This window comes from Acanthochromis polyacanthus, chromosome 2 (assembly GCF_021347895.1).
Source record: "Acanthochromis polyacanthus isolate Apoly-LR-REF ecotype Palm Island chromosome 2, KAUST_Apoly_ChrSc, whole genome shotgun sequence".
NCBI lineage: Eukaryota > Metazoa > Chordata > Actinopteri > Pomacentridae > Acanthochromis > Acanthochromis polyacanthus.
The window spans coordinates 26397073-26469161 of NC_067114.1; the positions used below are offsets into that span (position 1 = coordinate 26397073).

Genomic DNA, 72089 nt, shown 5'->3' on the forward strand with positions numbered 1-72089 from the left:
AATGTTATGCTAACAAATATTGCCAAACACTCTCATTAGTAGCTTAGCATTGGTGGTTAACTAATCAGCTGTCCTCAGTGTGTAATATCCTGGTTAACTATTAGTAAATTGCAATTTGTGAAAGGCCATAAACAGGGAATCACAATGGACTCTTCTGTTCATAACAATAGAGTCAGACTGAGAAAGAATTTTCTGCCTTTTGTGTTATTTCATTAGTTAGACGGTTAACTTAGTGATGCTGTCCCTGCTGAAAAAACCAGCATAGACCAGCATGCATTTCATGCTGGTCTATGCTGGTTTATGCTGGTCTATGCTGGTTTGGTGTTGGTTTTAGCTGGTGGACCAGCATTGCAATGCTGGTCCACCAGCTAAACCAACACCAAATCATGCTGATCTATGCTGGTTATGCTGGTCTATGCTGGTTTTGCTGGTAGACCAGCATTGCAGTGCTGGTCCACCAGCTAAACCAACACCAAATCATGCTGGTCTGTGCTGGTTATGCTTGTCTATGCTGGTTTTGCTGGTAGACCAGCATTGCAGTGCTGATCCACCAGCTAAACCAACACCAAATTATGCTGTGCTGGTCTATGCTGGTTAATGCTGGTTTGCTCATGCTCAGTGTTTTTTTTCTCTGCTGAATCAGCTGTCAACCATCATGGTCGTAGCTGATAAAATTTCAACTATGCTAATTCATCAGTTTGTATGTAGCTAAGAAGACAATACCTTCAAACACACTGTCACATTGTTGGTGAAACAATAAATTATTTTGTTTGAGATTCTGTCAACTATGTCGAAATTAAATAGAATTACAGAGAATTTAAATAAAATTTAACATCTTGGGAGAATTACTAATGAAGGCATTAATAAGGGATAGCATTGCCTTTATGGAAATAAATACAAATGAGGAAAATCAGTTTCATTTAATTTATTAATACACTGTACAATCCAATAGCTGCCCTGACATGCAAACATGAGTTAACTTTACTAGGTTATCAAAAAAATGCATTTATTATTGATATTTATGAAGTAACAGTCACTTGAATGGTGAAAAATGCAAAAGACAGTGTTTAGAGTGAAGATTACTTTATTTATAGTTAAGCTCACTCGCAACAATAAGTAGCAATCACAGTCTCTCTCACGACTGATCCACACCCGGGTCAGTAGGTGGCGGTAATGCCCAATGTAAAGGTGGCCAACTGCCGTTAACTCCACAAAGAAGAAGACATTCACTCTCCCGCTCAGCTACCGAGGCACCAGTACAGCACACAGGCCGGAGCAGCGAGGGCAAGCTGCCGAGTTGAGTTTTGTTTGTGACAAACGACCTTTAGCGTTAGCGAGCTAACGTTAGCCTAACCGCTAATACCGCTAGCGGTTGTTAGCATCCGCTAGCTAGCCGAAAGTTTCAGACTTCAGAGAAAAAAGTCAGATCTGAGAAATTCTGAATTTTTTTCCTCAGAATTTTGACTTTTTCCCAGAGCAGATATTTTTTTAACCCGTTTTGTTATATTTTTGTTCAATGGCTCTAATACTCTTCCCATCTCTGTGCTTGCACTAGGGAAAATTTTGTCTCTAATCGTTGTGGCTAAAGTGCTAGAATTTTGTTTAGCCACATTTAGCCACACTTTTTCAGTATCTGTACTGCTGCGTGTGAAGCGGGTTAGGTGTGGGAGGGGTGTCCCCTCCCACAGGGGGGAGGGGGGGCGTCCCCCGGGAAAAATTTTGACAAAATGGAGTCTTTTTCCTGCATTCTGGTGCATTTTGAGGCCAAAAATATGTTCAATATTGCTTCAGTTTATTTCAACATTTTAATTAAAAAAGTTACTCACACACAATTTGCATCTGGACTATTTTTATTTCTAAGTAATAAGAAATATGCACAACAATTCCTGTAAAAAATCAATATATCAATCTGTAACATAAAATACATACTCATTCAACACTTTTTAAGACTAGAAAGTACTGAATCTTACTTTCCTGATGAGATTCATGATAAAAGCTAATGAGTTTCATCTAAACAAACATATTTTTGCCATAGAATGGCTTTCTATGGCAAAAATACAAAGTATCACTGGAAAGTACTCTGTCATTAAATTATCCCTCAGACTAGAAATTACTAATTTGTATTACAAAATAATGCAGACTAGAAAAGCCTTTGATTAAACAGTCACTATGTGACATTGCAATTGTTTATGACTTTGAACATTTTCCAGCCACTGACAGATCCCTCTCCTTGTCCTCCTTGTTGTACGCCTTCCCGGGGTTAGTCCGAATCCTTTTTTCTGATTGGCTGAGACGAAACACGTGACAGTGTGCATCTACTAATGATCGGAAGCATTTGGGTCGTTCCAGTTATACTCGGTAGCGCTCAATTTAGACAGGTCGCCATTTGCGACTAAAAACCGATTTTGGCAACCAAAAATGACAAAAAACACGCTGGTTAGGGGCCCAAATATTTTGAGTTGGACTACTGACCTCCAAATCCAAGTTTCAGGGATGGCAATTTTCCGCGGATCCGCGGCTTTCCACCGATTTAATTTCAAATTTGAACACTTTATTGTCACTGATGTTAACGTCGTTAACATCTCGCGGGAGTCCGCGAGACTCCGTCGGATCCAGAACCAGCCCAGAATGTGGTGGCGGCATCCGGAGGACAGCACCAACTGAGCCTGAGCACCGCGAACGGAAAGCACCAAGCCACCGGAGCTGTCATTTTTTCAACTCGGCGGGTCCGCCGGCTGCTCTCCCCGGTCACAGACTGCTCAGACTCCCCGGCTGGCTAGCTATCCCCTGCTAGCTGCTCGGCTAACACCTGCCGCTCCTCGCCGCTCATCTGCCCGGGACAAACCGCACCTGTTCCGGCTGTCAACGTCCCCAGTCGCCCGCTAGGAGCTCCGGACAATGCGCTGCTCATTCGTGGGTGACTTTTCACGGCCGTGGGGGGTTTTAAGGCACACTTTGCCCAGTGACCAGTGATAGCTTGGCAGCTCCAGCTAACAAGTTGATGTGGAAGAGGAACTGGATCTCCCCCCCCCAAAAAAAAAAAAAAAAAAAGTAGGATTAATTTTTTTGGCCACTAAAAGTTGATTTTGGCTCCTAAAAATGTCTAAATTGACATATGTTGGTGGCCCAAAAAATGTCATTTGGGCGACCGGACCTCTCGGCCTTAAATCGAGCACTGTAAAGGAGGCGCGGTTTGTTATTTTCTTTGATTATCACTCGGCAAATTAGGAAAAAGTTGTAAGTTAACCCTTTTTTCACATTTATTAGGCAAAATTAGCTTCGCCACCGTGGCTAAACATGCTAAAAATGGCTTCGCCATCCTGAGGAAAGTTTTAAGCCTAGACTTAAATGTAGAGAGAGTGTCTGCCTGTCTGACCCATGGAGAGAGCTGATTCCACAGACACTATCAAATAAAGCAGAAATGCCTGAAAAACTAGAAATGCACTCAGAGAGCGCAGAATATTTCCTGTATCCAGACAGTGATCTGGATCACCCTCAAAATCTAATCAGTTGTTCTTTGTCCCATTTCTGACATTTCCTGAAAGTCTCATCAAAATCTGCACACAGAGTTATGTTGCTAACAGACAAACAAACCCACCCAAAACATAACCTTCATGGCAGAGGTGAAAATCTTAAATGTTTTCTAGATTGATACAGTCCAGTGGCTGGCTTCCAGCTGTTAGCATCACAACTTACCTTAGCAGAAATCATGACAGTGAATATTTTGTTCACTTTTACCGAGCCACTGACTTTTCACTGCCATTGCTTGCACTGAGCTAAGCCATGTTGTTAAGAGCTTAAAGCCAGCTACTGGTCGTATTGACACAAAAATGATATTGATCATGTCTCTCTATGAAAATGACAGAGAAAGGGTTAACTCCAAAATTGTCTGAGTATTCCTTTAATGCACAAGGCTAGAAAGCAGTGTCGTCAGGACAGTTGAAATGGGGACAATTTTTAATTGACAATTTACAACATTTTGCTGATGGAATGTTTTGTTTGATTTCATCACAGGATTGTGACACTGATGAGACGTGGGCAAAAGTATCTGTCAGGGTGCTGATTGTTGTCAGTGAAGATGAGCAAGTCGTTCCAAATCAGCTCCACCTTCACCCAATATCTACTGCCATCATTGTTGAGGGAGGTATTGTAATGGACAATGTCCAGAACCTGCCTGAGGCACTTTGCCTTTTGTTTGGATTGTCATACGCTTTACATTTAGACTACTCAAAGGCCATGAAAAACACTTTGGGCTTCATTCAAAGAGTAATGCTTGGCCTGGGAGAGAGCAAACTCCCACCAAAATTGCAAAGTCTTAAAAATCTCTTGTTGAGTTAGAATGCAAATGCACGAGTGGATTCAGTTGTTTCTTATTGTTCACTGTATTAAAGTCAGCCCACGGGTTCATCAGCAAGTTAGAGGCTGTAGATGTTCGTACATTCATTCACACAGGTGAGATTGCCAGTCATTACCCTCTCAGGTTTTTGTGTTAAATACAGTGTTATAAAGAGAAGAAAAAGTTGATGTAAATGGAAGAAAAACAAAAGACAATTTCTGTTTGAACTTTCAGCAGTTATTACCTTGATTTATTATGTTTAATTGTAATTCGGATTATTTTAAGAAATTGGAGCCTGTTTTTCATTTCTTTATGGATATTTTTGAACCACTTAAATTGCTGAAGTTCAGTTTGCATGGTTTTAGAAAATAAGTCAGATTGCTGTCCAAGTAAATATATAACTTAGAAATGCTAAGTTAGTTCAACTTAGATAAGTATGTTAAATGAACTGAACAGTGTAAATTTAACATGCAATTATTTAGTAGATTGAAATATTAATTCTGAGTAGTCTTTACTAAGTCAAGCGTGTTCTAAAATGAGTTATCAAGTACAGTCTACTTGATTGTTTTAGTTGCTTAAACTCATTTGTAAGTGTACTCTACAAAGGAAGTGCTAGTTAGTACAACTAAATTTAACTCGTTCTCTTTACTTGTTTTTTTTTTTAAGTGCAACCGGTTTGCATGCTTTTTTTAAGTAATGATAACTAATTGGATTTTACAGTGTAACAGGGTTATTTAGTATGCACTGCCAACAGTTTCTTTGGCCTGGTGTTACAGAAACATCAAACTAGAAAGAAATTTTTGTCCCTTGCAGTGAATGGAAGTGTGATAAAGTACTTATGTATAAAGATCAATATTAGGGGGGTTTGCATGTTTCAGTCAATTGTGTAACAAATTGCATGAGACTTAGATTACCAACATTTTGGCGTTATGATGCTTGATTGTATTTTTCTAATACACTGTGATACTTACAAATCTGTGCATGTCTTTTCAGTGTGTTTCAGGGAGTGGCTGAAAAAACAGAATGTGGAACAAGCAGAATTGGAAGCCAGGGTGGGAAAGGCTGGATGTTGCATCTCCGAAAAAATCATGGACATTAATAGACAAAACAAAAAGGCCACTTAAGTGGTGAGTGTCTAAGTCCAAAACATTTCCAGTTGTACAGTATATTGCATTTTAATGTTTTGGATTTTCCTTGTTTAGGCCCATAGATGTTTTGTGTGTTTATTTGTAATCTTAGTGACTCATCTTATTAAATAATATTATGTAATATATTTCCTAAAGTTTGTTACCTTATTGTTATTAAACTACTTTGTCATGAAACCTCAAATTGTCTTCATTGAACAGCAACTTGACATTAAGAAACATTAAGCACGTGATATTTTTACAACTTCTGGTCGCAATCAACATTCCAGCATCCCAACGGAGACTAATATCAACAGGTATGGTTCTGCTAATCGGCATAAAAGATTGGTGACCATAGAATAGAATGCTTGACATCAGTATTCCATGATAGGACCACATTACCAGCTTGCCATTATTCTGTGTGGGCAATAAGCCAACAGCATCTCATACAGGTGACACAGCACTACAGACCAGCATTGTATGCTGATATGCTGGTATATACCAGCATACCATGCTGGTCACCAGCATACCAGCATGCCACGGTGATCACCAACATGAAGACCAACATTTGTTGTGTTTTGAAGCTGGTCACCAGCATGAAGACCAACATTTGTTGTGTTTTGAAGCTAGCATACCATGCTGGTGACCAGCTTCAAAACACAACAAATGTTGGTCTTCATGCTGGTGACCAGCATGCTGGTCCATGCTGGTTTTTTCAGCAGGGGTTTATATGGTCCTGAAGTAATCGTATAGGATTTTAATCTGCTCAATTTGCTATAACAATCTTAATTTCAGATACTCACAGTTGAGCTGCTTACATGCTTCATGCAACTGAACAAAACTTTGCTAAATCAGCTTAAAACATGCGATCACACACACTGGTAGATGACACGTTATTAAGCAGTTACACAAATGAACTTCATACAAACAAATATTACCAAACTCTGTCATTAGTAGCTTGGCAATGTTTCAATCCCATATGCTTGTTAGCCTGGCAGTTATCTAACCAACTGTCCTCAGTACAGAAAACACACAAATGAAACGGCAACAATCAGCACTGATAAACAGGAAAAAAATATGAGATAGTATTTGAAAGTACTGCAATGATTCTTTTCCAGCCTTTTTCCAGCCTGTCATTATTTGCTGCTCCTCACCTTTTGTTCACTTTTACACTCCCAAATTTGTGTTTAATCAAATCCTGACACTGCAAATCTGGTAAAAGGCAGGTCTCCAACAGAGAATAATGGTACACAATGTGCAGAGTGTAGGAGATAAATGGGAGTTAGTAGGGACCCATATTGTAATGTGGCCTCTTGGCATGTTAAGCTTCTTATTCATTTTTTTTCCTCGCCTGCTACAAGCCAATGACTCAAATAACAGACAGTATGTACAGGTGTACTACTGTTACAGAGTTTAGTTATTCAATATAGTCCAATCTGGAGACATGAAGGAAAGTCCATATGTCTTTAATTGTCTATGCTCAGTATAAACAGTAAGTGGCTGTTACATATTTGACTCAGACCTCGAAATATTTGTGAAATGTAATTTTATTTGCTTCTCAGTAAAAGTCAGTGCTGACAATCATGTGCCTCCCCTGCTTAGAGTGCCAAACAAGGAATCAGAGCCAGGTATTTGTATAGGACACCACTTAAAACACAGCAAAGCTGAATAAAAGAAAGAGTGTAATATCCAGGGCTTCTGTTTATTAATTAATTTACATTATGCATGACATTTAACTAATCTATTCCTTGAGAATGAAAGGCATGACTGCAGTTATTAAAATTTTTTGCCAGGAGTGAAATAATGGGGGAAATTCATTTACAGGCCCGAAGAGCATTGGTCAGGTTTCTGTTGTAATTGTCTTGTTGAATTTCACCTCTCTGTACCACCTGAGCCCTGAATCTGTGCAGCAGAGAGAGAGAGAGAGAGAGAGAGAGAGAGAGAGAGAGAGAGAGAGAGAGAGAGAGAGAGAGAGAGAGAGAGAGAGAGAGAGAGAGAACACACACATGAAAACAAAGTTACTGGACATATGTGGCCAGGATGTGCCAGATATGAAAATGAACACCTGTAATTGTATAATTACATATGACACTGCCTGTCACTGCAAGGCCTATGTTTTTGCCATAAATTGTTGTCTACCTAGAGGGATAATATTTGCCTTCCATCTCAGGAACAAAATTTAAATCATTAAGTGCACTCTAATAATTGGATTAAAAGAAACCCCAGGGATAAAAACTAAATCAATTAGCTGGCCTTGACTTATTTTCACACATCACATCTTAAGACAAGTGAGGTGCGATAATTCACTCTGGGGACATATCCAGACACACATGCCAAGAAGGATTCTAACATATACAAAAGCGAAACAGTCAGAAACATTTTTGAACAGTGCAACTGTGCAGCCTCATGCTTCTGCCACAAGCCAAACATTCAGATCTCACAGGGATGCTGGAGATGATTCTACCCACAGGGTGCACTTGATCCCTCCCATCAAACAAGTGTTTGTTCATTGAAGAGGGAGAAAGTCAAATAGTTTCACATCTTTTTAGCTCTAAGCACTACATAAAGGTGAGCTGTAAAGGCAGTTTTCAATGAATGCCACACATCAGGGGATTATTGTCTGTATTAGCTCTAGCTGATGTGCATCTCGGATTTATTTATTTAAAGTGATGCCCAGTTAAAATATCTGAAAATAGCATAGCCTATATTTATATTTTGGTATTTTGTAATTGCAGAATAGCACATTTTCAAATGCTGCATTGATGTTTAAACCAGACGTCATCTTTAGTCAAAACATTTGTTCCAGGACCCAAAATGATAGAAGTTCTACCTGGAAGCGAATCAGATTCTATTATTTGAAAGCTGGGGCTTGGACTGAAATTCACCTGGAAGATAGAGATCTGATCAGCAGTGATTTCACAGCTGATTACTAACTACAAATTAACGCTAATTTAACATTGCACATTTCTTAATGTAACCACAGCAGCCTTCTCTCCTCTGCTGGGCTGTGACATATGATTCATCCTTCTTGCAAAGACAGCTCATAACATACATCCAGATTTTTATGATGTTGTTTTTCTCGTGCTGACTTAATACTCATAACACTACCTAATACTCATAATTGCATCTTAAACGTGTACTTGCCGTGATCGTGACAGATGACATGTGACTTGTTTGAAATCAACTTGACATTTTTCTTTTTCTTTTGTATGTAGCATTATTAAGATGACTTAGATTGTTTGTCTTTTTGAACTATGTTAGCTATTGCTTGTTTATTGCCACATCTGCATGGCTGCTAGCATTGCTAATATACCATTGTCTGTGCTCACCAAGATCAGTCAGACCTCTACACTCTGACCCTACAACTGGTACTTACAACACACACAACATATCTATCCTGATCAAGGCTCTCTGTACTACAGCTAGTTCTCCTTAGATTCACTCAGATGCTACACACAATGTCAAATGGACTTGAAACCTGCAGAATGGAGCCAAGCTAGATCTGACTGACCATAAAAATGTGTCTGAGCTCAAGACTCAGTGAGGTCGTGCAGGTCCTGAGGCCTTTTTGTTGCAACTTTTGAAGACCTCTCATTTGAACCATGCAAAAAACTTATTTATTCCTCTTCCACCTACAGGGAATGAGATATAGTCTGGTTTTTGCAAGTTTAGAGCATTTTGACAAAAGTGCAAAATATTTTTTTTCTGATCTGATAGATTATCGTTGCTGACAGTGAGTTCAGCAGTCTCGACTTTAGATATAAACATGTATATAGGATTCTACTTTCAGCTCATTTTGTTAGCTTAAAACTGTAAAAAGCATTTTTTTTAACATCAGGAAAATGCAAGAGAGGTATGGCAGGGTTTAAACATCATGATGGGTAGATCATCCAAGGCTGTAGTGGTTGATTGCCCAGACTCCGCCTCGCTTGCAGAACAGCTTAACACCTTCTTCGACCATTTTAACAATAACATATCACCAATCACCTGAACTCCAGCACCCCTCAGTCCCCCCATGCAAGCCCTCACCATCAAAGAACACCTGGTAACCTCTATCCTACACAAAGTAAACCCCAACAAAGCAGCTGGAACACAAAACATCTCAACCTGGTTCAACTTCCTTACCATCAAACACAAAACTCTCCCGTGAACGCCATCAACCACCTGCTACACACAGCCCTGGCCCACATGGACACTAGGAGGGGGAATTCTTCGTGAAGGCTGTTTGTGAACACCACAATCCCTTCCAGACTGGTCACTAAGTTACAGGACGTCGGACTCACCTCCTTCCTGTGCAGGTGGGTCCACAACTTTTTGACCAGCAGACTACAGGTAGTTTGGGAAAATACCTGTCCCACTCATGCATCCTGAACATCGGTGCCCCCCAGGGCTGTGTGCTAAGCCCCTTTGCTGTACTCACTGTACACTAATGACTGTCTGTCCACATAAGACTCTAACATCATCATTAAGTTTGCTGACGACACAGCAGTGGTGGGTCTGATCTCCAACAATGAGTAGAACTATTTGATGGAGATCGCCCACCTGAATTACGGGTGCAGAGAAAGCAGCCTCCTCCTGAACGTAGGTAAGACCAAGGAGCTGATTGTGGACTACAGTAAGAAGCAGCAGAGGGCATACCACCTACTCAGGATCAGCGGGACAGAGGTGGAGAGAGTGGAGAGCATTAAGCACCTGGGTGGTAACATCACGCAGGACCTGACGTAGTCCTGTCACATCAACACCCTGGTGAAGAAGGCTCGACAGCGTCTTTGCCACCTCAGACGCCTGAGGGACTTTAAGCTCCCTCTCAAGGTGCTCAGGAACTTCTACACCTGCACCACTGAGAGTGTTTTGGTTGGGAGTATCACCTTCTGGATGGGGAGCAGCACCCAGCAGGACTTCTTGGCCCTGAGGAGAGCGGTCCGCTCGGCTGAGTGCACCATCAGAACCACCCTCCTCAACCTGCAGGACATTTACAACAAATGCTGCAGGTTAGAAGAAGATTGCTCATGAGCCCACCGCAGCCACTTGTCTCGACTGTTGTCAGGGCTGCGTTATCGCTGCCTGAAGGTAAACAGAGAGAATGATGAGGAGCTTCTTCCCACAGGCTGTCTGCCTGCTAAACCTGGAAAAACAGACAATCTACATGCAACATCTTTTCAATATTCAATATCCCATTCACTTTTGCTTGTACATATACATTATTGCACTATTTCACTTTGATTTATATATTTATTTTGTTCATATCTCTCTCTCTCTCTCTCTCTCTCTCTCTCTCTCTATATATATATATATATATATATATATATATATACATACATACATAAATGTCTGATGAACAGTGAAGGAAGACGAGACCACATTGAGCTTATTGGGCAGAAAGTTATCTTTTAAAATCTTCCTGATGGCAGCTTGGATAAAAGTGTGGTTGTGTGAAAACTGTGCGACAAAGAGATTTCTTATCACAGCAGCACTTCAACCCGACAGCATCACCTCAATGCACAACATGTTGCTGTTAGCACCAGAGCTAATGTTAGCTATGATGGTCCTGCTAACGTATAGCAGTGTAGCCATCCCATAATAGACCACTTTAGAAGACACAGAAAGTGCTTGAGAAAGTTTTAAAATGTTGAATATAATAGCTATAATTGCACTTTGAGTGTGCAGTAATCTGTGAGTTTTTTTTCATTTATATTTATCTGCAGATAAATATAAATGAAACAAATATTTTTGTGGTTTAAGTTATTACTCCGCCAAAGGAGCGGAGCCTCGGTGGAGTAATAACTTAAACCACAATATTGTCTGTCTTTTAATAACTTACAACTACAAATTACAAACTTTTAGTTTATGAAAAAATATTTTTCTTTATTAATAAAAATGTATATTCTTAAAAAAGAACCATCAAAATGAATAATTTGGACGGTTATCTGGTTATCTGGGTCTGATAAATTGCACCATTTATCAGATCCCGAAACTATGAAAACAGAAATGCATCTCTGGATTTTCAACTTCTGAAGGTCCTTGAACTACTTATGTTTATGCTATGTGCCATACAATGAAAAAAAACAACTAAATCCAGGTTTTTAATAATCAGAATCACTTTTTTCTATATGTCCCATTTTAAAATTGCATTACTCTTATAAATGTTAAATTCTAAACATGTACATGTCTCTTCGCTGATTCAACAGTCAACCAAAATGTATTTGAATCGAAAAACTTTACTTATTTTGTCAAATATTGCTACTTGACAAAAATGCGATTAATCATGATTAATTAGTTTAAAAATCTGTAATTATTTTTTAATTGTGTCCCACCACTTTATATATATATATATACACATATATCGATATTAAGAAGGGATATCAACATCTAGTCCTACACAACAGATCTTGTATTATTCTTGCTGTTTATGGTCAACAAGCTACAGAGGTTGGTGTTACGCACGACAGAAGAACCGGGCAGAAAACACACAGCGGTGGCGAGATCGGGTTTAGGAAAGGTTTATTGTGAGGAATTGACTGACTGAGGAGTGCGGGAGGAGCGAGGAGAGAAACATGAGGGGGAAACGGAACGGGACCAGGAGGGAGCGGCGGAACCGGGGATCAGCGACTGACAGGGCTTCTGGGAGGGCAGGGATCCGGCAGCAGGGAGCGGACAAGCGGCTTGGGTTCCAGGACGGGCAAGGCAGGATTTTCCAGGGAGTCAGGATAGCAAGGCGGGGGGAGTTCCGGCGGTGGAGAGCGGACAGGAGGCTCGGTTTCCAGGAATGGGCTGGGTGGAGGATTCTCCGGGCGTCGAGACAACAAGGCAGGTGTCCACACATCGGTGGTCCGGGGAAGGGTATGGAGTTATATTTGTGCCACAATCCTGAGCGCACAGTGTGAAATTTTGAGCACAGAAAACAATTTTGAGCAAAGAAAAATTTAATCTGAGCAAACAAAAATCTATTCTGCACTCAAAAAATATATTTTTATATTTGCAACTATCCACATACACACACAATCTTAATGCTTTTCACTCGGTTTTTCACTCTGCTCTCCTGTGGATCTCTGCCCTACGTCCTCGCTACGTCTCTCTCGCTCTCGCTCAACATCTGCTCTCTGCACACGCTCAAATCTGCCTTCACGCTCGCTCAGCTCTGCACGGCGTTACAAATGTGCCACAATTCCAGCCAATCACAGACTTCTGATTCTATCCAATCGGGTCCCTGTTTCGGCCGCCTCTCGGAAGCGCTGTTAAAAACGATCGCTAAATCAACTGGAGTTCTGCTATATACGCTGGACTACGACAGATTTTCGGTGAGTATTGTTTTATTATTGAATTACATTAAATAAAGCACTATTTTGTTTAGTGTGTTAAAGTACAAGTGTAATGTTTAAATTCACATTTCAGAGCCACTGGACCCTCGTTTAATTAGCCAAGATTAGCAAAGCTGTACCATGTCGGATCCTGAACGACAACACAACGGTGCACCACATCCACATGTAAGTAGTTGGTTTTGCAAACATATTTTGTCATGTAAGCTTGCATGAAAGTCTGTGTGTCTGTTTCATTGATTTGTATATTTCTATTCGCTTGCTAACGGACGCTAGATTTGTTGGCTGCTAGCTCAATCAGTAGCTCTCACCTCAACAATTAATTCACAAACTTGACAAACATACAAACTGATGGAACAGATACACTATCTAAGAATAATGCTTTTGTTTTTACGTGTAATATTCAACTGTGATCTTCTCACAGCTCACTAAAATAGGATGTGTTGTTTGACGAAGTTACTCTGTGCAAGGCCCTCTGTCCCTTGTCCACATTGACACAAATCATAAACTCATAAGGTAAATAAGCTTGCTCAGACTAACTATTTCATTTAAAGAGGAATGTCATTAAAAATACTTCAGTGAAGTTTATCTTGTTTGTTACTTGGGAATACATTATGGAGCCCCTAATTTAAACATGTCCCCCAAACATCTTTTAAAAGAATATTTGCATTCAAAAAAGGTTGTTGCAATTTAGAACAGTCTGCAATTAGCTGACACGACTCACACATGAGCAGCCTTATTGAAATAGTACTCCCCATCTTGAACAGGTACAACATTGCAGTCTTTGGTGGAGTGGATGGCTACTCAAGGAAGGTCATTTTTTACTCTTAAATTTATATGACTGTATGTATGAAGTTTTGCAGCTATAAATCAGAGTAATTTGATCCTTATGTATATATCAGAAACTTGGACATGGCTGACTTAGCTTTATGAACAGCCGTTTAAAACTGTAGGTACTTTTATCATAATCTTCAACCAAAGGGTACAGATCATTGGTGATGGCTTTGGAATAATAAACACAGCCAAGTACACAGAGGTCAGTATGCCAGCCTTTCAACTTGGTTTTGAGTATTTGTTTTAGCTAGTGGCTTTCAGTATGAAATTAATGATAATTATAACGTAATCAAACATTTAATATCTCATCTGGATACATTTTTACATACAAGTAATCTGAAGAACAATATTGTCTTTTTGTAAGTGCCCTGTATATGATCATTGAGACGAGTGAAGCAGAGCTTGTCACACTTTCACCCTACCATTTCTAGCACAAAAACATTAATAAAAAAGTTATTTAAAGATGTAGTATATCTCAGATAGTAACTGTTGGCAGAACTACAGCCCCATTCACTTTGCAGAAGGTAAAATGAATATAAAGTTGTGTATTTGAGATCCAATTTTTTTTTTTTTTGCTTTATTACATTTTTTGAATATTATTTAAACGTGCAATTGGTTCAATGAAAAATTTTGCTGCATTGTTTCAGCTGTATGTGTCTATTAAACTCATTGTATGGAGTGTTTTTGTTTGTAGGATATACCACATTGATGTTTTTTTTTTAAATAAAATAACACAACAAATGAGATACCAAATGCTACAAAGAACAATGTTATAATAAGCTGGTAGCTAAACACAGATCTGTACATTATCCATGTGGTTTTACTGCAGGTCTTGTACTTGGATGCTGCAACAAATAACAGAGCACAAACTGCATTCTCATTCTTCATCACATCGGTCCAGCTTCATGGCTTACCGTCAAGGTATTCTGACCTGATTAAAATTCTCTAGTTATATGAAGTTTGATTAAATCTGTATAAGTTGCATTAACTATTACTGATACAACTTTATTTATTTTGGTTACAGGGTTAGGGCAGATCAGGAAGTAGAAAACCTGGATATTGCACATTTCATGTTTGCCACACGAGGAACAGGAAGATCGAGCTTCATCTCTGGAAAAAGTACCATGACATTCTTCACTCTCTGGAAGAGGATGGTCTACTTGACATATCTGATGCCACTCTTCTCTTTGGTGTGCACTACGTCTTTGTCCCCGACTCTGGGCAGATCTTGATACCTTTATTGAAGGATGGAATAATCATTCTCTGCGGACAGAGGGAGGTCTCACCCCTGAACAGCTGTGGTGCATGGGACGTCTACAAGATCTGGATGAGGGGGAGAGACTCGAGGTACAATATGATGTAAAAACAAGTAGGACATGTATTTTAAGAAGTTGATTGTAAGACTGAGCAGTACGTATCTGCTACGCATTCTGATAGATTAGACTATTACAGACTGTAGTTTACAAAGCCCACATATTTTCATAAAATGAAGAGTACTGTACTGTTTATAAGGCCTGAATCAGGAAATATGTCATGATTTGTGGGATGATCCTGATTTTTTTTTTCGTTTCTACTACTTCTAATGAAGTAATTTCTATGCTGATGAATAAAAATAAAGCATCACTTTTTGTAATGTTGTGTTTATTATTAAAAAACTCACACAAATACCAAAACTGTATTTCAACAAGTATCCATTCCTGACTGAAATGTTTTGAATTCAAAGGACCTTCAGGACCCAGGCGTTGACTGGGAGAGTGCTGTGCTGCAGAAAGACTCTCATGGCACAGTTGTGGTTCCTGAATTTGAGTGCCCACTGGATGATGAAGCCCTGGAAGAACTTCAGAGAACTATCAACCCTCTGGAACATTCAGAGTCACATTGTCATGACTTATACATCAGGTTCTTGCAACAGGTGTCCAACCAATAGACATTTGGACAAGAACTTGAAAGTCAACAAATATTCCAGCACAGTGACAAAAATTATTGAAGCTTTTCTAACTAATAAAAGCAAGAGAACCCTGTATAAAGGGAATCTGTATGACTGAAGAGAAAGTCAAACACTGAGCTAACAGGAACAATTGTTTTGCTTTTTTCATTAGCTATGAACATATTCTATCAGTTAATGTTTAGAAATAGCTTCTCATTTTTTGTTTCAGATTACCAGAGAGCTATTTCTGTTAAACTCTGTGGAAGCCACCACCATATCTAAGTGCTTCACTCATAAGTCTTCTGAATTCAGTGTAAGTGTTGAGATGCTGCACTGGAAAAGTCACTGTACGAGTGCATGCACTCACAGTTTGGTAACAAATGGAGTGATCTCCAAGTCGCTCCCTGCAGTCGTGGTCAAACATGAATATTATTTTGAAATGTCTCTTTTCATCAGGGAGGATGGGAATGTGGGCTTGCCCGGTCAACCACTGGAGCACATGCTGAACTCCAAGAGAGTGGGGGCTCCTCAGCTGCAGCACTGTGATGTTTAAAATATAAGAAATAAAACATGTTACAAACAATTTGAACTTAAGGAATTTCAATTTAAATAATCATGTAGTAATCGTGTAATCATCTTATAGCCTGGTTATTATCATCCTGGAAGAGACAACCCTGTCATGATAAGTGTGAGCACTCAGAACTACTTTGTTTTGATTTGCTGTGACGCTTGCTTCTGGTGTGTTGGATAGCTATATGTTATTGCCATTCAATTTTGGTTATATAGAAATAAATTGTTAATAAAGTAACCTTGTTCAGGGTGGGATTAAATAAGTTCTGTCTTCTTCCCACTCCCTTTCGAACATGTATGATTTGTAAATTTATGTGATGCCTTGTTTTAGCTGCGGTTTTATTTTGTATAAGCTGCATCGGCTGTCTGTTAATTTCATGTTCGAAATAAGTAAATTAAAAAAAAATTGGACAAGTGGCATAACAGCATAACAGACCTACTGGATACCTCAACTGTACTGATTATTAGTTACTTGCCTGCAGTACTGTATAGCATAGTACCTGATATTTCAAGCTCCTGGCAAAAATCTTGCATGAAGTTTATAATCTTTCAGTTCTCTCCCGAGATGTCCCCTTTTCACTGAACTGTGGTCGGCAGTTCATTATGAAATCAGCATCTGGCTAAAAAGAATAAGTGAATATACAATTCGTGTTAAAATTCATATACATATATAACAAAGAACAAAATCCAGAACAGGGCGATTGTCTGCAAGAACACGGTGAGTTAAACTGTTATGAATAATGCTTACTTTGATGATCTTCCCAGGAACAAAGAGTGTGTAAAGCTTCAGGGTTTGCAGCCATCTGACTGAACAGACCATACAGTTCCATGCCCTTTCTCACTTGCTGAAGCATTGGAATCAGTCTGTGGTAGAGTGCAAGACAATAGTACTATGAAAGAAAGAACACAAAAATCAAAAACTGGTTTAAAAATTAAAAATATTTAAATGACAGTTGTTTTTTCTTACCGAATGGTGTTTTGTTTATTATCCAGCTTGATCTGGCTTGTGTATCCACAGTTTATAACTTCATCAGCCAGCAACATCAGAGACTGTGCATCAGCCACATGTTCAACCTGAAAGTGTTCACTGTTAAGCGAAAAATGTAGAAAGCGAAAGTATGCATAGCTCAGAGTACTGCAGATTTACAAAACAGCCACTTTAATAAACACTATGTTTTGTCATTTCCATCACAATGAAACACAAACTATTTTTCTCACCTCTTCATCACTCTCATCAGAAAGTGATTTTCCTTTGCATATCTTAATGTGTATTGCAAGCATCTGCAGAGGCATCACTTCATTACACTGGTAACATGTCTTCTTTGGCATCTTTGAAAAGTGCTGCGAGTCAGGAGGCAGAGGAGAGGTGTCTAATGTCTCCTGTAGTGGCACTATGTAAAAAGTGGCTTTACCCCCCCCCCCCCGACTGAGCTCTCAGAGTTTTTACAGAATACCTCTCTGCTTCTGGTGGAATTACAGTGAGCTTCTGTCGACCACTGCCACATTTATTGTAAGAAACACAAACATATTCTAATTAAAAATACACCTATTTATCGTCAACGAGCCATCTCTAATGCTTACAACTAAATGCCTGTGCAGCAATAGCCCTTATGTACAACTAAAATAAATTACAAATACAGGAGTGGGATGTGATACAAAAATACACAATCCTGGCCTTACAAACCTGTTGCTTTATGCAAGAGCCATCCCCCATAAAGATCTTCCATTTTTGGGAATGTTTCAGCCAGGACCTTTGAAATTTGACAACAAAGAAAAGAGAGAGAGAAATAAAACACTACAATATAGACGTTAACATGTAATTTGGGTAAAAAGTGTTGCCCAATGACCGCCTTAAACACGGAAAGTCAAAACTATGAACTGACTACTGTACCTCTGCATGGTCACTGTTGTCAGGCAGCGACACCGTCTGTCTTCCCATGCCAGCTTGAAGGAGTTCAAGCTCCTCAACTGGCAAAGGTGTGTAGGATGTGTTTTTTGGAAGCAGATAAAAATTGAGAGTGATGGTCTTGCTGGTTGTTCTAGGAGGCTGCTTGGTGGAAGTTAAACACCTCTTTTTACCTCGACTAAAGTTTGATCTGAAGTATCCTGGAAAAGCTCTGTACAGGACATATATATGTATGCATTTATAAATAATATAGTCAAATATTAGATAATTTGATTTTTTTTAGACTCTCTCAGTTCTGATTATATATGAATTTAAATGTCTCTGTTAAACACATCCACAAACCAAATGAGAACATCAAATTCACAATATTACAAATAAAAACATATGATTGAGTAAACATGCACAAACTTTGCCATCTCTTGCTGTACAGTTACATTTCTAGGCTCTGGCTGTCTGGTCTCTGTAGGGCTTGGTGAACTAGTTGTGGCCATGGTGTTAACCAACAAAGTTATTAGATTTCTGGCTGCTAACTCAACTGCACTTTGACCCTAAATCAATACCAAATGTAAAGTTAATATGTTCTGTCAAAACACAAAGTATTTAACACTTTGAAATCAAACACTAATGTCCAACAAAGTTTTCATTAGCTATTAGGTTAGCTTAAGCTCTACAGCTTTGACTCCTGCTAGTAAATCAGCTTTAATCTGAAAGGTTGGTTAATAGAAAGTTTAATCAAAAGCACAGCTAATAAAAAATTTAAAAAAAACAAAAATCTTAACTAACCTGACATGGTGGCGGAGTATTTGGGTTGTCATTATTTGGATCTGTCATGCTGTTTAGCTGGCACATCTGCTAAATCCCTCGTTTTGTTGCGGAAGCAGGACTGACTTTCTGCAAAACCGTACCAAAACATTACACTTGTATTTAACACACTAAACAAAATAGTGCTTTATTTAATGTAATTCAATAATAAAACAATACTCACTGAAAATCTGTCGTAGTCCAGCGTATATAGCAGAACTCCAGTTGATTTAGCGATCGTTTTTAACAGCGCTTCCGAGAGGCGGCCGAAACAGGGACCCGATTGGATAGAATCAGAAGTCTGTGATTGGCTGGAATTGTGGCACATTTGTAACGCCGTGCAGAGCTGAGCAAGCGTGAAGGCAGATTTGAGCGTGTGCAGAGAGCAGATGTTGAGCGAGAGCGAGAGAGACGTAGCGAGGACGTAGAGCAGAGATCCACAGGAGAGCAGAGTGAAAAACCGAGTGAAAAGCATTAAGACTGTGTGTGTATGTGGATAGTTGCAAATATAAAAATATATTTTTTGAGTGCAGAATAGATTTTTGTTTGCTCAGATTAAGTTTTTCTTTGCTCAAAATTGTTTTCTGTGCTCAAAATTTCACACTGTGCGCTCAGGATTGTGGCACAAATATAACTCCATAGAAGGGGGGGATTCCAGGACTAGGCAGGAGGGGCCGGGTATGCAGGAGAGGGTCCGGGCAGCTGGGTCGGCGAAACTGTGAGCAAGGAGAGCAGCATTAGTAAATGCGTATACCAACGAAGCAATGTGAAGGCTAGAAAGTCAACTGACTGTGAGAGCAGAGTTTACAATCTGGCAGGGTGTGGAAGGTGCGACCGGTTCTTATGGAGTAGGTTGTAATCACGGAGATGACTCGCAGCTGCCCGGACTCTGTGGGGAGCATAGACATATATACGTAGACGCCTCACTGACTGCGGCTGACCACTCGAGCGATGTGCCTGCAGCGCCGCCATCTTGGACCGGGGCCAGCCGAGGCAGCGGTGCATAGACATCTATGGAGGAGAGAGGTACTGCTGAATCTAAAAGTGGAATTATTCGCCGAATTTTGAACCGATTGACAAACTGTTTGATTTTTAGAAACGTCACACGTGTAGCTACTATACAAGGTGCTCGGATATTTTTTTTACAATGCAGGTTTTGCCATACTTCTATTATTACTACTGTTAATAATAATAATAATTATTATTACTACTCTTAATTTTATATCAATTATTACTATTATTACTGCTATTATTACTATTATTTTTATCATTATTATTACTGTTATTATTACTATTATATCACGTGTATAAATCACGTTCTTTGGGAAAGCTTAAACATGTGAGAAAAGTAGCTAGAGATAAAGAATTGTCTACAACAAAAATAGTTCCATCATAAATCAGGGCTATTAGATCAATCAGATGCTGTATTCTAACCCACCAATTACTGCAGTAAGTTGCTAGGAACGCTAGATTCATAACATCGAATTTTAAACAAAAAATTGTCTCAGATTAGTTATTTCACCGGTAAGCAGCTGTGTAATACACAGGATGATGTAGAGAGCTGGTTAGATCATGGGTAGTAGAAGCCAGACACGGAGCTGAGGGGTTCTATCCGTCTTCTCGGCGTTTATTTAACTCTAGCTATGACAACCTGCTAACAATACATCTTACATGTGAAAAGTAATCCCACATGCTCTTGTTCCCTTACAGCGCTCATTAGAGCATCCATAGGCTGAACAGACAACCTGGTCTCACGGGGATTCGTGAAACTGTCACGTAAGTTTTAGTTTCGGTTTCGTGCGCACCAACACGATTTCGTCCTGTTTTTCGTGCCGCTCACCACGAAATGTTTTTCGCTGTGGTAATCACATCTGAAAGTGGTTTATACCGGCGGATTCATGACGATCTAAGCTGTCCATCAGCGTATACTGCTTGTGTGATTGCGTTTGCGGCCGCCGGACATTCTTGAAATTCCTATGCAAATTGGTAAGTGTACCACCGGCTTATGGTTAGGTTATGGTTAGGTTATGGTTAGGGTTATGGTTAGGGTTATGTTTAGGGACGATGTCATGCAAAATATAGCGTTGGATTCGCCGCGGTTTTACATTAAAAATATAATATACACATTCTTTTGAAATACGTTCTGAGTGGCACGAAAAGTCCGCCGTTTAAAATACATTGGTGCACATTTCGTGGTGAGCGGCACGAAAAACATGACGAAATCGTGTTGGTGCGCACGAAGCCGAAACAAAAATTTACATGACAGTTTCACGAATCCTCGTGAGATCGGGCTGGAACAGAAGTCCGGCATCTAAGTGTTGAGTGGCAAAACCAGCATTGTAAAAAAATATCCGAGCACTTTGTATAGTATCTACACGTGTGACGTTTCTAAAAATCAAACAGTTTGGCAATCGGTTCAAAATTCGGCGAATAATTCCACTTTTAGATTCAGCAGTACCTCTCTCCTCCATTGACTTCTATGCACCGCTGCCTCGGCTGGCCCCGGTCCAAGATGGCGGCGCTGTAAGCACGTCTCTCGACAGCCTATGAGGCGTCTACCTATATATGTCTATGGTGGGGAGTGCTGATTGTCGAGTGGAGACAGCTGTGAGCCTGAACTCCACTCAGCACAGCGGAGGAGAGGGAGAGGGAGAGGGAAAAGGGAGAGAGGGATGTCAGGTGGGAGCAGAGGAGGAGGAGGGGGCCCTGACAGTTGGTAGAGTATCTAAAAATTGTACTCAAGTAAGAGCAACATTGCTTCAAAATAATATCACTCAAGTAGAAGTAAAAAGTAGTCATCCAAAACATTACTCAAGTAAGAGTAAAAAAGACTACTCAAGTACTGAGTAACTGTTTGATTGTAATGTCTGATTTATTTTTTGAAATGATGTGATCAGAGTCAAAAATGTAAAATAACGTGTAAATTCTGGTATTTCCAAATAATAAAATTAAAAAAACAGCAAAAATAAATAGCATCTTTACAAAATTACAAGTTAAGGCAAAAGAAACACAAATTTCCAAATCTCAGTGTTTCACAACATAAAGCTTTTGAAACAAATATCTGTAGTTCAGTAACATTTGTATGCTTGAACAGTGCAATCTACTTCCAGTGACAAGATATACTGTATTTCACTTCCCTTCAAATGGCACAGGCTCAGTAAATTCAAAATAAAAATACAGCTCAAACTGCATCCGAATATCCGAATATTCAGTGGTTGTGTCCCTGCCCCCCGCTGTATCACGCAGACCTACCAAGCCTGATGTCATGCTTCACTTTGCCCATGTTTGTAGCCTTCATCTTCGGCTTTTGTTAGAAGACAAAAGTCGAAGCTGGAGATATCCATGCTAATGCTATGCTAATGTTGTCGGACTCCGAAGCAAGATCAAATTTCTTAAAAATGCCCTCGTTTTTTTCATCCCTTGTCTGCTATGTGTGTAGAGTTTGTGCCGCTATATCGCCACAGTTTGTATGTGGTCATGTGACTGCAGAGTGATGTCTGGTAAAACGGAGTCACGTAATTATTGTTGCTTCGTCAGATTGGTGAAACACAGTCATGTGATAGATCCACTGGGGGCATCTCACCGGCAAAATAAAGCATATCTAGTGTGGTAAATAAAAAAGTAACGAGTTGAGTGTAGCCCAGTCTAACGGAGTAAGAGTAGCGTTTCTGCGTCACAAATAAGTAAACCTTAAAGTAAAGGTAAAAAGTATGGCAGAGTAGAACTACTCTCAGAAGTACATTTTTCTCGAAAAATTACCCACCTCTGACAAGCTAGCAGTCATTAAACACATCAAGAGCCTTGTTCTTCTCTCTGTTTTTAAGTGGTGTTGAACATTTCATGTCCTGTGGTGTTGGTAGTTTTAATGGTTCTGAGGAAAATGGAAAAGGGTCTTTGCAACAGCCAAAAATAATACTTTGTGGAAACACAAGGGTGGAGTTAAAAAGAATGTTGCAATGTGGTCGCATCAGTGGTGGATCTCACAAGCTGGTCTGTGATATCTGTGTGTAGAAGTCTACAGATGGACTGCTTTGCCTAGATACTGAGCTGTGATTGGACAATCACAGTTTTGGGAAAGGGTTTATGGTCTATTCTTATGAATCTATTATCAATACATAAGCAGGGACAGATACATCGGGCAGGATAGCACATTATTATCTTGCCTAAAGGTACAATTTCTAAGAGGCCGGCATTTGAAATGTTCTGTTTTATGAGCTGTATTGATGTATTTTGCTGATTGTGTCTGCATAGTGAAGTTTGAAACAAGTCATGCATGGTAGTATCATTAAACATGAATGCACCCCATGGTAGAAAGTACAGTCTCATTGATTAAAATGGATTCTCTCACAAAACAAGTTGCTAGTGTGTTCTGTTACACACAGTGCAGTAGGACACCTCTTGTTACTGCCAAGGTCATGTTTGTAAGAGAATGCCAGTGAATACAATGTTAGTGAGTCCTTGAGACCCATTCTTAATAAGCTATAAAATAAATGAATAAATACACCCCCAGCCTCCTTGCCTGTTGTCCCAGTTGTGCAGCGACTATTAACATGATTTTCCACCTTTCCCTCTTTGTGATGCCTCGGTAAAATGTGAGTGCAATGTTAAGAGCGATGCGACAGCTACTGTGACTCCAACGACAGGAAGGGTGGAGTGAGAGACAGAGACACGTAAAGAGGACAGAGAGAGGGGGATTGTGGGACAGAGACTTCTTCCAGAACACAATTTGTATGCACAGCAGCTGTTGAGGCAGGCAGCAGGCCACAGCTACAAATTCTCCCCCATTTGTGCACATTGATGGTAAAACAGGCTGCATTTGCATCCAAATTAAACAATGCAGGTGGTGAAGGGACTATTATTTTGGCCACAAATACTAAGTAACAATCAGCCGCAAGAACTTTAACTGACTATTTCAGAATGTATCACAATGAAACCAAATGAACAGATTACTCCATCACACCACAGATCAGTCGAGAGCACAAAGAAACTATACTATAAAACATCACAAAGGAATTGTGGCAAATATCTTTCCCAGTTCACTTATTATAAATATATGAGTTTTGTTAATTTATATTTAACCCTTAGATGCATACACTACTGTTCAAAAGTTTGGGGTCACTTAGAAATGTCCTTATTTTTTGAAAGAAAAGCATTTTAAAATACAGTCTAGACATTGTTAATGTAGTAAATGACTATTCTAGCTGGAAACGACTGATTTTAAATAGGAAATCTATGTAGGGGTACAGAGGAACATTTCCAGCAACCATCACTCCTTTGTTCTAATGGTACATCGTGTTAGCCAGTCGTGTTGAAAGGCTAATTGATGATTAGAAATCCCTTGCACAATTATGTTCGCACATGAAGGAAAGTGTGACTTTTCATGGAAAACATGATATTGCCTGGGTGTCCTCAAACTTTTGAATAGTGGTGTAAGTGGGTCAAAAATGACCCGGTGAGGTCGTTTTCTTGCAATATCTTTGTAATGAAAAGTTTTTATCCTTTCATATTCTAGCTCTTCCTCAAAAATGTTTTTTTTTCAATATCGCAACATTTAATTTACGAAGTTACCTTATATATTTTTTAAAGAAATTGTAATATTTGTAATACTACCCTGGCTCTTTATCACTGTTATCATACAAGCGGTGATGCCATGAACAAACTTGGAGGGACAGAGAGTAGCAACAGCTGGAGGAAAAGAGTGGTAAAATGTCAACAAAATTTATGTTAAAATTTATGTTCTTCTGCTGTTCTGTGTCATGCTCTTCTTTTTCAATTATCAAAATGTTCAAAATTTGTTATAAAGTGAAAAATAAATGTATTTCAAACATGAAATCATTCTTGTGTTGACAAAAATATAATACAAATAATAATATAAATGAGTTTTCTGAACCAGAATGTCAAAAATAGCATGAAAAAAACACATTAATTCTTATATGGGTCATGTTTGACCTAATTGTGTTATAGTATAGTGTCCAATCACTTGTGCATCTAATTGTTAACTGGATCTAAAATGTCAAATGTACATTTTCAGATCACTTTCAAAGTTAAAGAAGTGTGACTCTAACTTGAGGCGTACTGACTTAAAATGATGAGTTGAATTAATAAACAGCTGAGAGTTTACTCAATCAAATTAGGTTTATAAAGTACAGATGGAGCATATAAGCCAATTTCTGAAGATGCACCGTAAGAATTCAGTTCAGTTTCGATTCAAATTTATTTATATAGTGCCAATTACTGTTCAAATTGTCTCAAGATGCTTTACAGAACCCATATGCCTGAACCCCTAAAGCAAGCCCTAAGGTGACAGTGGCAAGAAAAAACTCCCCTTTACCAGGAAGAACCCGACAGAACCCAGCTCTTTTATATGGGGGATCCAACTGCCGCTGTCCGGTGGGTTCAGAGGGACAGAAGAGGTAGAGGCGGTGGAGGAGAAGGGGAGTGAGACGGAGAGGGATGGGAGAAGAGGGCGTGGGGAGCCAGGAACATATAACACAAAATCGGATACAGGCATGATAAGCTAAACGATACATACAAATTACAAGATAACAATGAAACTGATTCATAAGTTTACTGTCATGGTGTAAGGCTCTGGCATTAATTATTCTATATATATAGCTGGTAGTAAAATTCAAACCACACTGAAAAAATTTTTTGGCTTAATTTACTCAATTTTATTATGTCAATTTGTTGCACGAAATAAATTTATTTAAATTCAGATTGAAAAAAACTTGTAGACTGAACTAATATTTTTTGAGTAAAATTAAATAGATTTTGTTAAGTAATTTTTCCTCAACCACTATGAGTAAATTCAAGTCATATTTCCTTAGTAATTTCAACTAAGCCCATTTTAAGTGTACTTGAGTAAATTATGTTTACCATTATTGATATTTTTGAGTTAATTCAAATTAATTAAATTGCTTAATTAGTAAAAAAAATTTTTAATTCAGTCTAATTAAATGTTTTAGTTCAATCTATTGAAATCTTTTTCGTTTTCAGTAATTTACCATCAATAAATTCAATATTCAAAGAATAACAAAATGATGATGTCAAAACAAAATGACTTTTATTAACCAAGTCAAATACGGTAATGGCAAGAATAACCAATGTGCAAATGCATAACAGCAATTGATAATCCAAGAGGGTAGGTTTGTTCTCAAAAGACCACTAAATTATTCTGCTACACTTCCATATACAAAGAAGGCGTTTTTTTACGTTTGCATATTTTGGCAATGAAAAAGAAAAGAAAAAAAAAAACACCATGGTACACTGCCATCCCATAATGCTACTATGCACTTTGGATACTTTTCTCATGAAGAAGTCAATGCATCAACATATAGGCATATAACAACAACATGTAACTACATCATCTTTACAACCACTGTAAACACCAGAAACAATTCAGTTGACTGAAATACTTCCTTGGACAAATCTGTTATTTCAAAATACTGGCATGTACATGTCCACATCATCCATATAAACCTACACCCTTGGCACAACTTAACTCTTTAAATACCTGGTATGAACAGAAACCCATATATATACCGGGCTTTGCAAAAGTTCTGTTACACGGTTTCATGATCTTTAGAGATGTTTACATGTCGGAGTGAAAAATTCCATTAAATAAACTGAAAGTTCTACCTTATAGGCAGGTGTCCTTAATACAAATTTGTTCTCCGGTAAGGTTGTATCAAGATGAAAGTCAAAAGAGTTGAGATATCTGCTCTCCTTCATGCTGGCCACAACAAGTCTGACAGAGCCAAGCAGCTGAACATCAGCTGTCTACAGAGTCACGGAGAGGCTGAAGAATGGTGAAGATCTTTCAGTGATCTTTCAAGAATGGTGAAGACCTGAAAGATCTTCACCATTCTTTAGCCTCTCTGTGACTCTGTGGACGGTCATCCAGCTGATGTTCAGCACAAAGGAGAGCAGATATCTCAACTCTTTTGACTTCCATCTTGATACAACTTCACCGGAGAAAAAAATTTGTATTTAGGACACCTGCCTATGAGGTAGAACTTTCAGTTTATTTAATGGAATTTTTCACTCCGACATGTAAACGTCTCTAAAGATCACGAAACCGAGTGTAACAGAACTTTTGCAAAGCCCGGTGTGTGTGTGTATATATATATATATATATATATATATATATATATATATAGGACAAGAATAAAACTTCACATTCTGTAAACATAAATTCTGGCACATATTTAAGTGCAGCCTTTAAAATATATTTTTTTAAAAAGTGTTCCTGATGTGAGACCATTCCGAGCAAATCCATCAGTAACAAAAAAAACATAAGCCAGCACCATTCATTATGAGAAAACTCAAAAGAAACCATGGCAGAATGGTTCACAGGAAGGAAAACAAAAAACACAGGTCTTCTGGCTCTGATGCAATACACTGCAGAGACTTCCAAAAAAAGTTAAACAAAATATAGTACATTTTATGAAAGCAAATATGACTTGGGGAATATTAGGGTCTTTTCTTGCTGCCCCATCAGGTAGAACAGGCTGGCTATAAGTAAATTTAGTGTGTCGTACTCAACTATGTGCAAATACTCTCCTCGTACTTGTTTCAGCATTTCACATCACTTCCAATAAACAAGGACAAAAACAACTTTGTCTTTGCAACTGTGGCTGAAGCATTCCTATGGTCCAACACGGATTTTGTTCTGCAACCCATGGACTTTGGGGGAGAGCTTATCCCCATCCAGACCCATGAGCACTTTTTGAATGAATTCGTAGTAGCGTCTCAGCTCCTTTGGGTAGGCCAGGTTCAGTGCATAGATTACTCCAAGCATCACTGCGCAAGCTTGGGCTGCAGATCCAATGTTGTCCAGAATTATCACCCCATCAACAAAAATTCCAATGTCATCATATTGTCCACTCTCTCCACCCTCCTTCTTGATCACGTAAATGCCCATGGCGGCCACCTGCATGTCCCTCTGGATGTCATTTCCGTCGATGTCCTGTACATTGAAAAAGTGAAAAAGAAAAAAAGGAAAACACTTGAATGTCCTAAAATGTACTTTTTATGACTCAGTTAATACACTCTTCATCCCATATCCAAAATCTGAGAAGCTAGTTCTGATTTTATTTTTATGTATGCCTCTATTAATTTAGAGTAAAAAGCAGCGTTTTGAATAGGATCATGCGCTTTCTTGTTCAAATTTTACAGAAAAAGTCAATGGATTTGTTTCACATGACTGTACTCTAACCATGTTAGTGTGCTGACATCAGGGAAGATACTGAGATCATCACAATGCAGGACAAACAGGCTGAGGAACAGTTTCTACCCATGGTCCCTCAGACTCTTGAACTCCAAACACGTCTACCTGAATGTACAATGTCACTTTCTGCTGCTTTCGTGCCGTTTCCTAACATATTTACCTTATGCTAATGGTTCTTATTCCATTTCATTTATCTCCCATACTGTATATATATGGCCTCGTTTGCAGATGCTGTCATTTTTAATATTGTTTTATTATAGATGTGCATTTCATTGTATTATTTAATGTTGATATTTATTACTTATTGCTTGTTGTTGTGCACCATCCAGTGGAAGCTATTTACATTTTCGTCATGCCATGTATGATGACAATAAAGCCATTCTAATTCTTCTAATTCTAAACACTGAGTGTTCACTTATAGAAATAAGACACCATAAGAAACATTCTCACCTCTCAACTTTTATATATTGCGGTGTCACAGCAGTGTATCATTTTACACACAAAAACCTTTTGTCAGATATGACAGAGACCAGTGGGTGGTCATCCTAAAGGACATATATTCTAGAAGCTTACACATAGTTACTAACAGGACTGACTGGAAAAAAAAGTGATTACAATGACTTACCATGTACTCGTAGATAAGATGTCTGTCATCCTCACCAAGATAGACACAGAGTGCCTTGAGGACTGCTGCCCTTTTCAGATGAACATCACTTGTAGCCTGTGTAAAGAGATTACATTGAGTGACAATGACAAGATTTCTAAACCCCAAAATAACAACAATAATTAAATTAACAACCTTCTGGTAAACTGAAACAGTATACAATGACTCCTAATAGGAATGGAACAGTTTATGAAAAAGATCCGAACCATTCGGTTCACCTGACTTGGTTCGGAGTGTGTTGTTCAGATCACAGTTTGTCTTTTGGAATGTGTGACACAAATAAAAGTAATTTTTGTAAAGGACCACAACAGACAAATGTAGCTTAGGCTTTCTATTGTGGTCTGTTCAAAATGGTTCCACTGTATCTTGACGACAGTGGATAAGTATTTTTCTTAGTATTTGTTAAGGATAACTTAATATAACTCAACTTTATTGATATATGAAATGTCAAACTGCCTCATTCTTTCAGGTTTTACATGACAATACATGACATAATTGATTACTGAACTGAAATCACAGGCAGATTCATTTCATTTGCACTTTTTATTATTATTTATATTTTATTGTAGCTCTAACACTCAAGCATATTGTTTCTGTTTTTATGTTAAGCTTGAATGAATACAATACGCTGGCATGTGGCACTTTTACAGCTACCTCTGAATGTTATTTTATTAATCTATTTTATTTTAACAAGTATGTACTAATATGTTTGGCTGAATCCTGTGTTGAAATTCAAAATAGAGCATCTTCCATGTCTGGAATGAATATATTTTTGAGTCTATAAAGATAAGATAACTTTGTTTGAATTGTGAAACAGGTTTACCTAACAGAAAACTTTGGTTTCGTCGAGACTAAATTGACTGGGTTAACTAGAATTGCATGACTAAAAAGAGACTAAACTACAATTTTCATTGACTAAAACTAGACAAATAGTCATGAATTATTCTGACTAAAACAACACTAAATTGCTCAGACTTTTAGTTGACTAACTTGACTGGGCTGAAAAAAAAAAGGATGAACTTGACTAAAAACTAAGAGATTGACAAAAAGACCAGAATAAGGCTAAAATTAAAACAGGCCACCAAAAACAATGCTACACTCCACCTACATGTTGCACTGCAGCTGTCCTCAATGGAGTTCAGGCAAAACAGATTATATGCTATTAAGATGAATGACTTCAGATGGCAGACAAGCAGTTCAGAGGCATTTGAAGTATTTTGGCTGTCATCTAATTCAGTTTTATCACTATCTCTGTAGACTTCCCTTTCCTGGTTCATGCATGAAAAAAAACAGAAATCAGTACTGCTTCCACATAAAGACTAATTATACATATATATATATATATATATATATATATATTGAGACAGAGAGAATTTTTGTACATGATATACATATTTTTACCTCTTGTAAGATCTGCAGATGTTTTGATAGCTTCTGGCCAGCAACACCTCCCTTCTTCTGGAAAATGGATGTCAGCTGAGGCAGAAGGCTGTCCAACTGTGCCATGAAGGTTGTCTCAAGTGGACATGTTGTAATACGCTGGAATTCAGCATTTATCTGTTAAACACAAAAGAAAATGATAAGACGAAGCACTGTGTTCAGTCATTGTTGAAAGGACAATCCATTAAATTACTCAATATTTCTTGAGTATATATTGAATATAAACGTATTGATCAATATCGTTCTTCATTAACTGAGGTTTAATCCATAATTCACATGTTAGTACTCAGTGTGTTTGTTTACTAAGAGTTGTTAATGCAGGAAGAGAAATAAACATTTCATATATAGGACATATGGTTGTTCAAAATTTGGTAATTGTTTCCTCAAACTACAAAACAGCATGCATTTACCTCATCAATCTGGAAAAGTGCAGGCCACTTGAGTTTAAACTCTCCAGCATCTGGATTCCCTTGCACCACCTCTTTTCTTCGGTAGGAGAATGTTCTAGACATCTTCTCTCTTACATTAGATCTACTGTTTCTTTGTCTGACATCATTCAGAAGTTCAACTCGCACAGTTTCCAGACTTTCTTCTGTTTCTCCAGCAGGGTGTGAAGGGCAATAGTTGACCTCAGCCTTTCTAGCCTTTTTTACATTTTTGGCTGGGAGGCATTCATCACTGGATTTGTTTTTCAAAGCATTTACAGTCACTTCAGGACAGCCAATATTTCGCATCTTTGTCCTGTAATTTGCCATTTTATATTTCAGGCTAATTATCCACCCATAGTAACCAGTGGCAGATGTGTCTCGCAAACAGGGAAATTTCTTGACAAGGGCCTCTGCTACGTTATCCATGTGGTGATTTTGTGGATATGCTGTAAACTGGAAAATGTCTTCCGCCAGCCTCTCAAGTATGTCAGATTTCAGTCCTGGAGTAATCTTCATTGTAGTGCTAGTTTCTCTGAAGGTCTCATTTCCACGCTTAAGCTGCACTTCTACATCGTACGGAAAAAGAGGAACAGTGAATTCACGTGGCCACGGACGTGTTCTCAGCTCGCTGTCTGAATGTGAGAGAATGCTGGCAGCATCTGAGTCAGATGAGGACAATGAGGATGCACTGTGAGATGACTGAATGTCGTCTGGACTTTCAGAAGACCCAGGAGTGCTTGGAGTATTCAGCCTTGAAGAAAATGGACTCATACCTCCAGCATTTTGAATGTACACAAGCTTAATTGTACTTCTGTCTTGAATGTCGTGCACTGATGTAATGTTCATAAACTCATTATTGAAGTCAGGATCCATGAACTGAATGCGAAAGTCTCCTTCAATTCCAAATGCATCTTGAATTGCATTGTGCAAGTCCATCAAAGTGTTTGGCTTTCCTGAATGGAGAACAAGTTTTCTGAAGTCATTCTCTTCCACAATGACTCGCAGCTTCAGAGGCGCTTCCATTCTTCAATCTAGTTATCAAAAAAGAAAATATGAATGAAATTTTAAATAATGATTACAAACACATGAGCACAGCTGGAAGTACTATGAGCTAACCTTTTATATGTATGAATCTTTTGAGGGTCACCATTCGCTGGCCTCCGATACTGTAATCTGCCAGAGGGTACTGGTCTACAAGGGCACGAAGGTGAATGAGGGAGATCTTTGAGGTTGGACATAGCTCAAATGCCCTAAAATGCTCCCGATACCAACCACAAAACTCTTTGACAATGAAGCTCAAGCTACCGTCTTCGACAACCATTTGGACAACTTCTGCAAATTCTGGCAAGCCACCAGTAGACCCATGAACAAGAATCATTCCACTTCTGTAAGTCACTCCATTAACAGATGCATTCTTTGTGAGCTGAATGTGAGTCATATCAGGGTCTTTCAGCTTTAGAGCCCTCTGTACATCCTGATGCAAAATGTCAACAGAGACAGTTGAGACCGCTGAGACAGTCAAATCAGACTTTTCGGTTGCGTTTGATTCCAAATGATATGCCATCATGAATTGATGTTTCACTGCTAGGGACAAGAGTATGTTTTTAAAGCAGCGTGTGTGACGAACAACCTGCTTAAAAAAACTGTGCTTCGCCTCAAACCTCATTGTCCACATTGCAACTAGCGGGCCAAAAAATTTAACCATCTGTGGATAATGTTCCACAAAATGATGCTTTGGCAACAGCTTTACACCTGGAAACACTTCTTGTAACCGACATCTGTGGTCACAGATTCTGGTCTCAAGGAAAGCAAGCGATCGTGCTGTGTGTACTGGCCCAACAACTATCCATCCATCCATCCTCTATACACCGCTTTATCCTCATTAGGGTCGCGGGGGGTGCTGGAGCCTATCCCAGCTGACTCGGGCGAAGGCAGGGGACACCCAGGACAGGTCGCCAGTCTGTCACAGGGCTACATATACAGACGAACAATCACACTCGCATTCACACCTACGGACAATTTAGAGTACTCAATTAACCTCAGCATGTTTTTGGACTGTGGGAGGAAGCCGGAGTACCCGGAGAAAACCCACGCATGCTCAGGGAGAACATGCAAACTCCATGCAGAAAGATCCCAGGCCCAGGCCCAACAACTAATTCCACAATATCTTTCAGGTCCAAAATGACCTGCCAGGCAGGCTCATCTGGGGGCACTAATTGTCCAACTAAAAATGGGAGAAACCGCAAGAGACTCCAATTTTCGTGAGCATTCCCTCCGATACTTTTGTTCAGCATGAACATTCTGGGAATAGCATGAGGACGGTTGCACTTGTCTGCCCATTTGAAAGGAAATTTCAAAATGGAGTCATTAAGGCTGTCAAGTGTGAAATATTTTTTGAAATTAACAGTCCCAGACAAAGCGCCAACTCATATGGTACAATGCCTTCGAAGATGTCATGTGCAATATCTGGAGGGTAGCCAGTGCAAACGTTGAAATGAGAAAGATGAGCAGAGAACACACACTGCCTTTTAACACCGTAACATGGTTTTGCATTGTGTTTTGCTGACCTAACATGCACTTGATGGATCTCTTTGCTTCTGAGAGCAAACGCACCTGAGCTCACCTCCTTCTCCTGAATTTCAGACTTTTCTGCCACACAAAAGCGGCACATGTATTGACCCACAAAATTTTCAATAAATCCAGCAATTCCATGTGCTGCCAGATTGTCCGCTATGACACACTGAATCGTGCCCTTAACAAAATTTCCAACATGTGCAACAAAAACACCTTGACTTTCCAAAGTCACAAGATCCTGCAACAAGGGCTCTAGGACCTTTTCATATCCATAAGTCCTCACATCATCAGATTTGCACAGCAAAGCCAGATAAATGGAAGACAATGAGGAATGGCATCCAGGTGGTAAATTGCTGAGAGTCCAATAAACAGCAAAGATCTTATACTTTTAACGAGATGTGCCAAGTGGATTGCAAATCTCAAAATCATCCACATATATATTCAATAACACTCGGCCCTCACCACTGGATAAAAACCTGTTTTCCTTGAAAAATGAACCATCTCTAAATGATCTGTATATCACTTCTGCTCCTGCCTCAACTGACTGACTATTATCTAACACTTTGTTAAGAGTGTGACAGTTACTAAAAAGCTGCTGCAAAAACTTTAATATTGGAATATATTGTAGTGTTCTTTTTCCTTTATCATCCAATACATATTCTATAGGTTCCACAACTTTAAAATTGTCTTTGTAGTATTTTTTGCGCTTGAAGGATGTTGCCAAAGAGCAGCCTTTACTAATCGACTGATTCACAGGATTAGATCTACACAGAGCAGATGCAAGTTCTTTAATAACTGATTGGTCAACTTGCAGACTATAACTATTCAGTGTGTCTTGTATTACATTTGTTGTACTATGCAAACACGCTGTGCTCAACAAATAGTGCAGTTCTTCCAGCAATTCATCAATTGCAGCACTTGGCACATGAAAAATATTTTCAAGTTTTAATAACACTGCTGCAAGTTTTTGTTCTACTATATCTTTCTGATCCTTTGTTGTACCTAGATCATCAGACTGACTGGCGTCGCTGAATTCCTCATTGTCTTGAACATCAGGCTCTGCTGTTTTAGCTACAACACTTTCTTTGACTATTTCGTCTTTAAAATCTACCACTGAATGTAAGCTGTGCTTCCGACTTCTGTGCGACTTGAATGTGCTGTAAACGTTGGATTTGTAATCACAGCCCTTGAACATACAAGTAACTGTCTCATGGTTTTTCAAATGCTGGGTGATATGTGCAAAATAATCACGCTCTGTTCCAAGTTCACTGAAACCACATAACTGACAGGAAAAAGTAATTTTTTCAGAGTGCTTTAAAGCATTACAATGATTCCTGGATAAGTGTGTCAAAAGTGAATTCCAAGTCTTAAAAATGCACGGACAATTTGGATATACGCACTTAATACAATGGTCACGCCCCAAATGACTATGACTTAATCTGTAATGTTTAAGAATTTCTGATCGTTTAGACGCCTCAGCACCACAGTCTTTACACAGCCACATTAACTGGAGAGAGAAAAAGAGAAATGGACAAGAAAAATAATAATCAAATGCGACTGTTTTTACAGTCATCACAGGTCCATGAACTTTGAAATCAATATTAAAACCTTAGTGGATTTCTCAGAACAGTTAGGAGTATGGCTATCAACACATACTGATGCAAAATAACTGTCCTAAAGGGAAGGTATTTTTGACAACTGCCCACGAAAGCTTGGGGTCCATGTATTATTGTAAGCTGCCGACCATGGGGAACCCTCGTGAAAAAAAGCAATACTTCAGGTGTCATGAAAATAGAGATAAACCAGTTCACCAGTTAATCAGTAATTGTGCAATTAAAACAAGCATTTGATAAACAGAGTTTGGGAGTAAATGGATTACCTGTAACAGGATTATGTAATCAGGATGCATACATATGCAGGATGCAACTAATACATTATAGTGACAGAAATAAATAGATGAGATTACATGTACATTTAATAAAAGGATTGCAAACAATATTAGTTCCTTTAGGTTACAGTTGTTTTGAGAACTGATGGAATATTGAGACATAATTTTAACAATTTGATGGCAAAATGGAGTTTTGTTTCATGTTTTCTTGAAGGCTGACATGAGTTGGTGAGCATAGGCAGTGCTTTGAGTCTCTGTAGTTCCATATTACACCCAACATGACCAGATGGAGCTAATGAATGTATATACTGTGGCGTTTCATTTTGACAATCCTCCACATTTCATGGAGCTGCATTTTTAGAATAAAACGTATGAATTATTGTCTCACAAATATTGTTTGTGTCAAAATACATGTGGGTTTTTTGGCAGCAGCATTCAGAAGATAATTTTTTTTGTCATTAAAATTTTTGTGAACATTCTACAGGCAGTGTAATTTGCGACTGGTACACAAAAGTAAGACATCTTTTTTTTTCTTGTCTTTGGTAGAATATTTGGTTTTGAATAATAAAAATGTAATTGAAAGTAATCTATTTATATCACTTTAATATTGTGGTAATTGGATGACATTTCCAAAGTAACCCTATGACCCTGAGAATAATGCACAAATTAATTAATACACAATCCATCAATAAATAGCTGAAATTGAAAATAGAATTCCAATAGGAACATACATTTTCTGATGCTACTAGAAATTGTTTTGCCGTGTCACATAACTTTTGCACCTTCACTGACAATTCCCACAGCACTTTGGGCCTTAGACTGGTAAAACAATGCTTAAAGCCTAATTACCACCCATGGGATGTAAGAAGCTCTATTAATGAACTGTAATTCTAATTTGTGCTAATTGTTTCTGAATTTATTACTGTAAGCACAAAACTATACATTTCAATTTCAATATAAGCAATTTATTGATGGAATTTTGAAATTCGTGAAATACCTATTTTAACTGTACAATTGTTAATTACTGATGAAAAATTTTACTACCATTTCCATGGCACCTGTTGTCCTCCTTACACAGAATATTTATGCTTTACTGATTTCAATTTCATTTTAAACAGACATTCAATTAACTTATCACTATTACTTACGTGACCAGTGCAAGGTCCAAATGAGTTCAAGATCAGATGAGAAAATCTGCAAATAAATATCAAATATAAATGGACAATGAAAACAAGATTTCAAGACAGCTGATCAATAATTTCCAGGTTACAGTTGCCACAGACACCATTAGTGACAAAATACATGACAATACTGAAGCATGCAACTAGTTTACCTATTATCTTAACATTAAATATTTATTTGTGACTAAATCAGCTAAAAACCTGTCCTACTAACCAGCTGAAAAGGCAAAAAACCTCAGTGGAAACGGACATACTTCAGGCAGTATTGATATTACAACTAGTTTAGAAAAACACGTTTGTGTCTCGCGTGTCTCTCCGTGTGTCTGCGTGTCCGCCAACCCCGCCGCCAACCCCCCCAGCTCCCCCGTCTTTCCTCCTCCTCCAACAGAACTTGAGCGCGAGACTCCTGCCCAAACCCCGCAGCTTGAACGCTCGCGACTGTTCCCCTCATTTTCGCTAACGTGCACGCATGTTTGAATTAAGTACAAAGCATGACGACAAATAAAAAAAGACTCATATCCACTGTCGCCGTAGTTTTCCAGAACCTCCAGTAATAACAAAACCGTGTGGACAGATAGCAGTTGTCAGTTAACTCGAGCTATGACTGTAGCATGTTACTTTACTGTGTATTTCACGGTGTCTCGTCGCTCCCACGTTCCCAAAACGGACATAAAACAAACTATGAGTGACTAATAATATTTCTGCAACATGTTTACTGGCCCGATATTAACTTCTCCAATGTACTTGGGTATAGCCAAATCTACATGTGGCTAGCCAAGCTAAAACTGCACATTTCAGAACATGTCAGAACTGTAACTAAATAATTACCTAAAATAGCTAACTAAGTAACACACACCCAAGGTTGTGAAGTACTTACCAACTGAATTCGACAACCCTGGACGACTTCGCGAGGATAACACGGCAGAAATGTGGAATGCAATATGTTGCAGCAGCGAGCACCCTCTCATCCAAACTGGCGGGTCGTTAATGAGCAGGCGCACAAGGAGGTATAAAATGAGCATGCGCAAACAAGTACATCCCTAAAGCCACATCTAATTGAATAAAATAAGCTTGTTTTAATTTTGGAAGTAATTACTAAAACTTTATGAGCAGAATGAAATAACGAACTATCTTCTATTAAAATGCACTAGATTGAAATGTGCTACATTTACAAGGGGTCATAATCATTTTTTTCAGTGCATGTGTAGATAAGCATGTCAAGTATAGTAAGGGCAATGCAGAGTACATCAGTGGAAATGGGCGGCTGGAGGAAAGACAGCAGCAGGATCCCACAGTGAACATGATGGAGACTAGACCAGTTGGTGGGACAGCAACTGCAGATCAGAAGCATCCGGCTCTGGGACCAGGGACACTCGGAGTGAATACAATGCAATAATGGTATAATGGTATATATAGTAAATACATAGGTAATTAGAGAAGGGCTCAGTGCATCAAGAGAGGTCCCCCAGCAGCTTAGGCCTATAGCAGCATAGCTATGGGCATAGCAAAGAAGTCAGTTGTGCCCCATACATGCAGACTCCAACTGACCCCCTCAGGGTCACCCAAGTCATCCCTCACTATAAGCTTTGACAAGAAAGGAATGTTTTCAGCCTAATCTTAAAAATAGAGAGGATGTCCGCCTCCCAAACCCAAACTGGGAGCTGGTTCCACAGGAGAGGCACCTGATAACTGAAGGCTCTGCCTCCCATTCTACTTTTAGAAATTCTGGGAACAACAAACAAGCCTGCAGTCTGAGAGCAAAGAGTTCTACAAGGATGCCATGGTACTATAAGGTCTTTAAGATACGGTGGAGATTGGTCATTAAGAGCTTTATATGTCAGGAGAAAGATTTTAAATTCTCCTCTGAATTTCATAGGAAGCCAATGAAGAGAAGCCAATATAAGAGAAATATGATCTGTCTTGCTAACTCCCATCAGTACTCTCGCTGCAGCGTTTTGGATCAACTGTAGGTGTTTCAGAAATCTATTGGGGCATCCCGATAGTAAGGAATTGCAATAGTCAAACCTGGAAGTAACAAATGCATGAACTGCTTTTTCTGTATCACTTTGACAGGATGTTTCTGATTTTTGCAATATTTCTCAGGTGAAAAAAAGAAATCTTACAGACTTGCTTTATGTGTGTGTTAAAAGACGTGTCCTGGTCAAAGATAACTCCGAGGTTCCTCACAGTAGTAATGGAGGCCAATGTAATGCCGTCCAGAGTAAATACACTGCTCAAAAAAATTAAAGGAACACTTTTTAATCTAAGTATTGCATCAAGTCAGTCAAACATGTGGAATACTGATCTGGTCAAGTAAGTAACAGATGAGGTTTTTAGTCAGTTTCAGCTGCTTTGGTGTTCATGAAATTAACAACAGGTGCACTAGAGGGGTAACAATGAGACAACCCCCAAAACAAGAATGAGTTTACAGGTGAAGGCCACTGACATTTTTTTTCCCTTCCTAATGTTTTCTGACTGTTTTTCACTAGTTTTGCATTTGGCTAGGGTCAGAGTTACTTCTGGTAGCACGAGGCGATACCTGGACCCTACAGAGGTTGCACAGGCAGTCCAACTCCTCCAGGATGGCACATCAGTGTGTGCCATTGCCAGAAGGTTTGCTGTGTCTCCCAGCACAGTCTCAACAGCATGAAGGAGATTCCAGGAGACAGGCAGTTAGTCTAAGAGAGCTGGACAGGACCGTAGAAGGTCCTCAACCCATCAGCAGGACAGGTATCTGCTCCTTTGTGCAAGGAGGAACAGGATGAGCACTGCAAAAGCTCTACAAAATGACATCCAGCAGACCACTGGTGCGAATGTCTCTGACCAAATAATCAGAAAGAGATGTAATGAGAGTGGTCTGAGGGCCCAGTGTCCTCTAGTGGGCCCTGTGCTCGCTGATCGACACCATGGAGCTCAGTTGACATTTGCCATAGAACACAGGAACTGGCAAGTCCACCACTGGCGCCCTGTGCTTTTCACAGATGAGAGCAGGTTCACCCTGAGCACATGTGACAGACATGAAAGGGTCTTGAGAAGCCGTGGAGAACGTTATGCTGCCTGTGGTCTGTGGAGGAATAACCATGGAGGACATACAGACCTCTACAGGCTGGACAATGGCCCTCTGACTGCCATTAGGTAACAGGATAAAATCCTTGGACCCATTTTTAGACCCTACATTGGTGCAATGGTCCTGGATTCCTTCTGGTGCAGGACAATGGCCAGTCTTATGTGGTAAGAGAATTCATGGAGTTCCTGAAGGATGAAGGAACTGATGCCATTAGCTGGCCCCCACGCTCACCTGACCTGAATCCAATAGAACACCTTTGGAACATTATGTTTTGTTCCATCCGACACCATCAGGTTGCTCCTCAGACTGTCCAGGAGCTCAGTGATGCTCTGGTCCAGTTTTGGGTGGAGATACCTCAGGACACTATCCGTCGTCTCATTCAGAGCTTGTCCCGACATTGTCAGACATGCATACAAGCACATGGAGGCCATACAAACTACTGAGTACCATTTTGATTTGCTGTCTAGGAATTTCAGAAAGATGGACTAGCCTGCCACATCAGTTTTTCACTTTGATTTTGGGGTGTCTTGAATTTAGCCCTCTTGGGGGCTGATAATTTTCATTCCCATCAAACAATGTGGCATCTTTTCATTCCTAACACATTATCCAGTCCATATCAGTATACATATTCAGTTTGTTTTTGAAATATATGTTTTCAAAGTGTTCCTTTAATTTTTTGAGCAGTGTATATGCTTTGAATGCGAGTTTCTAAGATGTCTGGGGCCAAATACAATGACTTCAGTCTTGTCTGAATTCAGCAGTAGGAAATTACAGGTTATTCAGGTCTTCATGTTCTCAAGACAGTCTTGCTGTCTGGCTAGCTGATTAGTTTCTTCTGGCTTCATAGATAAATACAACTGAGTGTTGTCAGCGTAACAAAGAAAATTAATACAGTGCTTCCTAATAATATTGCCTAAAGGAAGCATGTTCAATGTGAATAGCATTGGTCCTAAGACAGAACCCTGAGGAGCTCCATCATTCACCTTACTATGCTCAGAAGAGTCATTGTTGATGTGCACAAACAGGAACCTGTCTGATAAGTAGGAGTTAAACCAGTCCAGTGCTGTCCCTTTAATGCCAATAAAATGTCCTACTCATTGCAATAAAGGTTTGTGGTCAATAGCGCCAAATGCAAGGTCCAACAAAGCAAGTGTTGAGACCAGTCCATTATCTGACACTATGAGAAGGTCATTAGTAATTTTCAGCAGAGCTGTTTCTGTGCTATGATGCACTCTGAAGCCTGACTGAAACTCTTCAAACAAGCTATTCCTTTGTAAATGTTCACATAATTTATTTGCAACCATTCTCTTAAGGCTTTTAGAGAGAAATAGGAGGTTGGATATCGGTCTATAGTTAGCTAAAACATTTGGATCAAGAGTAAGCTTTTTACATAAAGGTTTGATTACAGCAACCTTAAAAGCCTGTGGTACATAGCCTGTTACTAGAGAGAGACAGATCAGATCTAACATTGAAGAATTAATTAAATGTAAAGCCTCCTTGAACAGTCCAGTTGGAGTAGGATCTAAAAGACATGTCGATAGTTTAGATGAAGAAACTGTTGAAATTAGTTCAGAGAGATGTGTAGGAGTGAAGAAGTCTAAATATCCAACAGGATTTACAGCAAATTCTAAAGCAACTGTAGTCAATGATGCATCTGTGACAGTTGTATGATGGGTGAGATTAATTTTTTCTCTGATCGTAACCATTTTATCTGTAAAGAATCTCATGAATTCATTGCTGCTCAGAGCTAAAGGCTCAACAGACCTGTAACTTTTTGTCAGCCTGACTACAGTGCTGAAGAGAAACCTGGGGTTGTTCTTGTTCTCCTCTATTAATGATGAATAATATGGTGTCCTGGCATTACGAAAAGCTTTTTTATTAATCACTAGACTATTTTTCCAACCTATGTAAACTTCCTCTAAACTAGTGGGATGCCATTTCCTTTCTGGCTTTCACAATGCCTGCAGCTGGGAATTATACCAAGGAGCAGGTCCTCTCTGAGACATACCTTTTTTTGAAAGGTGCAACACTGTCGAGTGTTGTACGCAGTGAGGCTGCAGCTTTATTAATAAAATAATCCACTTCTGTGGAGGTAAAATTAAAATAGCTGCCCTCCATTTTTTTCCGTAAATGATGCTGAATAGTGATGGTATCACTTCCTTAAATTTAATGGCAGCATTGTCAGACAGACATCTACTGTAATGATCTTTATTCTCAAGTGCTGTACAATCCATTGTTGTAAATGTTGTCAAAATGGTCAGAAAGAAGAGGGCTGAGGGGAAATACTGTTAACTGTTGAGTTTATATGCTATAAGTGAGGACAAGGTCAAAAGTGTGATTAAAACTGTGAGTCAGTTTATTTACATGTTGAAAAGTCCAATGAGTCTAAAAATTAATTAAATGCAGTCATAAGTCTGTCACTGTCAACATCAACATGAATGTTAAAGTCGCCCACAATAATGACTTTATCTGAACTGAGCACTAAGTCAGGTAAAAAGTCTGAGAACTGAGATAAAAACTCAGACTAAGGAGCAGGTGGATGATATACAACAACAAATAAAACTGGTTTCTGAGCTTTCAAATCTGGATGAGAGAGACTAAGATTTTCAAATGAGCTGTAACCAGGTTTAGGTCTCTGGTTCATTATTAAACTAGAGAGGTAGATTGCTGCCACTCCTCCTCCTCGGCATGTGATTTGAGGAATATGACAATTGTTATGAGGCGTTGATTCATTCAGACTAATATATTCTTCCTGCTGCAACCATGTTTCAGTCATATAGAACAAATCAATCTGTTGATCAGTTATCAAATCATTTACTAACAGAGATTTAGAAGAGAGAGATCTAATATTTAACAGAACACATTTAATTGTCCAGTTTCTTTGCTCTGTTGAAAAACTGATATTTTTATTAGATTTTTATGACTACTATTTATTTTGTTTATTTTTGATTTGTTGACTTTATTGAATTGTGGTGGTTGGGGGAAGACACAGTCTCAATGGAGTTTACTAAATTACTGGAGAGCGACAGCTGCAAGGAGACTGCAGAGAGGTGTGTAAGACTACAACTCTGCATCCCGGTCTGAACTCTGGGTGGTCATGCTTTAGGAGTTCTAATAAAATCAGCTATATTTCTAGGAATGAAAGCTGCACCAGCCAAACTAGGATGGATGCCGTCTCTCCTAATCAGACCAGGTTTTACCCAAAAAGAGCTCCAATTGTCTATAAAGCTCACGTCATTTGCCAGATACCTCGACAACCAGCGGTGAAACAATGACATGTGGCTATACATACCGTCACCGGTCCCTGGGAGGCATTATACTATGGTTGTTGGTGCCACTAACTTCACGTTTCTTACTATGGAGCTGCCAGTGATCGGAGTTGGTTTCTCAGCAGGTGTGTCGTTGAGTGGGGAAAAACAATTCGAAAGGTGAAGCAGTTGGTGGTGAACCGGGACAGCAGGCTTGAGCTTAGGACTACGTTTCCCATGAACAGTCACCCAGCCACCCTGGCTTCCCACCTGCTCGGCAACTGTTAGGGGACGGCTAGCAGAAGCTACACTAGCAGTTAAGCTATTGTGGGCCACACCAGCGAAGGGGGCCTGGCTAGCTGCTAGCAGGTTGCTTTCCATGGTTTGGAGCCGCGCTTCCCTTTTCAAAGAGCCTCACTTCTAGAGCTACAAAAAGACTACATTTATTACATGTACCAATATCATTAAAGGAAGCAGCGGAGTAACTGAACATGTGACACACTGAGCAGGAAAGAGAAGGAGAGGAAAAGGGAGATGCCATGCTAACTGCTAAGCCAGAGATAAGAGGTTAAGTTAGAATTAATTAAAAGACTTTAAATAAGGTGCTTGGAGAGAACAAGTGTAAGTTACGATTCAAATATTAGCATTACACAGAGAGACCTATATTACTTTTTGATTCAACCTAAGGTCTTAGGTTTAATGAACCAGTTGTCTCAACTTCAAAATGGAGACATTTTTAGACAGCAGAGGAAATTACACTTCAAAACTGAATGAACTTCAAACGATTTACAGTGTAGGTAATCATAGGCTTTCAATATGTGGAAAGTTGTCTTTAATTTAGTGTAGTTTTAACGTAACTTGTATGATTAATATTGTGCAGTTCTGAGTTCTTGTTATTCTGTCTGACTTTTTCCTCTTTTTTTAGATTACTACATTTATTTAACTTACTTTTTATCTTTCCAGAAAATTAGCAAATGGCTGAGGAGAGGAGAAACAGAGGAGGGAGAAACCCAAAGTCCAAATGATTTATGACTTCACAAAGAAGATCAAAAAAACAAAGAGACAATAATTGATTTAGAACCAACAAAGGATTCAGCTGATGGAGAGACCGATAATAGAATAGCTAAATTAGAGTTTATTCTATGCTTATACACCGTTTATTTTACCACTACAACCCCTGATACAATGTTTTGTTTGGGGACATTTTTGTGCACACAATATCAGCTTAATTGATAAGAGCCATGAGGCAGGTCTTACATTCATGCCTCACCTTGAGGCCCTGTCTAACTTGCTATTGTGCTTATAGTCAAGCTATTGCGAAGTGCATATTGTTGAATAAATTAACATTTCATTAAATTACTCAAAACTAATTGACACACAGTAAACCTGGGGTCAGTTGGAATTACACTAAAGAGTAGTGCTTGGTTTCTGGGGTTTTAAGCAAAATATAATTAAGTTGCCAAGTGAAATTTCCTGTGTGTATTGTATTTGAAGGATACTTGTAAGTATCCAGGTACTGTACATACACAATCATGTAAATAGAGGCCCACTTCTCATTTTAGTCTGAGGGACCTCCTTGGGGGTAAATCTAGCCATGAATGCAGCTTCCTCTCTGCCGCTGAACTCTACACTTTAGCATATTAATCAGTAATGTCTTAAACAAAGCTCCACCTCCCTGTGCTCTCAGTGAGACCTATCATGCAATGCAACAACACTTACCTCCACAGTGTAACCATGGGCTTTTCAGATATAAAATTATTTTCTGTCAACACGTCTCCTTCTTCCTCAGCTCCCCTTTAAAGTGAAACAGCCATTGAAGTGGAACATGTGGTTTTGGTTTTGCTCATGGAATTTGTTTGCACAGCAAATCAATGGCCACACATCCAAACAAATGTGATCGCTAAGCAAATATTTGAGCATACAGAAAGACTGTAGGTAGGTCTGCAGCTTTAAGCATACAATCCCTAAAACCCAGGAATAATTAGCTTACTGTGTTGTTTGTCTTTTGATTTATCGCGAGCCCAACACTACCACCTGTCACATCAGCTGAGGGAAGAAATTTTTTAAAGCTCTAACTCTTTCCCTATGATTGAAATAATAGACGTCAGTTGTTGGTATTATGTATCCAGACTTTCTACCACTGGTGGATCTGTAAATAAGATATTAGTGATATTGATATGTTTTACAGAACATGAAAGCCAAAACGTGACATCTTTGTTTGAATATTGCATTAGCTCTAAACATAAGTTAGCCTCATTTTATTGGTAAGGCGATACTGTCTGTCACAATGGACAGAAAAAGATTTTTCCAAAGTTCCAGAAACTTGATTGAAAATTTAAGAAGAGAACTAAGAATATAAGAGGTGACAGATTCCGTCTGGGTGATTTTTTTTGCTGATTGTCACCATTCGGCGTTCAAGGTCCTTCATGTGATTGGTAGTAAGTGCCCCGGTTTGTAATAGTGGGCAGCATGTGGCGAATGTGCTCAAAAATATTCACAGGCTTCTGGAACGGCTCCTACTGTGAGTGGGCTTGCAGGAGTAAGGGCCCAGAGTTGATTACAATTGTTAATCAAGAATCCGTTCCACACACTCAAAAAAGAGCACTTAATTGGAGAGCCAATGCTCCATCAGCTCCTGGTCTTTAACCATAATAAGGATGCATGATGGTCACTCTCAGTAAGTTTCTCTTATATGTTCAGTATTCACAACCAGTAAAGTATATACATCTATGATTCCTACACTGATGTAATGATGAGTGAAATGGAGAAACTAAATGCATTAGTGAAATACTAACATTTTTTGTAAGTATTTCTTACTCTGTGTCATTTGTAAATGAATACGAACATATTTTGCATCAGGATTACACGGTGTACAACAGAGATCAGTACACCCCCTATACAGTATTGGTGAGATGTCAAATGATTTAAAAATGTAGCACTTCTAAATAACTGCATTATTTCTAAGTTGATAAGAGGAGTATTTCCTTTTTTGAACAATTAAAAACAAATATTTTCAAAAGATTATACTAAATACTTCACAAAGACTATGTTGAAAATATAGAGCTGAAGTATGAAGTCAATGCAGCAAAAGTGAATACACCTGTGATTATTGAATGAGTTAAAAATATAAAATATAATGAGTGACTGCATGAACATGGTATATAAAATGACCTGTGAACACAAGAACTTAAAAATATAACATAACACAAAACCAGTGCATTAACTATGAGGTTGCACAAAGATGGAAAAGGATACAAGAAGATGGACACTATCGTTCAAAAGTGTGGAGTCACTTCTAAATGTCCTTATTTTTGAATGAAAAGCATTTTTTTGAATGAAGATAACATTAAATGAATCAGAAATCCAATCTAGACATTGTTAATGTAGTAAAAGACTATTTTAGCTGGAAAAATAAGTCAAAACACAATTGCATCAGTAATCAGGAGGTACAGAATGAACCATAATACCAGTAATCAGAGCTGCAGTAGTCATTCTCCTAAAATGACACCACAAACTGTTCTCTGCTTGCACAATCTAACTCTTTTCTGTAACAATTTGGACACTCCATAATGTTAGCCTATAGACGACTTCCGATAAATACCTTTGCTTGTTCTGTGGTACAAAAGTTAAGATGAAACTTTGCTAAAGGACATAAAAACAAGCTTGATGAATACTGGGAACACATTTTTTGTTAGCTCAGATGGAATCCAGCATATTTGGTATGAACGATATGTGACAACAGTAGGGTAGTGGTTAGCCCTTTCGCCTTGAAGCAAGAAGATCCCCTGTTCACATCGCGGCCTGGGCCTGGGATCTTTCTGCATGGAGTTTGCATGTTCTCCCTGTGCATGCGTGGGTTCTCTCCGGGCACTCCGGCTTCCTCCCACAGTCCAAAAATATGCTGAGGTTTGCCCGTAGGTGTGAATGCAAGTGTGATTGTTTGTCTGTATATGTAGCCCTGCGACAGACTGGCGATCTGTCCTGAGTGTCCCCTGCCTTTGCCTGAGTCAGCTGAGATTTTGTAATTAGTTAATCACGACTGATGGCATCAAATAGCAATATCTAACATAATCAGCAAAGTTTTTCAATTTAAATAATTTTTGGTTGATGACTGAATTGGTGAACAGACATATACATTAACTTAAACAAGTATATTTAATCTATATTTATCTGCATTTTTCATCTGTCTACTACATTTACAGATTACTACAAACTCAAAGTTGATTTATAGCGATTATATTCAATATTTTAAAACTTTTTGTAAACTCAAGCACTTTTAGCATCTCGAAAAGGGGTCTATTATGGGATGGATACACTGGCTTGACGTGCTGTGGTGATCAGAAAACTATTTGTTGCACAGTTTGCAAATAACCACGCTTTTGTCCAAGCTGCCATCAGGAAGATTTTTAAAAGAAACTTTCTGCCCAACAAACTCAGAGTGTTCTCGTCTTCAGTCACTGTTCACCAAACTTTGTTGTGCGCTGACAGTGCGTCCTGTGAATCTTCTTCACGGCTGGAAAACAGACTTTAGGTTCATTAGCGTGACCTACCTGGCTGAAATGTTCATCAGTGTTACCAGTGTGCCAGAAATTTGGAAACCGAGAAAGGTGCAGTTAAATACATTATTTTTTTATTAATTAATTAGTCAAAATTAACAAGGGCATAGAGGTAAAAAGCGATATATGCAGTGTTGTCTTCATTTTAAATGTCAAAAGGATTTTGCCGCTCCCGGTGTTTTCTTTTCTGTGGGAAACGGGTCGAAATGGCTCTTTGAGTGTTAAAGGTTGCAGACTCCTGATCTATAGCTTCTGCCACTTCCCTCATAAAAATTGTGATACCTGTTCTGTCTGTGTGTATGGTCTAACGTTCCTCTGCTCTATTTCAGAATGTGCTGAGACTCTCTCCAGAGTCTAAACTCACACTAAATCCATTCTCTCTTCTCGAGTATCTTCTTCTGGCCTATTCTACTCTATACTGTCAAGACATCCACAACTATGGTGTTCAATACTGTTTCTTTCTTTCTTTATTTGTTTGTTTGTTTGTTTAGTTTTTCTGTGGTTTGTTTGTTTGTTTTTTAACGTGTTTTTTGTTTGTTTGTTTTATTGATAGGTAATTAATAGTCAGGAATAACACAGCAGTCCCTGCTAGTCCCTGTCCCTGTCCATCCTGTTTCGTCCTGTCAACCCTTTGTTTCCCTGCACATCACCACTGAGGTGTAGTACTGCCCTCCCTGGCTCCAGGGAACTCTAATAAAGAATATCAACTTTCAGGGAGGGCTGGTGATGGTCACGCGCATGCACTAAATAATAAAATATTTGGCTGCAAGACTAAAATATGCATTCATCTCATAAAATGTTGACAGCTCTTCTGTGAAGTTAAACAATGACAATAAATGCAGACCAAAAAAAGAACACCTTTGTGGCAGAGCTACACAATCCCTCCAGGGGGGTATTCCACGAAGCTGGCTAAAACAGGCTGGGCTTACGCCGGTAAGCGTGGCTTGAACAAGCGGCAACTTTAATCTCAGCTGCAAGTAGTTCCACAAACGAGGCTCAGCTGTTTTTCAGAGACGCTTATTCAAGCCAGGCTGATCCAAGCCAGGCTGAGCGCCCGTCCGGGGGAGATAAAAAGCGTACACACGCACACGTCTGAAAATTTAATTTTCAGAGGGCAAGTTTTTGATACCGATTAGGGATAACCCACAACTGCAGTGGTTGATGACTTTTTTTTCCTCACCCTGAAGTTTGTCACACTACTGTGGCCCAGAGGAGATCAATCTTGATGAAATAAAGCTTTTCAAAACCCATTGAAGACATTTTTTTATGTGTGTATAAACATACATACATACATATATATATATATATATATATATATATATATATATGAGAGAAAGAGGCTACAACATAGCCTGGTTTTGTATAATGTGATGGTGGTTTTCACTTTTTACTCTGGTAGGCCTAATTCATGTTCTTGATTTGACAAATATATATCCATCATAGATGAATAAAGCAGCAGGTAACACCTAAAACCAAAATAGGAATACTTTGGAAAAAAGGGGCAACTTCATGTGGAGATGTTTCATCAAACAGTCAAACTTTGAATGAAAAAGCAGAAAAAACATGTAGGCCTGTAGAGGAGATGTCATTTTTATTAGAGATGATAGTGCTACTGTGCCCTACATTTAAATAAGGGAGAAGACACAAATGAGCTTGTACACAAAATAGTTATCTCATCGTTTGGCATCACCTTTGGATTATCATCATGATCAGACTGGACCGCTGGTAAAAGGAAGGTATTCTTTATGGAAAACTGTGGCTGTTGTGTCCTGCTTATTTTAAGACAATCTGTGCCTATTCCTGTTATGTGTTGACTGCACTTTGAGGGTGAAAGACGAAAGAAAATCAGATATTTCCAAGTATTTACCGCTGGTGGATTCGAACCCATGGCGCAATGAAAAGTGAAACCACATTTAATCTATTTAACTACGCTTTAACCACTGAGCCACAGTTGCGCACTGTGACAAAATGTGTAGTGTAATATGATATAGTTTGATTCACGGTTATTCCGGCGTTATTTAACCCTTTAAGCTTCAGTCAATTCCAGCAGTTTTCAGTACAAAAAATCGCTAATATTCTATTTTTAAATTTAAAAAATTACGAAAAATACAGGGAATATTGGACGCACATCGCGAGGTGCATTTCCTTGAAAACGACCGATTCGTGGATTTTATACCGACTTCAGGACATGTTTTGGACAAAATAGTTTACTGGCTTGTGTTGTCTGGATGTAAAAGGTTGGATTATGGCCATTTTTTGTGGAATCTTTTTTTCTGTGTGTAATAATGAACCCGGAAATGTGAGTCGCGCTGTGTGCGTTGAAGCCGTGTATAGAGAACGGATGGATGAATATTTGTTTTTGTCGGACAAATGTGTTTTTCTCACCGCTGTGGTAATCACATCTGAAAGTGGTTTATACCGGCGGATTCATGAGAATCTAAGCTTTCCATCGGCGTATAGTGTTTGTATAATCGTGTTTGCAGCCGTCGGACATTCTTGAAATTCCTATGCAAATTAGTAGGTGTACCGCCGGCGGTACACCTACGACGCACTGAAGCGTAAAGGGTTTAAAAAGGTCTCAATGTATGTCACCGAACAAGAACATCATTGAATACAGATCAAGATGAATTTAATGTGTAACATGCGGTTCACAGGCGTCTTTCTGAAGCTTGTCAGAACCTTCTCTGACATGGAGCTAAAGTAAGCTTGACTGTTAGCCTGCCCCGGACCAGGCTTGTCGCTCTGGCTGAGTTACCATGGTTACCAAGCCAGGCTAGCCCTAAGCCTTGTTGGTGGAACTAAACTCTCACTAAAGTTAGCGAAGCTGACCGAAATAAGCCAGGCTTAGACCTAAGCCAGCTTCGTGGAATACCCCCCAGGAGCTAAATAAATAAATAAATAAATAAATCTTAACAAAAGGAGAACACTGAATGGTAGAACACTTCTCCAGAAATGTATGCAACAGCGGTATCCTACATGCCAAGGTAGACTGGCTTTGTAACTCGCTATAAAGTTGAACATAAAACATGCTGTAAAAATAAAAGCTTTGAATCTCAGTAATGAAATGTGTGCTGACTTTTGTTGCATTGAGTTCTTACTGTGGGGCCTTAACTTTGTCTTGGTTTGTTTTTCAAACGAGCAAACGCCCTGCTGTTTAACTCTGACTGTGGGAAGGTAATATTATTCTAAATAATTTGACAAATGCTGCACAAGGCTTTACTCACTCCTGTATACTGCATTAGGACTGCATTGGCTTCCCTTAATTTACTCTTTAAGTTCCGCGCTGACACACTAAGAGCACTATAGTCAGGCAGTAAAACAATATGGATACCTCTGGAAGTAGTTCTTGATGCTTAATATTCTTGATGACAGTTGTATGAGAAGAACAATTCTGTTGACACTGGGCTAACCACTAATTACAGACTAGGTGGGTAGCTGCTAACCTAGCTCTATCTAGCAATAACAGTTTGCTTAGCGGCATCATTACAACACACAAATCAATATCTTGCACATTTTGTTGTACAAAAGTGTGAAAATGGTGAGTTGTGGTTTCCCAAAGGATTAGATGTGGGAGTATTTCCTGAATGGGTGTAGGGAGCTCCTGGAGTCCAAATCTGCTGGTGGTTTGCAGCTCATCATGTAAATATTGCCTTTGTAAGACCAGAAGCGCAGCTTGCATTTAAAAAAAAATAAATTCTCCCACACTTTATTTTATTTTGAATTATTATTTCTTATTTAAAATACATTGTATTTGAAAGACATGATAATAATAATAATAATAACAATATTACATAATACTAATTACTAATATTAAAGACCACAATTTGTTGCTTTATTCTTTTCTGTATAAATTAAACAGTACATAACATGTTAAACAACGAGATGAGATATCTTCGTGCTAAGGTCATGTGGTGTGTAATGTCCCGGTTACGTATGAATAAACTGCAATTTGTAAAAGGCCATAAACACAGAATCCTAATGTGCTATCTTGTTTATAACAACAGAATCAGACTGAGAAAGAATTTTTTTCCTGCATTTTGTGTTATTTAATTAGTTAGATGGTGATCTCAGTGATGCTGTTTAAATGGTCCTGAAGTGATCCTATAGGGTTTTAATCTGTTCACATTGTTTAAACAACCTGAACAGTTGACAGCTGAGCTACCTACATGCTTCATGCAACTGACTACAGCTTTGCTAAATTATTAAATTAAAATTAAGGGCACTCGTTGAAATACTTTGAAATTCAAAATTTCCACCCTGGCAGCCAAAGAAAGACTTTTATACTTTTGTGACGTTTTTCTTTTTCTTTTTTTAAAATTTTCATGTTGGAAATCAAGGTCAATGAAGTTACCATATATGACTCCTTGCCCATTAGTGGTAAAAAAAAAAAATATATATATATATATATATATATAAGAAATATACAGTCCCTGACAAAAGTCTTGTCGCTTCTCTTAAGTTGTAGGAACAACAAATAACAACTGGACTTGTAGTTGATCAATTGGAATCAGAAATGGCTCACATTAATGGATAAGCCCTTGAGATTATATTTATTTTGTCAAAATAAAGTTTTGTATCATTCATTGAGTTTTTTCATTTAATTAGGACAGAAAGGTCAGATTTTGCTTCGACAAAAGTCTTGTCGCATACAGTATGCGCTCTTGTCTGTACTTGCATTCTCACGTGAAATGTCATCAGTTGGAGACCAAGTACAGTCCCTGACAAAAGTCTTGTCGCATAAGGATATAGTAACTTATAGTAACTTGTGAAAGTTATCTCTGGTAAGAAAAAATCTCCATGGAGAAATGCCACACTAGTCAGAAATGGCAAAAGGGAATGTCGCAAAGCTGAACGCAGATAGCGAAAATCAAAACTCCAGGTTCATTATGACATTTTCAAAGAGAAACTGTACACTTACAATTTACAACTGAGGAATGCAAGACAATCTAATTTCGCAGATATAATTACCAAAAACAGTCACAATACACGAGCCTTATTACCTCCGCCAGGAGGTTATGTAATCACCGGAGTTTTTACCTCCGCCAGGAGGTTATGTAATCACCGGAGTTTGTTTGTCTGTCTGTCCGTCCGTCTCTGTGTGTGTGTGTCTGTTTGTCTGTTAACAGCATAACTCAAAAAGTCATGGACGGATTTTCACCAAATTTTTACAGGATGTCCGGAAGAGCAAAAGTAACAATTGATTAGATTTTGGAGGTGATCTGGATCACCGTCTGGATCCAGGATTTTTTTGAAGGTCGAAGGACAATTGAGAAATGGCCTGGTGACTAGCTCTGGGGACGTGGAACCATGGGCGTAACCACCATCTCAGAAGTGAGGGGGACAAATTTTTCAGAGCGATTTATCATTCTCTTACATTTAATTGCACCGTCCTTAGTGGCTAAAGAACCACATAATCCCTAACAGCAACAGTGCAATACCAGGGGACCAACTAGGCTAGTTCTTTAAACTATAAAGTATAAAACTTTAAACTATAAAATCTAAAGTTTTAGTGGCCAAACTCTAGTTGAGTTGACAACAATGTCCCTTGAACATCTACTGGACGAGTAGCCAAAGGTGCCAAACACTGAACATGAAATGATCAGTACTGCCTGGTTTCTCCCTGCAATAGATATCTTATTTTCAGGAAGTTATAATCTCTCCTTACCTGTAAAGACCCTACATCATTGTCCCTGCTGCTGGCCTCTGATCCATCTCCTCCCTGACTCTGCTCTTTCTGTTATGACAAAAAACATAAAAAAATGTGGTAAGAAAAATTCTGAAATAGCATTAGGAAGAGTAAAAATTGCAGTAGAATTTAACCTCAAAATCACTTTAACCCATAGATACATATTTTTTTCTCAGCCACTTATATATTTTTTTCACTTCTGCAGACCCTACATGGTCAACATTACTGCTGGCCGCCGCCTCTGGTCCATCTCCTGCCTGACTCTGCTCTTTGTTATGGAAATAATCATGAAAAAATCTGAAAATCAAAATTCTGAGATAGAATTAGAAAGAGAAGGAGTAAAAAATAGTTGTAAATTTATACCATAGATAGCCTATTCTTTTTTCTCCTCCCTGACTCTCCTCTTTTGGGACCAAAAGACTTAAATACATGGAGAGCAATTGTGAGCACATCTTCTGCCCAGAAATGAAAGAGGACTGGGTTTATTCCAAGAATAAACTAATTAGCAAGTAATGTAACAGAGGCAACCACATTTGAATTATTGTTAACTAGCTTAACATATTGATATATTGCCACGTTTTACCTTGTCATCATTTAGCGAACAAGTCTAACATTGTTTGCATCCAACAAGGTCACACAACTTACACGGTTTGGAAAAAACTGTGTTTGCTTCTTGCTGGCTCTGGCTGGTTTGCTAAACATTACTCCAGACGCACATTCAGCACTGCTCAGCACAGCAGCACGTCTCCTCTGGAACACCTGCGTTAGCATGCGCTCATGGTGTATTCAAAGACGGCTCGGGAAAACACGTTACTGGATGCTAATAACGGGTTTAGCTGTTGTAACGGCTGAAAAAAGTGCGGGGGGGACAGAGGGGACAGATGTGGAAAGTGCGGGGGACATGTCCCACGCGTACCCCGCATCTGTTACGCCCATGCGTGGAACGTCACCTCACTGGCGGATATCAGCATGTCTGGCTGATATCTCCACATGGATGAAGGAACGACACCTTCAGCTAAATCTGTCTAAGACTGAACTCATGGTCTTTCCAACTTGTCCATCTGTTCAGCCTCAGATCAGTGTCCAACTTCACTCGAGCCTACTTGTGCCCACAAACTCAGCCAGAAACCTGGGTGTCATGATTGATGACCAGCTGACCTTTAAGGTTCACGTGGCCTCAGTTTCTCGAACTTGTCGTTATGCCCTCTACAACATCAGGAAGATCAGACCCTTCCTGACCCAACAGGCCACACAACTTCTGGTTGAGGCTCTTGTGACGTCATGCATTGACTACTGCAACTCTCTTCTGGCAGGTCTCCCTGCATGTACAGTCAAACCTCTACAGATGATCCAGAATGCAGCAGCACATCTGGTCTTCAACCAGCCCAAAAGAGCTCATGTCACTCCCCTGTTCATCTCCCTTCTCTGGCTTCCAGTTGCAGCCAGAATCAAATTCGAAACTCTCCTCATGGCTAACAAAACATTTACAAGAAAAGCCCCAGCCTACCTGGATTCCCTGATCCAGGTCTACTCCCCTTCACGCCCACTTCGCTCTGCATGTGAAAGATACCTGGTGCTTCCAGCCCAGCACGGCTCGAAATCTCTAACCAGACTCTTCTCCTCTGTTGTTCCCAAATGGTGGAACAAACTACCAAACTCTGCGCGTTCTGCTGAGTCCCTTTCTACTTTTAAGAGACAATTGAAGACTCAATTGTTCAGAGAACACCTAGGCACTTAATCCGACTCTACCTTAGGGGTAGAATAAGTCCGGTGGTCCAAAACCCAGCACTTATTTAGCACTGACAAAGTTGAAAAAAGGGGGGGGGGGGTTGGCACTTCTTCTGCAACTTGATGGCAACACCTTTTACCAATCGCACTTTTGCACTTTTTGCACTTACTAAAGGTTTTTCCCTATGTCTGAATTCTTGCTTGTGTTGTACGTCACTTTGGACAAAAGCATAATGAAATTGTAAAATTGTAGAATCTACTCACCACACACATACATACACACACACACACACACACACACAATCCCACATACACACAGACACACACACAGACACACACACACACACACACACACACACACACACACACACACACACACACACACACACACACACACACACACACACACACACTCATTTAGACCAATACACCATCTTGCGCGTTTCTGTATGTATGAGAAGTGGTGGCCAATTTCACCGAGAATTCTAGACTTTCAGATATTAGACTGATCAACTGTATTTCGACAGGAATCTCCTTGAGATTCTGCATAAATTATTAATTTCCCTGAATACGCAGGGTGGTGCCCCTCCTATTTAAGGAATGCAAATAAAATCGCTTTAATAGTTATCCCTACAGTGTAATTCCAGAAGCACTGAATGTTTTGTAATATTGTGTTTCAATCTATTTATATAATTAAATTCATGATAAGTGCATGTTAAAACATTGGTTTAATATTGTTAAAATCATTCAGTTCATGAGAAATGATTTATTTCATGTTAACCCTCAAGCGACCAAGCTATTTTAGCGACTAAAATGACCGATTGGGGTCATTTATGACCCCACTATATTTTAAACAGGAATACGTCTACTTTAGTGCCTCTTTTTGTGCTTTCTTACCTATTCCACTCCACTGCATTTTAAGATGGATATTCTAAAACAACTTTCTGTAATTACTCATGGATTTTAATCATTTCTGACTCAGAGCTAAAGTAAAACCATATGAACAATATGATGCACTGCAAGAATGTAATAACATTTATTTAGACATGCTTTGTCTGCCACTTCTTTTAAAACTTTTTTCCTTTTGTTTCCTCAATAGTAAATCAAAAGTACATAAAAACAAAATCTACACAAACATCTTGTCTGTATGTGTGCAATGTAACATGCAGAGAAGTATTTAGATTAGGGGCGGCTGTGGCTCAGGTGGTACAGCGGTTCGTCCAATGATCGAAAGGTTAGCGGTTCGATTCCTAGTCATGTGCTGTTGTGTCCTTGGACAAGACACTTTACCCACCTTGCCTCCAGTGCTGCCACTTACACTGGTGTATGAATGTGTAATGCTGGTGGTGGTCGGAGGGGTTGTAGGTGTGGATTGGCAGCCAGTCAGTCTGCACCAGGGCAGTTGTGGCTAAAAATGTAGGTCTACCAGCTATAGTGCACTGCAAAACACTGAAATATAGCGATTAGAGGTTGAAATAAATAAATAAAACCAAAGCCTACAATAGTGAAAAAAATGTATACATCTTTCTGGGGTCATAAGTGACCCCAGACAAGTTTCTATTATCCTTGTCACACCAGTTGACCGATCCCTACAAAAAACTATGAGGGGCTGTAGGACAAGTAGATTGACAAATTCATGGTAGGAAGCATTTTTCAGATAAAAGACATAAAAACAGCAAATATAATTATATGGCTGGGTTCATAAATGCCCCCACTCGGTCGCTTGAGGGTTAAATATGATATAAGTATTCTTCTGTGAATTTAACATTTCAGAATAATGTATTTTTTGAGTGGAATGCTCTTAAAAGTGCATTGAAAAACCTTAAACATAGTAGGGTTAAAAACAGTGTAAAGAACAGCTAAGAACATGGGGTTTGGAATTTGATGAGATCTCATTCATTCATTCATTTTGATATAGAATAGAAGCACTTTGTGATGATTTATACTGATTGCTCTGTACTTTATGTGCAGACTGTTTTTAAAAAAAAAAAAAATTGGATTAGATACTTGGATTAAGTTTCTCCTGAACGTGATGGCGAGCCAGACCCAGCGAGAACTTCTTGAGAGGAACATTTGAGGTAATGTGGCCAGCTGTTTCAACCTCTGTTGGAAGAATCAACTCTGTTGTTTCCAGGGATTTCCAGATAAGAAACAATCAGAATTATATAAATTTATCCTACCCGGGTAGTAAAGAAAGAGAAAAACACTATTTAAAAAAGGGACACCAGGAAGGACACAAACCAGAGAAGTCTCAAAGAGAGACATTAAGGACATGTTGTATTTTATTTTACTATTTTGTTTTCTTATGCAAAGAGACTTTATTTTATTTTTGGGTTTTCTAAAATTTGTATTGTAATGCTTAACAGTAGTTGTTAATGTCTTAAATTGCAATAAGTCTGCCGGCTGTTATAAATTGCAAGCATACTGCTTTCTTAACTAACTCCTCCAGAACCTAGTTACACACCTAGCTTTGCAGTTGGCCCACATCTAAGCAAGTGCTACAGTTATACAACCTTTCTCCAGTCTGTCCGTATTGTCTCCTCCTCGCCTTTTGTTCACCTTTACACTCTCAAATTTTTGTTTAATCAAATTCCTACACTGCAAACCTGATAAAAGGTGGGTTTCCAACAGAGAAGAATGATACACAATTTGCGGGGTGTAGGAGGTAAATGGGAGTCTATAGGGGCCCATATTGTAATGTGGCCCCTTGGCAGGCTAATTCATTTTTCTTTTAACTGTCTTTGATCAGTATAAAAATATGTCAAATATTTGACTTTCCTATGAATTACAAACAAGACATAATGTCATTTGGTGAGCTAGTAGGTCTTCACGCTAAGGCAAGCCAACCGGCTGCTTCTTGCCTCATCCATTTCCTGACTAGATATAACAGTGGTCATTTTCTTCTCATGTAACTCTCAGCCACAAGCCTAATGAGTTTTTTTTTTAACAACATCTTTACCTATCTGTTGATGCATGAGTTTAAGTACCCATCCTACCTTCATTGGTGCCAATTTGCTTCTTTTCAGGATAAATTATTTATCTGTTATTCAGTGTAATGACACCAGGGTAGACTCCTGTACAGTGGTTAAGGACACAACTTGTTTCAAGAAACAAAACTTGAATGGCTGACCTTTATTTAATTAGCACCTGACAGTAAGTGGCTCCTCCTGAGCCTTCATGAATGTTTAATCAAAATACTGACTCCCCTTCTGTTTCACAACAGCCTGCTTCCTCTCTGCACACACTCATGGTGTTGACTAGAACCACATCTCTGCAACACATCCAGTAACACTTTGGCAAGCCCTTTAAACCTTTATTCAGTGGGGCTGACTCGGAGTGATACAGTTTTCACTAGCGAAAATGACATTTCGACATGCTGACATGTTAATTCAACATTCAGAAATTAATTTTTTTCATCCTAGATATTAGTAATACTCCATTCACTAATAAGAGCAGCAATTGCAGATATTTATTACATTTCCAAATGCTGAAGAAAGACTGTGACTAGTGGAAATGTAATTTTCCATTTCAGACATCAACTGTTCCATTTCCATTATGTCCAACATGTCAACAAACCATTTTGTGTATGTAACCCTAATTAGCACATTCTTTTCAATTGTCACATTAATGAGCCAATTAATTTCAGACATGCCATCTCAATTAGCATATTCATTTTAAATATGTTACCCATTTCAACTACTGCATTTTTGAATGTCCAGCATATCAACAAACTGGTGACAGATGGAAACTGCTATTTCAATATCTTAAAATTCGCCCTGAGTAGATATAATACAACTACATATAAGGTATCTTAAGTATAATGGTTACTATTATACTTAAATTTGAAATATCTGAAATGCAAATCAAGAAATCTGAAATTCTTTTCTTAATATATATTACATGAAACTAATTTAAAGTCCCTCTCCAGTTGCTGAATAAACCCCTTGAAACTATGCACTGCAGCTCCGTGCACCAGCTCACCAACAACCCTGCTCGAAGACTGTAAAACTACTCTACTCTCTGAAATTTCAATATTCAGCACGAAAGAAATTTTGAAGAAGAATAATGACACAGTGAGATGCAGTCTCTGATTTGGTATTCAAGGGTTTCATACATAACAAGCCAAGAAAACCAACGTTGGCAACTTGCAGAGATGAAGATGAAGAGGGAAAAACTTGAACTAAATAGTTCTGAAATATAGTGTTGGAATTAAAAATCTATCGTATGTCTCTTTTCTAAATGTTTATATAATCTAAGATAAAGTTTTTATTGGTTTAACCTGGTTTGCTGACTGGTTTGAATGGATTTACACAGTACGGGTCAAAATGACCTGCAACACAATCAATGTAATTTTTCATCCTTTCTCTATACACCGCTTTATCCTTACTAGGGTCGCGGGGGGTGCTGGACCCTATTTCAGCTGACTCGGGCGAAGGCAGGGGACACCCTGGACAGGTCGCCAGTCTGTCACAGGGCTACATATACAGACAAACAATCACACTCACATTCACACCTACGGGCAATTTAGAGTTATTAATTAACCTCAGCATATTTTTGGACTGTGGGAGGAAGCTGGAGCACCTGGAGAAAACCCACACATGCACAGGGAGAACATGCAAACTCCATGCAGAAAGATCCCAGGCCCACCCCATATTAGCTAGTAAATGTTATTGATTGTTTGCTGAACTACCTGGTCACGACAGATATTTTCAACCACAGCAGATTTAACACTCAAAATTAGGTTTTCTTTAAACCATAGAGGCAGGGTCCATTACTTTTAGCCATAGACTGTCACTAATTGCATTGCAATCCAGCGATGTTCATGCACGTTTTTAAATTGCAGAATTGTAAAACGTCTCTGTGGAAATGACAAAAGAAAAAAGAAAACTTTTTTTTTTAAACTCTTACTTCTTGGAGAAGAGAAATACTTGATATATCAATTAAGATGACAAAAATTGCAAAAGAAACAGACACAAATAAATGATATCCAAAAATGACTTACACTCAAGCTTAAGTTACCAGAACTCTTTTGAGTTTCTATTAGTTGTTCAAAACGCACCATTTCCATTTTCCAGTGTACTCTTTGTTTCTTTCCATACAATTAAAGCTGCTGTCCGGAGTTTCCGTTTGTTTTCAATTATGTATCATTTTTTAACAAAGCTTAAATGTGTTAGTCTAGTTCGATACTATAATATAAAGTTAGTATAACGCGATATGAAAATTTATTCCTGAGCTCCGCCTTCCTCTCATAGACCCCCATGTTAGTCCAAAAAGCGCCGGTTGCTGCCGACCAATCAAGTTCGAGCTTCAGCTTTGTCATGCTGTCAATCAACGGTTACGCGCACAGCAAGCAAGCCCATGCAGAGGTGGGCGGAGGGGGGCGAGCTACGCACTACGCAACCGCGCGCACATTTGTTTTGCTTGTGGAGGAAAGAGCATCAGGGATCAGCAACTTCCAGAAAAGTTACCAATCCCACGGCTTGTCAGGCCAAGAGACTGCAGGACGTTTTTTGGCTCGGGGTGCTCATGTCGCTCCTCGACCACGGCCTCCATAGCCCGCCTGACGGCTTCGTTTAGATGCCCGACCTCTGGAGGAAGATGTTGGGGCGTCTGGGACATACTCTTCGTCAGAGGAGTCATGCAATTCTGAACTCTAGATAGAAATAAATAAACAATGTAACACATATACACGCGTAAATGCACTAAGTTTGATAAACAACGTCATCGAGAGGGATACACGAGTGTAATCACATATTGAAACTTTACTCGTTCGTCCTAGCAGATTCATGTTATTTTGGTATTAGGACAAGTTAGACTCAATATAGCATTCTAACGTAATTCCTTTATTATTTACTAAATGTACTAAATGTAGAAGAGGGGAAAACAGCAAAACAGGCAAGATGCTGCAGCACTCCGGGCACTTCTCTCAGGTACTGCGCGCGTGCACAAATAAAGGGGCGAAATCAGAGGGAGGGAGGGTGGGACCACCAGTGTTTTGGGAGACGCTGCGATTCAAACTCCGGACAGCAGCTTTAATACCTTCAAGGTTTGTTTTCTTTTGTGTGATATTTGACTGACAATCTTATAATTTACCTCTTCTTTTGCAAGTGGACAGAGAATATCTTGATGAACAGCCTCTTAATTTATTCATAACAGTAGCCAATTAAGACACACATAAATTTGCACTTTTTAAAATAGATTTTCGGAAAATGTCCCTTACATTTGGATAGAAACCCAACTACTGGTTGATTTAATCAGCTGTACCTAGTAATACCCAGTATCCCCGTTTTTTGTTTTTTTGTTTTTTGGGGGTGGGTGGGGGTGGTGCAGAAAATGTGTTGTCTCTCTCATTTTAAAATAAGAAACTAGTAAAGAATTGTATTTTTACCAGCTGTATCATGCTCATATAAGTAATAAATAATTAAGGTCTAGTTGTTGTAAAGTATTCTAATATATGCTTGTTTGGCTGTTTAGCTTACTTTTGCAAAACAGTATGTTTCATTTTGACATAACAAGAGAGGAGTAAGGTGTATAGGACGAGGACTGACTCCCAATCTAGTCCTTCCCAATACCAGGATCAGGCAACTAATCGGAGTATCAGCTTCCACGTTGTGTGGTAATCATAGATAAAGGATGCACTTAGCCACTATGAAGTCATCCACTCGTTTGTTGACTACTGTTTAGAATTGTCAAGCTTGGCCACCATCTTGTTTTTTGTTAAACCAGATGTGATCAGCAACACATGCCCATACAATAGTAACTTATCTTTTTTTTTTTTGTCTGCAAGTCCGCTCAAAAATGACACCAACCACCCATGGTGCCATTGCTTAAGCTTCATGTGCAATTTTTTTCTTCTTTGTGACTGTGACCATCACCTGTCCTCATGGCAAATTAACCTATCATGTTTATTTCAAGCTGTTTCCTACATTATGCCATTGAGGGCTGTGCACACCCAAGTGAAACATAAAACAAACACACGACAGACAGAAAGGTGAGGCATAGACAGTGTTCTAACAGAAAAGGTGCATTTTATTTGTTTGTACTCTTTAATTCACACCTTAAAACCATTTACAAAACTAAAACCCTTCACAAACACCTAATACGACAAAGTCCCAACTGGATCAATCATGAAGCTGTCAGGAGGCCACAAGAAGGATAGATAGAGCAGAGTGAGATCCACAGACACTAATCCAGCAACCTCCATTGACTCAGCAACCGGAGGAACACACTCTATTGAGTTTTGGTAGGTGCCGATGTGGTGGATCTGGCATGCATGAAAACCTCCACCAAAAGGAGGAAGCTGTCCCCTCCAGCCCAAGGAGGTCCACCCAGCCCCCCCGCAGGAGCCACCAAGCAGAGACCCAGCCCAGGAGCCCGGAGCGACCTCCCCCCGACACAGCCAGAGCCCCAAGGCCTGCGCAGCAGAACGGGCCATAGCAGACCCCCACGTCACCCCCCGACCCCCCCATGCCGCCCACCCACAACCCACCCCCATCACCCCCCCTCCGCCCCCCAACCAGGCCACCCCCCCACCCCTCTCCCCTCGCCCAGCCACACCACCCCACCCCATCCAGCCACACCACCCACGCCACCCCTCCCACACCCAAATCCGGGAGGCCACCCGCTCACCGGAAAACAGCACCAAGGGACCGGGCAACAGCACCGCAAGGGCAAATGAGCCCAGCCCACCCCTGGCCGCCCAGAGAGACGCGACCCCGAGGGAGGGAGAGGAAGGAACACCAGGGGAGGCGCAACAACCTGGGCCCCCGGGCCCGGCAGGGAGAAGCCCCGGAGATCACGCCAGTAAACCTATTGTGATTTACCCTGTTACTGAGTTCACCAGTTCCCCAACTGGTGAGCACTAGCCCTGCACCGTGAATGTGACCCACCCAAGTGTATATACAAGTATGTGTGGTGCCTTAAGATTGGGGGTCGGTGAGGCAGATTACAGGGTAATAAACCCGCCCCTCTGTCTCACCGCAAGCCCAAAATGTGAATGTGTATGTGCTGCGTTAAAATTGGGGGAAGAAGTGTCAGGGCGGGGGCATAGACGGGGGGCCACAGCACAACACTGCACTGGGGCCTATCCCGTTCAATGACGTCCCACCCCATAACCACCCACCCCCCAGGTAGTGTGGTGCATTAAAATTGGAGGGGAATTGTGGAGTACGAATAGTACCTTTCCACCCCCCCCCCAAGGGATGTGTTGTGTGCCCTATGTGTATAATTACAAGTTGTAATGTGCAAAGCTTGTGAAGTGATTTAAGAGGAGCGATCCACGGGGCCCCACCCAGCCAGGCAGAGGGAGGTGCGCGTGCGCCGAGTGCCCCCCCATACACCCCCCCACCCCAACCCCCCACCCCCCCCAGCCCCGGCGCCCCAGCGGGCAGACGGTGCGGGCCAGGCCAGAACACCCCCGGGTACCTCACCCGGTCCCCCTCCCCCTACCCTCCTCCCCCTCAGCCCCCCAAGCGCCCCCACACCATCCCACACCCGCCCTCCCATCCCACACCCATCCCCCGCCCCCACCCCCCAGGGGGAGGGCAGAAGGCAGGAGAAGGAGGGGGAGGAGGAGACGACAAGAAAGGAGAGAAGAGGACAGGCAGCAGAGCGGGAAGACGAGGAGAAGGGAGGAAGGAGGGGGCGAGGGAGAGGGGACAAGGAGGCGGAGGAAGACGGGAGGAGGGAGGCGAGGGGGGAAAAAAGGCAAGGAGGAGGAGGGGGAGAGGAGAGGGTACCACGGGGCACCCAGAGACCCACCAGGCCGGAACCGCAACCGCTAGCCGAAGAGCAACAGGCCATGCCAGAACAGCGCCGCCCCGAGCCCCCGGGCAACACCCCCGAACAGCACCCGCCGCAGGCACCGGGAGACGGCCGAGACGCAACGCGGCCCAGCAGAGACCCGGGGGGCAGCGCCTGATCCAGACGGCCGCCAGGCCACCGCAAGCGCCAGGGGAACCACGGGAGGCCAACGACACCACACAAAGCGGCCACCCCCATGAAGAGAACACGACAGGCGGCCCAGCCCGACCGGGCGCCAGACCCAGACGACCGCCGGGCCGCCACCCACGACATTTTTAGTCGCAGATGGCGACTCGGTGGACGCCCAAACCAGGCGCCCGACCGAGCCGAACCGCCCACCATGCCCCCCCACGGAGGCAGCCACCCCGCAGTACGCCACCAGCCCCCCGCGACCCCCGGCCCCGAGGCAACCCGGCGCCCGCCCAAACCAAGCGCCGCCCGGGGAACAAGGCCAACCACGTCGAGCCACAGGGGACAGCACCTGGAAGATTAGCCAAGCATGCAGTAACACCAAGCTAGCCATTCATGCATATAGACAGAGGATCCTGGGGAGTTGTTGACTGTAAGTTGTCGTCGATACGGCCCGCTCGGTCCTGCTGACAGCGACTGGGTTCCTAACTGAAGACAATCATTAGTTACACAATGCCAACATACATAAGCAGCAACATATGTTGGGGTGATGTGGTGGTTCTCGTTAACAGGTTGAGTCAGGTTACCAGGTTTAAGTTAAGGGAGTTAACATACGGTGACCATGTTTGTATAAAATTTAACAACTGATTTTTATTTTTAAGCAGAGATTTTCACCATTGAAATGTGGTTTATTAGGAGGTTCAACCAGAGATTAATGTTCAGAGATTGCTTATTTTTCCAGTTAACAAGGATTGTTTTTTTGGCAATAGTAACTTATCAATCACAGAGTGGCTGTGCCCTACCCTGCTTAGTCACGTGTTTCATTCTAAATAGGGGCTTTATTTACAAAATTAACATCACATTGTATTGATAGAGACATAAAAGTTGCTATTCAGACCATAAACTAATTCGGAAAATGTTAACTGAAGCGAAAATAGGAGTCATTTTCTCTTACATTTCAATTCAATTCAATTCAATTTTATTTATATAGCGTCAATTACAGTGAAATCGTCTCAAGACGCTTTACAGAACCCATATGCCTGACCCCCAGAGCAAGCCCAAAGGCGACAGTGGCAAGGAAAAACACCCTTTTAACAGGGAAGAAACCTCGAGCAGAACCCGGCTCTAAATAGGGGGGACCCATCTGCCTGCTGGCCGGGCGGGTCCGACTCTCAATTCGAAATAATAATAATAATGTAGATGTGCGACACTGAGTGAGACCTGGCCTCACTCCATATAAAGTCTATGGTGGAAATCCTACACAATGCATGTGCTGTAGTTATGATCCGCTGTCATTCTTTAACAAACCCTGAAACTACTCAGAATATTGTAGAGTTCATGAAATGTTCTTTGGCCTTGGAAGCCAATTGGGTATTAGTTATCTAGACATGCTAATGATATGAGAGCAGATCACACTGTTTATTAGGGTCCGAGGACCAACAGTGTGAAGACCCTATTGGAATGCAAGAGATTTTTTTTTCTTCCACCAAATGAATTACCTTTTTGAGGGCCTAAACATGCTCAAAGATTCATGAAAATTTACACACATCAGAACTGATGAAAAATTTGATATTTTAAAGGAATTGTGCATATGTGTGACAAAGTGGCTCAATAGCGCCCCCTACACAGTTTTTTTAAACACTTTTCACATCTACCACAGGCAGGGCATATCAGCTACCGCTACCAAATTTGGTGAAGTTATGCAGCACATAACAGTGGACATGTATTGTCTAAACCCAACAGGAAGTCCACTATTTTGCGTTGACTGTAAAAAATTTGCGTTGAACACCTCCTAGGGGGTAATTCAAGAGATCTGAAATTTGATCACTACATACAACAGACCTTCCTGATGAAAAGTTATCAAAAAGTTGTTTCAAAGCTCAAAGGTGTGGCCATGGCAGTCCTCTAAACCAGCGGTCCCCAACCTTTCTTGCACCACGGACTGGTTTAATTTCAGACAATATATTCACGGACCGACTTTTAAGCTGTGGCGGATAAATACAACAATATAAAATGATACTACCGGCATAAAAACTGGTATTTTCGAAACATAATTAATGTGAATCCACTGTGTACGCAACTTTATTAGTAGCCTCCTCGTGACATCGCGCCAACATCATAACATGAGTAACGGCCTCCAAGCCCCACACTCTCTCTTTGTAATGGTAAAGGTTAAACATGCCTTCAACATAAGATGCACCACAAGAACAAATATAAAGTGCATGACAAATACAGCTCACCAAAACGTTAAATCAGTGGGAGCCCTGAGCTTGTTTCTCTGCAAGGAGATGGTCCCATCGAGGGGTAATGGAAGACAATGACACCCGAAGTGTGTTGCTTATGTCCAGTCTGCTCCGTAATTTGTTTTGGTTGCTGTCACTGCAGAAAATTCTGCTTCATACAGATAGGATGTTGGAAATGGAAACAGGGTTTTCAGTGCTGTTGTGGCGATCTCAAGGTATTCTGCCATGGCTTTAATCCAGAACACCGGCAGAGTTGTTGTCTCAAAAATACTTTTAAGGCCGCCGTCATTTGCGATCTCCAGCAGTTGATCTTCTTCTTGCATAGACACGCTGGATTCCTCTGGTTTGTTGGCAAATGGGTCGCGGATCCATTCCTTGGCATTTCATGGGTCTTTTGTGGTTGGGAAGTAGTGCTCGAACTCTTTTAAAAGCAAAGACAGGTAATCGTGCACCAGCTGGGAGAATGAAGGCTTTGGCTCAGTCTCTTCCAAAATCCCTGCTAATGTGTGGAACATGTCAAATGTACCTCTGTTCACACGCCGTCCCCACAACTCCAGGCAAGTATCTTGACATGCGTCATCAGTGAGTCACAGACAGGCGTGGTGGAGAGAATTAATTTTAATTTAAAAAAATAAAACATCGTTCAGAATCAGATAATAAATTATACGGAAATAATGTAAGTTATGCATTCTTTCTGTGCGGCCCGGTACGAATTGACCCACGGACTGGTACCGGTCCGCAGCCCGGGGGTTGGGGACCACTGCTCTAAACTTTTATCCTTCGCCTTGACACAGGAAGTGCTGGTCTAACTCTCCTGAATCATGCTCCAATCTGCCTCAAACTTTACATGCACACATTAGACTCCTGCCCTGATGCCATCCATATGCTAATATTCATTCACAGCCATAGCGCCACCTTGTGGTATCAGGAATTTGACATTTTTTTTACACTTTCATGTACTATTTTCAGCATGTTGAGCAGATTCATCCCAAATGTTGTGACATAAGCCTGAACACACTGATGATAATTCACAGAAAAATAGTGACATGTCATCAAAAGGTGCATCTGTGGTGACGTGTCAAATGTTGACGTCACGCCCCTCTGGCTGCAGCGAGCCGGCTCATCAACCTCATCACGAACGGCTGTGCGGAGAGCGCAGCAAGCAGAAATCACTAATCAGCGCCGTATAATGCATGGCTCTAGATTCTGCTTTGCGCTGCATCATTGATCCATCATCTCTGCTACACGGACTCACTATTCGATCCTGCTCACCACCTCACCCTCCTTGCTGCACGTCGTTTCCCCGGGACACTGTTATGGATACTCATCAGCACATTCCTGCTCTTCAGAAACCGTCGCCCCTCAGATGATCTGGCCTGCTCCACCAGCCCTCGTCACTCAATTCCCCCACCATCTCGGACAGCTCGCCCCCCCTCTTCCATCTTCCTCTCCCCGGACTCAGTAAGCCATCTTCCCCTTCACTCTAGTTAGTTTTATGTTTAGTTTTACCTCGGCCTTCGGGTCCGCCATTTGTTTAGTTTAGTTTATTCCCTCCTCCTTGTTGTTTCTCTCCTGCCTCTGTTATTAAGAGTTTTTTTCTGTTCCCTTATTCTTATTTTCATTAAATCATTGTTAATTTCATCCTCCGGTCTGCGCCTGCTGCTTGGGTTCTTCTCTGTTTCGTGACAGTTGATGTTTCACCATGAAAATTGAAATGTTTATATCTCAACTGTACAAGATCCTATCTGCCCCAAATTTCATGTGCTGAACAAGAGTGTGGGTCTGAAGACATCCACACTCATAAATTTCTAAATAATCATAGTGCCACCTGCTGGCAACAAGATGTTAAGGCATTACATTTGCACATCCCATTGCCTTAAACTTTGTCATGTAATTTTGAAAATTGGTCAGCTGAGTCTTCACACCATGACCATGGCACTGTGTGAAGATTTTGACTTTTCATACAACGCTGTTGCCGTGGCAATGCAAAGTTGATATGACAAACAGCATGCCTTTGACAAGATAAGAATGCTCAAAACATCACCAAAATTTGCACACACATCACCAGCAGCTTAAGGAAGGACACTGTATGCATCTCAGCACTGCATGTGCTATATCGCCCCCTGCAGCATTTTTGACAAATAGCCCCCGCAGCACATTTCATCTCCATTCACAAAATTTGGCAGGCGAAAAGAACACAACAGGACACACAAAAAAATTCTCTTGGAGCCATGCCCTAAACCCAAAAAAAGTCCACCATTTTGAATTTATTGAAGAAATTTTGAGGATTTTTCTTTTATTGTCGAGAATGAACTCCTCCTACGGGGTAACTCCAACAGACTTCAAATTTAATCAGTATATACAACGGGACTTACTGATGAAATGTTATCAAAAGGTTTTCCAGAGTTAAAGGGTGTGTCCGTGGCAACCTCCAGCATTATGATGCTTCACCATGAAACATTAACTGTTGTCTAACTACAGTGCCTTGTGAAAGTATTCGGCCCCCTTGAACTTTTCAAACTTTCGCCACATTTCAGGCTTCAAACATAAAGAGATAAAATTTTAATTTTTTGTCAAGAATCAACAACAATTGGGACACAATCGTGAAGTGGAATGAAATTTATTGGATATTTTATACTTTTTTAACAAATAAAAAACTGAAAAGTGGGGCGTGCAATATTATTCGGCCCCCTTACTTTCAGTGCAGCAAACTCACTCCAGAAGTTCAGTAAGGATCTCTGAATGATCCAATGTTGTCCTAAATGACTGATGATGATAAATAGAATCCACCCGTGTGTAATCAAGTCTCCGTATAAATGCACCTGCTCTGTGATAGTCTCAGGGTTCTGTTTAAAGTACAGAGAGCATCATGAAGACCAAGGAACACACCAGGCAGGTCCGAGATACTGTTGTGGAGAAGTTTAAAGCTGGATTGGGATACAAAAAGATTTCCCAAGCTTTAAACATCTCAAGGAGCACTGTGCAAACAATCATATTGAAATGGAAGGAGTATCAGACCACTGCAAATCTACCAAGACCCGGCCGTCCCTCTAAACTTTCACCTCGAACAAGGAGAAGACTGATCAGAGATGCAGCCAAGAGGCCCATGATCACTCTAGATGAACTGCAGAGATCTACAGCTGAGGTAGGAGAGTCTGTCCATAGGACAACAATCAGTCATAAACTGCACAAATCTGGCCTTTATGGAAGAGTGGCAAGAATAAAGCTATTTCTCAAAGATATCCATAAAAAGTCTGGTTTGAAGTTTGCCACAAGCCACCTGGGAGACACACCAACATGTGGAAGAAGGTGCTCTGGTCAGATGAAACCAAAATCGAACTTTTTGGCCACAATGCAAAACGATATGTTTGGCGTAAAAGCAACACAGCTCATCACCCTGAACACACCATCCCCACTGTCAAACATGGTGGTGGCAGCCTCATGGTTTGGGCCTGCTTTTCTTCAGCAGGGACAGGGAAGATGGTTAAAATTGATGGGAAGATGAATGGAGCCAAATACAGGACCATTCTGGAAGAAAACCTGTTGGAGTCTGCAAAAGACCTGAGACTGGGACGAAGATTTATCTTCCAACAGGACAATGATCCAAAACATAAAGCCAAATCTACAATGGAATGGTTCACAAATAAACGTATCCAGGTGTTAGAATGGCCAAGTCAAAGTCCAGACCTGAATCCAATGGAGAATCTGTGGGCAGAGCTGAAGACTGCTGTTCACAAACACTCTCCATCCAACCTCACTGAGCTCGAGCTGTTTTGCAAGGAAGAATGGGCAAGAATTTCAGTCTCTCGATGTGCAAAACTGATAGAGACATACCCCAAGCGACTTGCAGCTGTAATTGCAGCAAAAGGTGGCGCTACAAAGTTTTAATGCAAGGGGGCCGAATAATATTGCACGCCCCACTTTTCAGGTTTTTATTTGTTAAAAAAGTTTAAAATATCCGATAAATTTCGTTCCACTTCACGATTGTGTCCCACTTGTTGTTGATTCTTGACAAAAAATTAAAATTTTATATCTTTATGTTTGAAGCCTGAAATGTGGCGAAAGGTTGAAAAGTTCAAGGGGGCCGAATACTTTCACAAGGCACTGTATCCTCTGCATGCTCCAGTCTGCCTCAAACTTCATCACAGCCCTGCCCTGATCACATCAATATGACAAAATACATTCACAGAATGCGCCATAGCACCTCCTGCAGCATTTTAATAAATAGTCCTCACAGCAAGTTTAACCTATAACTACAAAATTTGGTATGCATATGTAGCACATCAGTGCAGAACAAAAAAGTCTCTTGGAGCTTCTCTAAACCCAACAGGAAGTCCATCATTTTGAATTAAATGTCAGATTTTTGGTGTTTTTGGTTATTTTCAGCAATTAACTTCTCACATACAGTAATTCCAAAACACCTGAAATTGGGGCAATATATACAACATGCCTTCAGGTTGAAAATTTGTAAAAACTGTACACAAAACTCAAAGGGCGTAGCCATGGCGGCCAACTGAACTTTGATGCTTCGCCATGAAGCAGGAAGTCTTGTGTAAATCCCATGTACATGCTGTCATCTGCCTCACACTTTATATGTGTGATCAGAGTCCGGTCCTGATGAATTCCTTAGACCAATATGCAGACACAGTGATAGCGCCACCTATTGGATGGACAGGAAGTGCTGCATAAATAGCCTGTAAATGCTCCAGTCTGCCTGAAACTTAACATCTGTCCTCAGAATCCAGCCCTGGTCGCGTTCAGGGGCCAACATGGACTCTTGGTCGCAGCATCGCCTGATGGACATGCTTGGGTTCGCTGATCAGCAAGGATGCAAGGACACATTCAACGCTGCTTGCAGCTTTTATTTTAATTCTTCTTCACCTTTGCCTGTGGGCTTTTGGTTTTGCAAAGACTTTATAAAAAGAGACCATCCTGTTTAACACAGAGTACAGAACCAATGTCTTCAAACTAAAGTAGCAAATGTGTGATCAGAAAATAAGATATTAGACGACATCACACTTTAATTTGTGATATTGTATTGTCACATTTTTTAAATTTAAAACTTGTATGAAGAATGACTCTGGAAACATCATGAGTAGTGAGGATCCAAACAAAGGAATGAACTGACTCTAAATCTTTAATTTGTGTATCATCATGTTTTTGTTGATTAGCTGTTATGTCAGCACATTCAAAGCTCATTCACACTTCTGTCTTGGGCCTGATTATGAATGTACAAAAGTTTCTTGAAATCCTTGAAAAAAAAATTAAATATGGACTGATAATTTTGTTTGCAGTATCTGACAACCAATTTGTAGCCACTGCCACTTAGAAATTAGCACGTCTCCTCGAGCAAAGGATTTCAACTCTTCCTATAAAGTCGCTGCTGCCTTGGCCTCTTTTGAGAAAAAAAAATGTGTCACTAGCAGGGCTTAAACTTTCAAAAAGGAATGGTTAAGGTATGATTAGACAGTTGAATTTGAGGGAAGAGGTTTAGCGATGAGTCAATTAGTCACTGTAGTGAGTCACAGTTCTTAGAATTATGTTTCCTGTGGTTCTTTTTGTAATTTCTTCTAGCCTTTTAATTCCATGGTCTCCTGCTCCCACACACCTACACAGAGTTAAAGCAAAGACATACCAGGATGCAAAAGGGATAAGTTTCCCATTTGGGGGTAAAAGGAACCAACCGGGGAATGAATTTGCATTGTTTGTGAAATCATTAAATTCCTTTAATTCCTAATGATTCTGGAAGTACTCTCATCGCTCCAACGGCAGGTGTCTATATCCCAGCAGTGCCATATGTTTTTTCTGGCGCATAGCTCACCTCATCCTGACTCCCCCAACATGCACTCATGAACAAACCAAAAAATGGTCAAGGTCTCAGAAGAGAAGGAATATGGGAATAAGCTGCAGGGGATGTTCACACATTCTTGCATCTGGTCCACTGCACACATAAGTGCCCTGCAGGATCAGTTCTAGTGTAAATGTGCTGAGGATTGAATACAGACTGCGAGAAGAAGCTTTTTTAGGGCACAGGTGGGCCTTGGAGTGTCCGAACATCATTAAAAGATGGATTGGGTTATAGGTGATTGAACTGTTCCCCCAGGTGGCAGCCAGGGACAGTGATAGAGAGAAAGCAGGGAGACTGATGAAGGGTTGTGTATTGCAGTAACAGGCTGCAGGGGGGGGGGGTCCTGCTAACCGGGTTGAGGAAAGGCACAGCAGCCTCTCGGACTAGAAGCGAGTGGTTGGAGTCAGCGGTCAAAGGACCTGGAGATGGGCTCAGCAGGTAAAACATGGTGACTGAGCAAGCAGGGCCTTCAAATGCAGACTACAGATGCTGGCTTATTTTGAAAGCATCTAATACAGGATTCAATTCCCTTTAATTTTCTACACAGATATGTGTATATTCTAG

General features: G+C 40.1%; 1 protein-coding gene and 3 long non-coding RNA genes across 7 annotated transcripts; 2 read left to right on the plus strand and 2 right to left on the minus strand.

Annotated features, from left to right (window-relative positions):
• The first annotated feature begins 2381 nt into the window (after positions 1–2381).
• LOC127537772 (uncharacterized) lies at positions 2382–5460 on the plus strand. Its single transcript, XR_007947596.1, has 2 exons — positions 2382–2913; positions 4015–5460. It is a non-coding gene; the product is annotated as an uncharacterized LOC127537772 (long non-coding RNA).
• A 6955-nt stretch (positions 5461–12415) lies between these two features.
• On the plus strand, positions 12416–15178 carry LOC127537773 (uncharacterized). The gene is made up of 4 exons (XR_007947598.1): positions 12416–12758; positions 12853–12944; positions 14440–14531; positions 14635–15178. It is a non-coding gene; the product is annotated as an uncharacterized LOC127537773 (long non-coding RNA).
• Positions 15179–16075: 897 nt separating this feature from the next.
• LOC127537774 (uncharacterized) lies at positions 16076–18757 on the minus strand. Of its 4 annotated transcripts, XR_007947601.1 has the most exons (5): positions 17999–18757; positions 17792–17858; positions 17075–17194; positions 16856–16971; positions 16076–16723 (listed from the first exon to the last, which is right to left on the minus strand). It is a non-coding gene; the product is annotated as an uncharacterized LOC127537774 (long non-coding RNA). The 4 variants fall into 4 exon arrangements; XR_007947603.1 differs by having other exon boundaries at positions 17075–17181; positions 17792–18757; XR_007947600.1 differs by having other exon boundaries at positions 17792–18757.
• Positions 18758–26956: 8199 nt separating this feature from the next.
• Positions 26957–31596, minus strand: LOC127532274 (uncharacterized). The gene is made up of 4 exons (XM_051943596.1): positions 30558–31596; positions 30109–30264; positions 28669–28764; positions 26957–27782 (listed from the first exon to the last, which is right to left on the minus strand). Exons 1-4 carry the CDS (start codon positions 31509–31511, stop codon positions 27462–27464), a joined length of 1527 nt encoding a protein of 508 aa, XP_051799556.1. The 5' UTR covers positions 31512–31596; the 3' UTR covers positions 26957–27461.
• Between the last annotated feature and the right edge of the window lie 40493 nt (positions 31597–72089).

Excerpts from the sequence above, each read along its gene's own strand:
- LOC127532274 (XM_051943596.1), bottom strand. The coding sequence starts at position 31,511 with ATGGACTTGCACAATGCAATTCAAGATGCATTTGGAATTGAAGGAGAC. Across the intron at positions 28,765-30,108 it reads ATCTGCAGATCTTACAAGAG|GCTACAAGTGATGTTCATCT; the intron begins GTAAAAATATGT and ends CTCTTTACACAG. Across the intron at positions 27,783-28,668 it reads ATCTTATCTACGAGTACATG|GACATCGACGGAAATGACAT; the intron begins GTAAGTCATTGT and ends TTCAATGTACAG.